We start from the raw sequence: 72,089 nt of genomic DNA on the forward strand, positions 1-72,089 counted from the left end.
GGAAGTTGCTGCTGTCATACACGCCAGTTTAAGTGTCGGATTGGGACCCATCCTCAACTCGAACAGGATGTTCTTGCTGAACTCACTTCATTGTTCCCACGGTGAAGCTGCACACCTCGTTTTATCACACAACTGACGAAAAGGGATACAAGCTCACATGCTGCTGAAATGCAGATTCAACTGTCAGTGATGCTCTTTAAAGCCAAGTGTAGCTGTGGGCCAAATTATTGGAAGGCAAGTGAAGAAGAATATCTGCTATTTTCAGATTGCAATCATCAAAGCACCATGTGAGAGCCTTTTATGAAATGTCCAGTAGAGCTCTTTTGATCACGGTCAGTTGTCCTGAGCTCGTCTCACCCAGCTGTACTCTCGTCTTTACCGTCTTTCTGCATCTCCTGACGTTCTCCACAACACCACGGTGGACATCAGCAGCTTTAGCGTTCACAGTCAGTCTTCCTCACAGCTCAGTAGGTGATGGGGACAGAAATGTGCCAGGTCCACTGCAGGTCATTTCTGGTCTCTTGCCTCCACAATCTGGAACTTGCTTCCTGCTAGGACGCCAAGTAAATAATGTTAAAGTTGGGCAAAGAAACCTTTGTGAAAGTTCAGAAAGTCAGGATGGGACGACAAGGGAGAACTGGGGAGTACCGATTGTTGTACACCGCCCTCTAATGGAGAAACACAGCCGGTGCACACAATGCATTTCATTTTCTACCATTTATCCATCCTGTGCTGAAGCCTGCACAGGATGTGTGTTAGATGTTATGTTAATATCTATTAGTATAAAATACTGTTTGGCCTATCCAAACGACCAGCGACTATCCAGTCAGACCAACTGACTTCACCGCAGGTCCTGAAAGGTGCTGTATTCTTTTGAAGTGCAGGGTTGCACATTTAATTCTCCTTTCAGGAACTGCAGCGGCACAGACCGCATGATTTAGTTACCTTTAGAAACCCAACAGGAGCAGAGGAGCTAAGGACAGTGCCTTCATACCTCCACCAAGGCCAAACAATCCTGCATGTGGAAGAAAGTAATGAGCTGTATGCAGAATTATACTGAAATCTTCAAAGATTTATTACTTCTTTTGGACTGAAATGTGAGTCTTTTCTAGCCTCTCTGACTCAGTATTTATTCTTATTCTTGGCGATGTTATTGAGCCTTGCAGCCAGTGGTGTAGAACTAAGGACATGATGGCACAGTTTAAATAAAAATTACTTTTATTTTTTTAAAATAAATGCATTTTTTACAGTCAGAAAGCAGAGCAGCAGGACATGCACTGCCGCCCCTGACACCGAAGGCAAATAAAAACGTCAGAGAAAAAAAAAAGAAAAAAGAAAAACAGACTACGCTTGATTTTCTCATCTCTCTGTTCATTTTTGCTGATTTGTCTCAAACTCCAGGGTCTAAACAAGGCAGCTCTCCTTCATTTGGACATTATTAAATGGCACACTTAGGTCTTGACAAAACCAGACAATTAAGTGAAGTCTTTAAAAAGGCAAATTAAATTTGCAGCAAAAGAAATGTTCACAAGGTATTAATGTCAGTCTAAAGAATGAGCTAGAAATGCAGCTCAAGGCCACACATGGTCAGCCACAAGTGGTAGAAGGAAAAAAAAAAAAATCTCAAATAAAATCAGGCAGAAACGCAAGGAAAAAAAAAAAAAGAACATTTAAAAGGCAGATGTAGCTGTATTTCAGAAAAAAAAAAATATAATATGTACTCGACAAACATCTTCATCAAACCTGGAGTTTGAGACTAGTGTTATCTTCATATATATTCATATATATCTTCATTTGAAAATTCAGTAAGAACACAACATAAGCAGGCACATTTCTGAATACTACACATGTTGACAGATGGCTTCCCCCCCCTTTTTTTTCTGAACGGAAAAACTTCAAAAAGAAGAAAAAACAAACAAACAAAACTGTACAATTCTATAAAACGTTTGTGTTTTTACATTAGTTACAAAAAAATAATACTTTATTTACCAATCCTTCATACTGAGGACAGAAGAAAAAAAAAAAAAAACAAACAAACAAACAATTGCATATTCATTCTTCAAACTCAGTGACCTTTTGCTGGTGTGTAATGCTAAAAAATGATAACAATATTAATACTATATGGTGAGAAACAGAATGGCAACAAAGTAAAAGTTGATACAAGGAAGTGAGGATCCCTTGTGTTATGTAGTGTACATGCACCAAGCAATGAGATGTCAGGGGTTTAAATCTGGATGCAAGTCAAAGCATGTCCTCGTGATTTCGCTACTTTAACTGTGGTCAGAACAGCAGCCAAACAGCAGACACATCACCTAAAAATGTGCACTTCCAGGTCAAAGATGACAAATCCTTAGACCTAAACTATACTTAGTGTTTGGGAAAGATAGTGGACATTTTGAAGAGTCATTTAGCTTGATGCCACTTTAAATATTAAAACAAGAATTATCTTAAAACCTGTCAGTAGGTGAGACGCTTTAAATACAACTATACATGTGATACCGTGTGGTATTGATAATCTACCGTAGTTCAACATGTTCACCTGCTGAAGTTTTTAAAACTTGTCTTTCAGAAACAGTACATAGATCCAACACTGAGACTAAATGACTTTTTAAAATGAACATTTGGGCAGCAAAGACGTCCAGGTCAGTGGGAGACAAACAGGACACTCATCCTAAGTGCACTGAACTGTAGTGTGTTTTCAGACATGCTCTCCATCAGCAGTCTGTTGCATACAAAGCAAAGCTCTGGCTCTCCATGTCACTCCTGTCAGCTAATACAACGAGTACTCAAAGGAGAGCTAAACTGTGCATCTCTGAAACAAAGACAACAGAGATCAAAAGCAAAAGGAAATTTAAAAACAGCTTATTCATTAACAGGACTGTATATTGTAGAAGTGCTTACACGTGACTTCAAAGAAATTAAACCCTTCATAGAATGGAGAGGACGTACACTGTTGTTTACAGACACCCCTTTGATTGGACTTTTTGATGAAGTCCGTCTTTTTGGATAAATAATTCGATAGAACTGTCGGTATCTGTGGCACTATATCACACGTTTTAATGACAGTTTGATGTCAGCTCCTTTAGTCCAGTTCTAGAAGAGAGGAAAAACACAGCGAGACACAGAGTAAAGAGGAAATAAAGCTCTTTGGGTTTAAATTGGGTTTGATTGGTTTTAAAGGGTTGTCATGGACGTAAGTTGATGGCCATCAGTCCAGGAGGAGAGGAGGCAGGTGGTCGCAGGAAAACAGGCAAACATCCTGGTTCAGGTTTGTGTGTAAGGCTTCTGCTCAACCACAGGAGTTTAAGTTCAGAGTTTATCTGGACTGCGTTGACCACAAGTTAGCGTTATAGCAAATGACCTTGTCAGCATAAATGCAAAACAACTATAAGAATAAAAACTGTATCAGCATGATGCTGTTCTGGACTCTTCAGCACAGCTCCAAACTATTAAAAAGACAGAAATAGTAGAATAAACTAAACCCATGCGATGTGGTTCCACCCCCACCGCTCCCCTCCTGGCCCCCTGACCTACAATCGTTGGCCCCTGGTTGCTCGGGGCAGCTCAGACCCAGCCGCTGGTCAGCTTATAGAACATCTCTTCGTCTAGGGACTCGTTCTGGTCCTTGGCACGTGTGGACAGGAAGATGTAGCCACCAATGAACTCATGGACCACCTTACAGTCCACCTCGGCACAGGTGAAGGACAGACTGGGCTCATCTGCAAATTCCACTGTCACCTAAGCACACAGAGCAGAGTTGGCAGCTTCAGATAGAAGCGCAGAAAGGACTACAAAACATTTTGCATTTTGCAGTCATTAGCTGCAGAAGCTGCTCCATCATCATTAGAGGCAGTTTAACACTTTTTGCAGCTTCCTTTTGAAACCTCATTATTCATTATTCTTTAGTTGGCTAATTGATTCAGCTCTCATAAATCCTATCAATTCCAGGAACTATAGGTCACATGAAGTTAAAAAATATGACACTTCAGGGGGAGCTAGCTGTAACTGTAATTTTCTATACGTTTCCTACCATCTTGATCTCCCAGTTGACGTTCCACTGTTTCATGTTGCTAAAGCGCCAAGTCTTAATGGCATCTCCATTGCTGGGATCCATCCGGATCAAGCGGTTGTAAGTGATGCCGATCAGCTCCTCTCGCTTCACACCCTGGAATCTGCAGAGAAGAAGAGAAGCCACTGTAAAGTTTAAGATGGAATAACAAATGGCCAAATGATTCACTGTCAGCGCATTAGCAACAAAAAAAAAACAAAACAAAACACACACACAAAGACCCAGATCAACATCATAGTAAAGTTTAATCAGTGATGGCCAAACTCACTTGGCAAGGAAATGAGTGATTCCAAACTCAGGGAGGGACTGCCACGCCTGAATGAAGCGCATCTTGGCTTCGATAAGGCTCATCTGGGCCACGTTCTGGTGAGCCTCAAGGATCCTGGCTGAAATCTGACAGATACACAATCATATAAACAAAACATGGACTATATTTCAGTATGGTCTCAGCATTCTAGTCACCAAAGACACATCCCATCACCACACCCAGATCCAAAAAGGCACCCAATGCATAAACAAGCTGCGGCTAACACCATAAAGCCACCAGCACACAGCGTCAGCTAATAACCATAGAGCTGTCGCAGTAAAAGTCTACTTCACACAGACAGACAAACAAGTTATAAACCAATAGTCAATCTAGGGTTAATAAGGTGAGAGAAGCATTCAGTCTGTGCAAGTGTACGTGCATGTATCTATGTTTCCCTCCAGTGTCTTTTCATCCTTTGCCAGTTACGCAACATCGACTGGAAGAGACATTAAAAACAACTGAGATGAGGATTTTATTGCTGCTACTTATCGTAAAGTATGATATTAATTATAGGTTCTAAATGCAGATTTCCTCCCCTCGAAATCCACACTGATTTCAGTTCATGTTAACCACCATGAAAATCAGCTGATAAAGTGAGTGACACTCAGTGAACAACATTTTTCCCCTCAGCTACTGATTAGCTTCATATTCATGAGGTCAGACAAAAGCAGCAGATGCACTTAAGACCGGTGACACCAAAGAGATTGCATTACACTGAACTGAAATCAGTATGTGTCTAAAGGGTGTGTTCGGTCTAAAAGCTTGTGCTTTGGCGTAATAGTCATAAGTGATACATGTCTGTAACTTAACATTTATTGTCCTGAATGTTTTGTTAACCATCACTGATTGATATACAGACAATGCACTTGTGCTCCCTCTTGTGCTATGGCCCCCTGGAAACATGAGCAACCAGGAAACAAACAGCAAATCAAGTAGGATACCATCTATTCTACTGTCACTATCAGCTACTATGAGGACTAAGTGATAGAGCTACTGAAAGGTAGGTTAGGTGCTCAGGATTGTGTTAATCATGCACGTATCTAAGGTTTTGAAGGCACCCAGTGGATACACAACTCAACTTACCAAGTCCCTGATATAGCCTGGCTGAAGAGGGGAAGGGGGGTGGGGGGGAGGACATAGAGGGATGAAGGAGATGCAAATTGAGAGAAAGGCATATTGAATTCAAAAGAACAAGCAAGTAAGATCAGTGTTGAGGGAAGAGAGAGCTAAAATAAAGAACAGGAGAACATAACTGTAATGAACAAAGTTGGAAGAGGGTGTCATGCAGTTTTTGGCCACAGGACAGCCAGCACAGCAGCAATCAGACAGCATGTCATTTACACATTTCGGGCCACTATTGGCATCATGGCGCCTCTGTGCAATTCTTCTCTACCCCACAAGATGGTGGCACATACCAAGCAGCACAGTTTACAGGAGTGCCCTGTCTCTCAGGATCCAGGAATTTATCGTTGAGGCTTTATGATTTATTGATTGTTGTTTTCTCTTACTTAAATCTAAAGACTTGGCTGGAGAGGAGTGTCATTGGTGTATTCTGTAAATTCCTCTGTGTCTGTATCCGTCGGGAGCTGCAGCTTGGAAGTCTCCTCGGACAGATTTTGCCACAGGAAGTCTAGTTTGAGGGACATGTGGAGGGGTCACAGCTGACTGAGGACTAATGTGCTTTTCCCAGACAGTTTTCCCGCGCAGCATTCCCAGGCATAGCTCATTTCCTGCAGCCCCACACCCACTGCATGAGTACGCAGGCTAATACAGATACTGTACATAGACCCCACCGCTCTTTCATGTTGTGCCTGGGGACACCTTCTATCAGACTGGCTTTATGAGTGAGACTGGACCTGAGCCAGAAAGCGCCACAGCCCCAGACAGACACACACACACCCTGTTGGGTTTATATGCTTAAAAAAGTCCCAGTCTGTGTGTTATACCATGGATTTTTTTTATTTGCTTCTAAAAAGAAACAATACCAGAGCCATCTCGTGATATTGTCAGGAAAAAGGGTCAGGGACAGTTCACTGTGACATTTGAGCAAATAATCACGGTCACACAGATAATACGACTATTATTTCATCAGTGTTCACCAACAACAGCAGCTCCTGTGAGGTTTGACAGCACTTGTACAGTGTGATTTATGGAGGGCTAGTTTTTGAATGGTATTGACATTAACATTGCTTCATCTTGGTTCAAATCACAAGTTACTAAAATTTCATTATCATGTTTCAGCTTTTCAGGAAAACATGAATGGATCTCTCTGAGGAAAAATGCAGCACAAAGCAGGCTGTAACGCAAACGCTAGGGAAAAAAAAAAAAAAAAAGATCAGGCCTCTCTTTTAAACCAACAAACTGGCAAGAGTTACATCAGCAGGTTGGCTGGTCTTAATGGGTGAATCGTGTGACAGGGGTTTGTGAACCTCTTAGCAACTTAACTTGAATTTGAATCGGTCCCACTGTGTACCAGAACACAGCGAATCAGTTGTTTCTATATTCAGTGGGACTCTGTCATATGCATATCTCCTTTATGCATCACAGTACAGCTTTAAGTGTCACAGAGCTGAAGAGTTGTGCTCTGGTCAGAAGTTCCTGCAGCATCCAGGTCCACTGACAGGACAGTAACCTCATCAGTTATTTCACTCATTTCTGTTAGTATCTAATTCAATTTCACCGGCCAAAAATTAAACACATCCTACTGAATCTTTGCTGTGCATCTGTTCTTAATAGTTTAAGAAGGATTAGAGTTTTTCTCCCCTCTCTAGACAGCCATTAGATTTTAGGGTCTTCCTCAGATCATACCTGAGGTGAGCCATACCTTATTCTGCCAACATCCCTCCAGACGCCTCTAAAACCTCAGAGTAAAATTCAATTTTTCTACAACTTAAACAAAAGCAGACAGGGTGAGTAAGCTATGACGAAGGCAACCCCTCCCTCCTCTCCTCTCCCATCGCCAGCTCACACAAGCATGGCAGCCGTGTACTCAGCTGTTCCAGTGCACACAGGCCAGTTGCTTACATGCAAATCTTCTGGGAGCTTACTTGAGTTTTCCCTCACGCTTACTCGAAAGTTTATTTCTTGTTCTGTGTGTGAATTTTACACCTGAACATTAAGATGTTTGGAGCAGTCTTGGCCACTCCTATTATGTCGTGTGTGGACAAAGAAACTCAGATTTCTGCTCATTCAGGAGAAGTACCCGCAGGCTGAGTGACAGATTTCTACCTTTCCAGTTCTTTTGTCTACAAGCACAAAGAAATAAAGTATCTGTTACAGTCTCTACATGGGCTCTTCTCTACTGTTAACAGCACGTTGAGTGTTGTGGACGCCTCCTGTCCTGACTTCCCCTCGGACAGAGTGGGGTGGGGAGATGAAGCAGAGGAAGGGGGAGGAAGAGTAAAAGAGGGGGGGGAGTAGAGAGAGGCCACATTCCAATGCTAGACAACCCTGATGCCAGGAAGCGCCCATCTGGGAAGCATCAAATGCCGCTCCATCTAACTGCACAACCGACTCGGCAAACAAGTAAACAACCTCCCGAAAAACCTACTTTAAATTTAAAAGTATTGTTTTAAAGCTCTGTAGAGAAACACGGCCTGGGTGACGTACCTGCTTGTTCTTGTATTTCTTCAGATAGCGTGGGGACACCAGGCATTCTGGGTTGATATCGGTAGTGATTGGCTCGATGAACTGAGGGTCTGGATTCATGTGCTGCATCTTGAGGAAGGACAAAATATTCTGGACCTCCAGGTTGTAGGAGCTGTCAGCCATGGTCTTCCCTTTGGAGGCCAAGCGACATGCAGCCATCCAGTGGGCGTACTGTTTCTCCTAGATATGAAAGTCAAATGTTTGAAATTTAAAAACTCGTCACGGCAAAAAGAAGTTGGAGTCAATGGCGCAATGACTTTAGTGTTACCGTGTCACACCGAAGCCAGATCTCATTCATGCCATCAGCCACAGGGATTAGCAACTTGATGTTGAATTTCTGACCCGAGATGTTAACATCTGGAGTTACCTCACAACCTACACATGTAAAGCCAGAGTGAAGAGCGGAAAAAGAGGTTACAGGTTGGGTTCATTCTTTAACACACCACCAGAATAATAAAGCATTTCATTCCTGCACTGGTATGAAACATCCATCTTGGTGTGTTCCTGTGTAAATGTATGGGGATCCCCACCTCTAAGATTCATTTGGTGAGCAGGTGTCCCATGTGCTTCCTCTTTACTCTTGTAACAGGAAATTGTGATATCCTTGAATGTGCACCAGTACTGCTTATAACCCTTCAATGTCAGTTTCTTGGGTCTGGAAAATAAAAAGACAGAAGGAGACATGTCAAACCTCAGATTGGGCAATCATAAGTGAATACAAAGTAGAGAGGAGGGACAGCGGTGGGGGGGACTCAATTGCAGAGTCAGTGAGGTGAATAGGAAAAGAGCCAGGATTGGAAAAGAATATTAATGGAAAACCATTACAGAGGAAATGCCTCTGGATATCATACCCCCTGATGGTGTATACATTTTATGAGACAATCACCCCAGGGGCCACCTGTCTGTCAGCAAAGGCGTCAAGCCAAAAAATTAATATGGTTCAAAATGTGCTTGATCCGACGGTACAAAAACTGCAAACTCAGCCTACAAATGTCCTTTGGCAAACAACTTGTCCTATTACACTGATTTAAAACATCAGGCATCGGCTTTCTTATTTAGCCAGAAATTTTTATTGGCTGGTTCCTTGATAGATTCAACATATTTGGAAAAATGCAATCCTTTTCCAAACTGATACATGGTTCTTACAAACAGAGTTTATGATAACATTGAAAATGAATGCAGGATCTGGATGTGGACTTACTTGAAGACTTTGACGTAATCAGCTAGCTCAGGAATAGATGTGATGTCACCCTAGGAGCAAGGGTAAAAAAATAAAAAATAAAAATAAAAATCATTGCTAGTACAAGCACTGATGATTTAAATATAACAGAATAAGAATACAGTTGAACATAACAATGACTTCAGGATTGGCTTTTCACATTTTCAATGTCATTACTCAGCCAAGTTATCTAAAGGCAATGCTTGATTGTAATATCACAAAGCTCAGTTTCCTCTGATAAGCTCTATAAACTTTTCAAGGCAGGGCTTCTACAAAAACACAGATACTTATTTTTTCGGTGGTAAATATAAAAAGCAGTTTGTGTAAGTGTTAAATATCTCACAGTGCCAACTTTTTTTTTTTCCCCAGATCCAACTCTCATAGACAGCAGTGTAAAATGTTGCACTTCCGGTGAATTCCATTGTTACTTCCCCACCCCTGAGTCAATATGCAGTGTCTATGTATGTGTCCATTCCTGTTTAACACCACTGATGAAAGGAAACATCATCGGAACACAATGGACAAACAAAGGACCAAATGCACGCCAGGGTTTCACACTGGGTAAACAAATTCACATAATGAACTGAGAAAAAAAGAAAAGAGAGAGAAAAAGAAATTGGAAATTCCCGATGCTTGTAAACCATCTCCAATCCACAGTATCTCCAGTGTGATTTCGACATGTTGTGATGTGGCAGTGTTGTCATACCAGTGTGTTGGATGTCTTCCCTCCCTCCAAAGTAATCTCCAGGTCTGACAGGGCTGCATCCACCTCATCCACCTCCTTCTCACTGTTATTCATGTGGTTGTCTGAAGCCATGATCGACAGCTTGTTGATGTGGTACTGCGGAAAAAGAAAAATATGCACCAGTTAGACAAATGTTCCATAATATTTAAGTCTCTCTGTTTTATTTTGATAGTGCATGATATTTTCCAGAAATAATAACAGCATGGTAAATAACATGTCAACAACTAGATGAACTGTGTTTCAGTGGTGACTGGATTGCGGAACAGATAAATGCATGGCTGTCCCATTCAGAGAATTTTTTTTTTTTCTCTGTTTTTCAGCATCTTCCTTGAAGATGGTCATAAAATGTGTATTCTGTTTCTGAGTGTAGAGGCTAGTTTGGAGCAAAGGCTGTGCTGTTTCAAAATCTTCTCCTCAAAGTATGTTTGAACCTTTAATCTTCCAGTTATATAATGCTTCTGTTCTGTCTACCAGATTCACTGGATCCTTTCGGGGGTAAAACCCAGATCTCTGATGCTGCCTCAACAAAGTAAGGGAAGAAGGAGATGGAGATAGATTATGTTAGCAATTGCTAGCTACTCAACACCTTTGCGCATAATTTGCTGATATCCTGTGAGCTACTGGTGCATAAACCCTATAGCCTGATATTATAAAAAGGAACTGGTCTGTGATAATTGCCATATAAAAACTTTAAGACATTTTTTGGCATTTATGTTAGCAAGTGGTGCCAATATCCACCATTGAGTTTAACAGTGATGGAACAATGTCTTTGAGAATGAAGAGACCAGTTTCAGGGTGAGGGGCGGATAAAATGACGGTGACGATGATTCACTGGGAGAAACGTGGTAGACTTAGACAATGTGTTCTCAGCAAGTCTCTGAACTGTAACAACCTATAAAATCATTTTACTGGGAACATATGTGTAACTGGAACAAGAGGATGTGGTTAGAGACTGTACCTATTTGCAACAATGGAGACATCAATTAATCAAGATGGTGCCTTTACTGAAAACCTGACTGCAGCTTGCTCTTACTGTGAGTCACAGACACTAAATACAACCTGTTGACAAATGGCATTTATAACGTCAAACCATCACCAACCCCCCACCAATATACCCATGAACAGCTGCCGGGAGAGTGAGGGATACAGAGGCAGAGTTTGAGAAATATGTAAGGCTTTTACCAGCTAAGGTTACAGAATGTGGGACAAAGGGCTGTCGATGACACTCCTTTCCTCTGCCTCTTCCACTCTTGACAGAGTAATGATGGGTTTGTTTCCTGTTTCTCCATATTTGTATCTATAGGATGGTCTGAATGCATGTGTTAATAAAGATACAAAGTAAAACCTGTGCCCTGAGTCTTCACCCTGGGAAGCAGGACTATGAGGTCGATTACTGCTCTCGGCTCGATTACCTCATTTCAATGTGCTGCAGTCGAGAAACTTCCAGGTGATAGCATACTAACACAAGCCAGCAACATACTGGAAGTGGGCAATCAGAGCTCTTTATTTAGACTCTGTTTATCAACTCTCAGCAGCAAAACCTTAGCCAAAAAGGCTGAGCTCATACTTCCCAAGCGAAACATAGTAGTAGCCACTAAAGTGCTAACAGACAGGTAGCGACAGAGTAGTGTCCAGTCTTAACACCCAGCTCAGATCAGTATCTCTCTCAGGACAAGTAACAAGAAACCAGTTAAGTATAATTATAGCTAGTCTGATGAAACACAGCTAACACTTCGGAGTGTAAAAGGACTTTTACAGGAATGTGAGCAGGTTTGTGAGACAATCTCTTGCTGGGGTGGGTGGTCCAGGGCTGAGGCACCAGGTCCTGTGGACCGAGATGCTCTATAATTACCCTGGGGGTGAAGACAGGGTGGCGTCCTCAGGTCTTGGCACCCACACTTTATGAGGGTCAGAAATAGCATGGCCACCACCCCCAGAACTGAGAGGGGTAACCTGAAGGGGGAAAACAGGCCCACATCTGTATATCACTTCCACTATTCCCCTTGAAAGCCATTTCTGTTTTTTCTGATCTTCCTTCAGTCACATGAAGCATAGCATTGGCCTTAGAGACAGGCATCTTTCTATATTATGGAGGCAATTCATTATTGAAAAATTAAAGGGCTCAATTTATTTTTTTACAGTCACATTTATGACAATGAGTACAATATTCCAAATCATAATTTTATTTCCCTGTCTTAATGACTAATTTGGATTTGTTTTCCAGCAATCAAAGTGAAATCTAACCCTGTTCAACATAATCAAAAGCTAAATCAAATAATGTCTTCAGTCTGTCACATGACTCAGATTTTTATATTGAGCAAGAGTCCAAGAGGAATAAAGCAAACTGACTGATTTTGAAGCATACTGACTGTGCAATAATGCCAATAAACTAAGCCTTTTTTAGTATGATGCTGCAGCAGGACTGGCAGCCATATGGCTCAGCTTCTGGCTGGAGGCCCAACTAATTTATTAGTTTGTGGTTAAGTAGGAAATGCGCTCATTGCCCAATGAAAAGAAAAATGTGGGTATTGAAGCTGCATACCCTGACAAAACTGTGCTGAATCAGGAAAATTAAGATCAAGCACAAACTCAAACAGGCAGATATTCTTACCTGCAGGGCAGCAAACATCATCATTTCCTCCTCCGTGCACTCAATTTCCTCCAACAGGATAGCCCATTTGGCCTGTTCATAGAGCTGGTTCACTCGGATAGCATCATACTGTGGACATATAAACAACCAGTAAATAATCATACACTATGTATCACACCAATACAGCTGAGAGATAATAGCTAATACTTGCAGGGGAAACAGAATATGTTACAAGATGTTCTTAACAAAAGGACCAAAGTGGCTAAGGTAAAGTTATTGTATTGTTTTGTCTGTGGGTCATACCTTCGGGTTGAGATCGAAGAAACTGTGGTACTTAAACCTCAGCAGCAGCACCTCATTCTCCTTGACATCCTGCTCCATCAGAGATCTGGATGAGTCCAACCACCTGCACATAACACGAATTTGGCCATTTAGACTGTCTCACTAAAGAAGAGAAAAAAAAATGCTGCTCTTGCAAAATTTTGCGAAGATCACAGTCCACCATAGTATTTCAGACTACAAGCAGTTTAACCAAACCACCAAACCACAAATCTCACCCCTGGTTGATTTTGGCTTTATCCAGCAGGGATTGGGGCTTGTAGAGTTTTACCAAGATGTCTGGTGACGAGATTGGCTGGCTGACAGCGAGGATGCTGGGATTGCCTTCGGACAAGGGGCTGTCCCCAAACCAGGCAGAGGTGGGAGACAGCGGGCTGCCGTCTCTGGAGTCATAAGTGGGGGTCATTGTCTTACTGTACAAGCCTGGACTGGAATAGATGCTCCCTAAAAGCACAAAGTCATCAATTAATATTATTTAACTCCAAACACAAAGTTTACACAATATATTCATAAAAAAAATAATGACTTCCTTTCAAGGGAAACAGGGTGAACACTTTTAAAAAAAAAAAAAAGCACACACACTTGCAGCCTAGCCAGGCCAGCCAGCGGTCAACAACACCATGTGACTACCAGCCCACACTTTGCAAATCAGTGGCTTCAACAATATCCTCCTGCTGATGGCGGGATTGATGTGGATCAGCATGCAGATGATGCACAACATGATCAGGGTCACCCACTTACTCACAGTCAAAAAACCTGCAGGAATGCACTGCACACAGCAAACTATTGCACAACTTGCCAGAGAGGAGAGGGGGAGTGCAGAGATGTGGGAGAAGGATGCATGGATTATTTAATAAACATTTAAAGTTGGAGGAAACGATTGAAAACATAACTGTAGATTCAAATATGTGTAACTATTTTAAAACTTGATTTGTTTTTCCATTATTTTTTCTGGATACAAAGTCAAAGTGCAGGTCACCAAAGTGAAGCTGTTTGCATTTCCTGTTGGCTGGAGCATATTTGGCCCTACAACCCTCCATTCCCTCTCTCCTTTGTAGGGCCTAGGTCAAGAAGCAACACTGGCTAAACCACTAGATCCCTTCTGAAATCAGGAAGCGGGCTTGGTTTGTGCGTATGCATGTGTGTGTTGTGTTTGCAAACTGAGGTCATGAGAAAAGGGTGAAGGGTATGGCCACCCGCGTCTTGTGGGGGAGGGTTTCATTCAGCGATTCAAAGTTTGTTCCTAATGCTGAGTTCATCAGGTCAGGGAGAGTACTCCCATCTCCCATAGGTTTTCTTCAGGAATCTCAAATATCCACAGAGACCATGTATAGGTTAAAAGCTCTCCGTCCATTGGAAACACAACAAGGCCTCCTCCATCCTGTTTACAGACTCTCCCATACAGGCAAAAAGGCACAAAGAATGTTAACATGACTTGACTCCCTAATGCTCTCACACTGGGGATTTGTAGAAGGCTTAGATGGAAGGAGCTGGACCACCATGGGCTGTTAAGATTAGAGGTAAACCATTAATGAACGTGTCCCTGATGAACTAGATTTTTCCACAAAGTTTCTTGGCTGTGGTGTGTATGTGGGATACTGGCACACTAAGAATTATCACCGTTTCGATTTCTGAATGCCTAAAATATACAGCAGAAACATCTAATGGTGATTTATTTATGACCATCTGACAAACTACTTGGCACTTTAAGTGATCGGCTATTCTGCCAAGCAGTCAAAAGAGTAGCCACAGTGAGCAGGCCTGAGTAGAAGTGAGAAGTGAGCTTTGAGCCAATTTCTAATGAGAGGCAAAGCCTTTAAATCATGTGACAAGTCAAATCAGCTGACTTCCTCTAGAGGAGCAGTCAGGTGGCTCTGCTGCTAGTCCCAATGGTTACAGATGTCATGTGACCACAACACTCCAGCTGTTGAGGGTGGAGGGTTGGGAGGAAGAGAGAGGCAGGGGTGGGAAAGCAGTGCTGAAGAGTAAAGAACAGAGAAAGGGGAAAGCTTACCTTTGACAGGTCCGATGTATATTACCTCAGAGGCTAGGATGAAAACAGAAAGAGTAAGAGAAAGAAAAGACAGGACAGCAGTGGAGGGAAGACGAGGGATAGCAAACAACATCAAGGCGAAAGACACTGAAAAGCCTACGAGGACAGGAGGAAACAGACGAGAAAAGACAAAAATAGAGAAATACAAGAATGAGGAGATCCGTGGTGTTTCCACGGGAACTGCCAACTGTTAACCTCGGAGTGGATGACTCAGTTCACCCTTTGCAGAGGGAGATCACCCTGGCAAGACAAGTGAGGTTCTTTCGTTTCCATCTACCCATTCATAACCATCCAACAGAGCACGACTGATCGAAAACCCAGGCAAGGCGTTGGTCAGTGTGGCCCTGCCCAGCATGTAGAAACTACAGCACGGACATAAGGAGCTGGCTTTTTGAGGGATGTCATTCTCCATACTGTCAGGACGGATAATTAGACAGAGCACTCATGTCACGATGTGTGCCCTGTGGGACCCAAACAACTTGTATCATGGGCAACACCATGGCCCCCACTCTGAGTCACAACAGCTGAGCATTAGTAACATGGTTTTTTGGCCATATTGTGGGGCCATGAGTGTGCAGACAGAGTAGGCATAGAGACTCCTACATTTATAGATGGAGACTGAGGTTTTGGAAAAGATTTGCCAGTTTTTAAGTGGAAACAATTGGTCGCATAGAAAATATGAACTTGATGTTCACCATCCAGCCATATCGTATGACTCTGAAGTCAGCATCACCTCTCTGGGCGGGATATATCCTCTAGAGTGCACGTATCTATTCTCAGCTCCATCTAAGCTGGCAGAGAGATGGTGAAGAAAAGTACAAAGGCCTCTGCTTAAAATTTAGGTACTTGGGAGATCATTGAGCAGAAGACAAATTCTGACAGTAGTTTCTTTAATTAGTAAAGTTAAAACCATGGTGAGCCAGAGGGATTCCTCTCTTTGTCACCAAGTGGTTTGGATTTTACATGAGCGCCTGGATGCACAAGGGACATTTGTGATTGTGATTACATCGCTGATTCTCTGCAAAGCCTTGTGATTCCTATCAGGAGAAGTGGGCTGAGAGACCAGCCCTTCCCCACGAGGGACGACATAACGCCTTACAACTTGGCCATGAAATGCACTGACTGTAGCATGTGATCTGTTAGGGAGGAGGACAGGAAGTCTCTGTCTACATTTGTGTGTGTGTGTGCCCGCTCTCAGAGATGAGACACGCAGGATCAGCCGTGACAGAAAACAGATTCTGCACATTCCTGGTGAAATTCTTTTTTCTGTACAACCTATTCATGTGACCACAGCCACCCGGCAGGAACTAAATGCGTCTACGCAAGAAGCATCAATACTATCAATAGCACACACCCTTGAAATGATTCAAATTTGGGTTTGCATTATGTGATGCGTTCATAAAAAACAGAACCGTAATTGCTCATTCTCTACATCCATACTTTTATACATGGGCATATACAGCAGAATCTGCATATTAGCATATTTGAATACTGATGTCTCACATAGTTATATGTGAGACATCAGTATTCAAAGTTATATAATAACTGTCAAGCCTTCTTTCTACTCACGAGTGCTTATATGTATTATGAGCTGAGTCTAGAGAGAAAGCAAACTCGAGGCCAGAGCAGAAGAGACTCATACTGCAGAAAGAGGCCCAATCACCCTGTCTCATAGTTTTAGCTGTTTTGCTTAATGCTAACTCTGTGACAGCAGCATACCCTGTTTTGTTCTGCTCCTCCCTGCTCACATTGGTGGAAGAAAAAAGGGGGGCCAGTATAGCTGCAGCGTAGCCTGGTTTGGGTTTAAAATGGCAGTGTGACCAACTATGTGTGGAATCTGAACCATTCTTTGTCCTCCCTGCCAAGGAACTGGGAGCTAGCTCTGTAGATCCCAGGCTTCAAACTCACGCATTCATATTTGGTCATTAGAAACGATGCAGCAATCTGGAGTCATTTTAGTGGTTTCTGACCATGAGTGCAATCAGACCAAAAAAAAGAATGGAGGATGCTTCATACTAGCCGGTGGAACCTGTTATACAACCTGTTGCCTGATGGAAACAAGACAATTTCTTTTCAAAGTGACAAAAAAAAAAACAAACAAAAAAAAAAACTAAAGCATGATAACTTCACGAATCTGCATTGAATCCATTAAATTTCGACAAACTCATTAAATAGGTTAAATATACAAAGTGCAGAACTTGCACAATTTAACTTCCTAAATTAGCTGTAAATGCTATGTTTCATAAACACTCAATACATATGATGCTTTGAAGCCATATATGCTTCTTTTCCACATACAAGTTACTATCCATCAGCTCACCTGATCCAGGGGTTAACAGAGGACCCTCCAGCTCAAGATCATCCTCCTCTGCCTCCTCCAACTTTTTCTTCTTCTTTTTAGGATCACGGGGCTTACGCAGTAGAGAAAGCTCTTCTGGGTGGCGGATATCTGCCCGGGAGGAGAGAGGGATAGATTTAATTTGAAGTACTAAAGTAGCACCAGGACAAGCAATTTCAGCAAGTCATTAAAACATGTAGGAACTTACTTTTTTTTCCTCAGTTATGTACTAAGAATAGCCACACTAGTGTGTAAGATTGAGAGAAAAAAAAAAGGTGATTGCCATTTGAGTGAGAAGGAAAAAGAGAAAGAAAAGGTATGGAGGAGGTGGAAAAGAAGACTAGTGGAAAATTGCAAATCCCCTTTTCTGCGACCTCAACAAATCTTGCTTAAACTGTGGCCAATCCCTAAGCAAGAAAGAAGTGACACAACCTCCATATCCATCTTATCCTCCCAGCTCTGATAATTCCTCTCACATATGACATTTGCATTCAGTAGCTGTTGGTTAGAAGCAAAAAGAAAAACTTGAAGATATCCAGATCATGTAAAAGAAAAAGCAAACATTCTGTGTGAGAGAGAGAGAGAGAGAGAGAGAGAGAGAGAGAGAGAGAGAGAAAATGGAGGAGCTGTGTGCAAGATCCCAATCACAGACACCGCAACGAACATAATGACTAAAACAGAGCAGCCCCCAGCTTCTCTCCTCTCTTCCTCCCCTTCCCTTCCCTTCCCTTGGGCTTGGAGGCCAGGGAACCATCACTCAGCAGCAGCAATGATGTTTTAAGATGGACGTGGGATGGTTCTGATCTAGTAAGTGAGATTGCCAGAATGTGTCAGGACCAGAATAGCACATCTGGATCTTCTCTTGGTTTTGCTTTTGTCAAGAGCTCCACATAAATTAAGCAGCGAGTTGATATTTGAGTGGATTATTTTATTGTTTTCAGCAGAACTGATTGAAAATGCTGAGAAAATATTCATTTTCTCATATCTGTTGAAATAAGTCCCTCATAATTTTTAAAGACGAGGGATTGGAAAGGTGTTGCCGGAATGATTGAAGAGGCTGCTGAGAGTGAAGAGGAAAGCACGAGTATAAGGGGAGGCAGAGAGTACGTCTTGGCTTGGTGAGAAAGCTTGTTTGGTTTGTGTAACTAAAGCAAAAGCATTCCAGGAGTTTTAAGAACTACCAGATGGAAGCGCACCCTCTCTCTCTCCGCTCCCTCCCTCCTCCCTAATTCTCGCTCTACTACGGTGGTGGAGCACAATCCCTGTGCCCTTATACAGCCATGTGAGTTGCAGGCGTGCTGCCGAGCTTTAGCCCGGCTGAGCTCTGCAAGAGAGCCAACACACACAGTGAAGTGTGTATCACACTGTGGACGTACGTAGGACTGTCTCTGGGTGAGGCATTGCAGCTGCATGGCTGTGTGGCATTTTACTACAAAGTCACTTTCCGTGTTCATCCTTATGACCTCATTGTCATCATTGAAAACTCGTCCATGGGGTAATTATTAGCCATCGATGGAACAAGACCAATTTTATATGTGATAATAAATGTGGAGATTACTTTCTAACAAATGAGCATAACCTCTAAAGATCAAATATATGACTTCTTTTTTAAACTATTACAAAACCTAGTAAAAATCTGTTTCCCGTTTAGGGTTAATTATATGGGGAAGAACTAAATACAAATGTTCCTGTAAAAGCAATATTTTAGACCTCTTTACTGAATTGCCATGTCTGCGTGCGTGGGAAATGGGTGGGTGCGGAGATAAATTGATAGACATGCTTTTTTCATCACTTCTATGAACTGAAAGGAGGTGAGGCAAATATACTGCTCAGGGTAAATGCCATCAAAAATATAATGATACAGAAGCAGGCTGAGAAGATAATGTAAAACAAAACACTAAACTAGTTATGTTTCAGACAGGCAAGTGTCACAGTCCATTTCTGCTGACATACTGAGTTGGTGGGAAAGAGTGCTCCTACATTTACTACATACTTGTGGATAATGTCTAGATGAAGGGTGAGTGATGCTTATGAGTGCTTACAAAAGCTTGGTTGAGTTCCATTAGCAGAAATGACACCTTAGACAATAAGACCCCAATTTTCCATCCTGCAGACTTGTGGCAGTAACCCTGCCTGGAGCCAGAGGGGTTGACTGAAAGCCAGATGGGCTTGCAAGACCTACTCCATGGAACACATGATTCACTGCAGTGAGTAAGGCCAGCCGCAGAAGAATCACAAACAGTGTCATAGTCTAATTTTACAGTGCAAGTTTACAGTACAAACAGATGGAGACCCTACATGGACAAAAAAAAATTTGAGAGGAGCGATCACCTTCTTATTTCTCCCACTTTCCAATTAGTGTTATAAAGAGGTAGCCTTTGGACTGACCGACAGCTAGCTCTGGCTCATAAGATCTTGTCTTATTATACTATTTAGTTCCTCAAGAGTTGAGTTACTCTAATGTCCAATCTGCTCTCAGTCCAGCAATAAAAACTGTTAAAAAAAAATAAATAAATAAATAAATAAATAAAAAAGCACATGGGGTAGCAAAGAAATTATAAAAATGAGGCACAAGAGTCAATGTTGGTGTGAATGTCTCTTGACATGTAAATGAATTCATTGTGTCTCGAATGCTCGATGTTTCTTTTAGATTGGTAAGTAACAGCAGTTAATGTAAATACTGACTATGTTACCTGAGTGGATATTTAATCTAAACACCAACTGATAATGACTCAGGAAGAATATTAGAAGTTTTCATATTTCAGAGGGGAGGCTAAAAAGATGCCAAAAGCCCACTCAAGGCATAATGATGTCCTTTTAATTTAGAGTTGGACCTGAGGCCACACTGCACTTCCCCTGTGTTGTGACAACACAGGCCAGTCAAGCAGGCCACAGGTCGATCGGCCATAAATCTGCTGGACCAAAACGATGAAGCAAGAGTCTCCCTCAAATTCCGAAAGGTCTCTGGTGGACAAATTGCCCTGTCCAGATATTTCACTGAATTTTTCCCTCTCATTCTTTCCTGTCAACGTCCTGCTTCAGACTCAGCCTCCTGTGCTCTCTGTGTCCTATTAAGTTTGACATCCATCCTCTTAGTCACTTTTTTTTTTTGCTTCGTCATTTCCATGTTAAAGATAAATGCTGACAAAAGTTTTATTATTGTTTCTGCCTCTTGTATTTTCCAAGCAAAACTATTCAGTCTTAGTTTTCCCACATATGGTAGAACGGGAGTGCTTACTTAGCGGATGACACCCCCCTCCAAAAAAAAAAAAGAAAACGTGCACGCGCACACACACGGAGCAGCCTGATACTTGTTACCCTGACATGGTGGTTTGCTGAGAGCAGCAGCCTCATTATGTATCGCTCCAGACTCCCTGGTCCAAGTCATGTGTTAGTCAGTTGTGAAGACTACATTTCGTGTGGTGGTTCACAGGATAAGTAAACCAGCCGCATGTTAGAGGGAGGAGGTGCACGAGTGCGTCGGAAATCAGTCCAGGTTGTCTAGACGGAACAAGCTCATGTCTCAGTAAGACTCTTTTCTGGTTAAATTACTCTTTACAGAAGCCACAAGAACCTATCAGGAGTTTTTCCCCACTCTGATTTTAGAAATGTCTCCCCTACTGCAAGAAATACCGGATTGTCAGGTATTGAGAAACCTAATAGTTTCACCCGCAAATAAAAAGTCAAAATTCCCTGAAAACCAATCCTTTGTTAGCTGCTTTAAAACAGTAGTTCTACCGGGAACTGCTGTTATAGACCATCAAAGATTATCTGATTTCTGTTCTTTAAAAAAAAAAAAATAAATAAATAAATCTGTTTGTTTCTTTTTTAATCAAAGTACGCTGAAAATGTGTTGGCTTATAGCTTCCATCATTTTTCTGACATGTATTAAACATTAGTAGAGCAACAGTAGATTAATAGTTGTTTGATGTAAACCTAGATTATTTCTAACTGGCACCACAACACAACAAACTCCATATCTTAGATTATTTTTATACCTCAATTAAGAGAAAAACGTGGTTTCAGAGAATTCTGTGAATTGTTGACTCAGTTCAAAAATGTTATCTTGCAACTAAAAGTGGAAAATCCCTAATGCCTTGACTTTGCTTTCAAGTAAGCAGCGCAGAACAGGATGTAAGAGCTGCCAAATGGAATCAGAGGTCAAAAGAGGAGTGAAACTGAGTAATTTTTATCTATTACAGTACATTGACCCTTTGCTGAGTCTTCTTCTTTCCAAGCCAGCCCAGAAGGACTGTGTCAAGACACAGCTGCTGTGGACATGGGAGAAGTACAGCGGTGATAATTGGTTTCATACTTTTAACTTGGGAGTGTTATGTCAATTTTCTACGCTTTGCCCTTGAACAGCCCACTTACAGTCAGAATCTGAGAAATCTGATAAATGTAAAGAAGATAAAATGGGAAAGTTAGTGTTACAAAACTAAACTGTGTGTTGCTATTTCAAAAATAACAATGTGCAGCATAATATTGCCCTGAGATTTTAGAGTACAGTAAGAAAAACTAAACTATGGAGTGGGTGGGTACAAAAACAGCCAAACACTACACTGAGTCTTTTAGGAACAGGAAATGGCTTTTGTGTGACCAACTGACAAGATGTACCACAGTGAAAAAAAGAATAAACAAAATAAACTAGCTTGCTATCATGAACTTAAGCCAATGCTGAGCTGCTTATCTTTGAAAAAAATCTCCAATTTCTTTCCAGTATCTCTGGCCCTCTTTTCTACTGTCCGAAGGCCAGTTGGCATGGGTTCTTCCTGTCCCCTCTGATTTTCTGTGCTGTGCAGTTCACAGGGAGTCAGAAGAAAATGTGCACAGGAAAACTCAAAGCTGTCTAGATACCAAAAATATGAAGCACTTCCAGGTCAGCCCAACTGTAAGTCAGCAGTTAGCTTTCATACCCTCAGTTATAGTTTAGAGTTCCCCATTATCTATTACCTTAGGTTCGACTTTTAAAAGCAGGACACAGCAAATCAGTGGAACACATCATGCTAAATGGTCCTTTAGAGCCACCGTACAACAGCTTGCAACATCTTGGTGTGAATATGTCAGCCAAAAGGAATTTGTTCTGAATTTATGTGAAATAGAAACTGAGTTGAAACGACGAATTAGAGAAGCAGTGGGCATATTCTGAGCCAGGCCTGGCTGAGAGAAAGGCCCGTTTCTCCTTTTCCTCTGCTTTAATGTACAATTGCTTCTCCCAACACTTATTTCTACATGTACACTCAATGAAAGGTGCTATTTGTTCTAGTTCCTTCATTAGGTAACCTGGGTTTTACCAAAACATGAAATATTCTATATCTGCCGAATTGAAAGCAAGGTCAGGAGATGCTATTGATCCTCTATGTGAAGTCCAGGGGTCAAACAGGTGTGCTGTGACCCTGCCAGACAGAAAGATTAAAAAGGAATGGGTAGCATCTCCAAAGCTGCAAAAGTGCTCTACAGGCATCAACTATCAGTAAAGGGAAGTGATGACTTGGTAAAAGTGACAGTTAGCAGGTCAGGGGACCGGAGTCCAGTGTGTGACCCATGACACATCTGACAGGACATTGCATTGCCAATGATGGAAGATATCTATATGTGTCTATGTCCCTTGGGCATTACTTGCAGCATGGGTGACAGTTAACTTTGGAATTGTTAGTAGCAGGAGAATTGGTAGGTAAACGAGCCAGCGGGCAAGTTATTTATGCGTCCATGCACTTTGGTGTGTGTCTGTGTTACATGCCTGAGGCAGAATGATAATCTCTGTTTACTAAACATTACTGTGAGACTGATGGAGCCCACGCTCCAAGGACACTCCAGGGCTAACAGTGGACTACCTGGTCAGGAGACGTGACTTTGGTTTGCAGTGCTCAGTGTGTTTAATAAACATAACAAATAGGATAAAAACAAAGTGAAAGAATGGATATGATTAGCTCAGTTTGATGTAGTACATTTCCAGAAACTTTGTCAAAAACAGTAATTAGAATTTTTTGGTTAAGCATGGTGGCTTACTTCAGCACGACTGAACTCTAAACAAAAAGTTTTATTTCAGTGACTCATTTCCAACCAGTCCAAACTCATGTCACATTTACTTTATGACCGTTTTCCACATCACTGTTAAAAATATGAACGAGGCTTTGCTGTCATGTAAATGAATGTTTTGCTCCACTTACTGAAAGTTTTGCAGATGTCGGACACGGCCTTGAAGACCCGGTCTGAGAAGTTGACCTTGACTTTCATGTGCTTCATGTTGGGCAGCTGGAGTCGCAGAAGCTTGTGCTGCGGTGTGAAGAGCAGCCTGGCATCAGCTTGGATGCCATACTTGTCCAATGTCCAGTGGGTTTTCAACAGCCATGTCTTCTTCTTCTCCCACCACAATGCATGGTCTGACCAGTCCTTCTTTACATCTATGAAGGAGAAAGAAAGTAGAGTTTTCTCAGTGCTGCAGAAATATAACTTAAAACAATGCAAGACATTGCATTGCTAGCAGCCTCATTACTACATTGAATGAGTATTCTATGTCCATTTGTATCACTTCAGTTGACAAAGGGAAAGTGTGACTACAGCTCTAAGAGTATTCATCTCACTATCTGACCTAAGCTCACTGCATTTGTCCATTCAGGACAGGGGGTCACATTTAGGGTGAAGGGGGAGGCTAGAAATGGTTTGCACAGAGGTGATGAAGTCAAAGTGAGGAGGAGGAGACCACTGAGTGAGTGAAAGATCGGGCTGTTTGTATGACACTGTGGGGATATCAGGTTCATACCTCCCTCTTTGTTCCAAAGTCTCTCTGTGATCCCTGTAAAGCAGACAGAAGCCACCCAAAACCCTGCATAGCTCCCAGGCTTTTACTCTGCAGGGGCTCAGCACAATGGGGACAGACCTGTGGTCTTATGGTGTGCATGTCAGACTTCACGGGGGAAGGTGAAAACAACACAGATCGAAGGAAACTCAAAGCAGCTGTTTTCCAGGTCACATTGTTCTACTTTCTATACCCAGAGCATTGTCGTGGGTTGAAGCCGTGCATCCGAGCAATAAGCTACTTCAAAGTTTATGGCAAAAGGAACGTGCAGACGCGCATTACTTTATCCCAATAATGATAAACATTCACAAAATAGCCAAAGTATGTTTAGTTGTAGTAAGTCAACATGAAAGGCAGGCCAGCTGGCTCAAGAACAGACGTCTTGGCTGTTTACATGCACCCCATGCTGTGCATATGTTGCCTGATGTTCAAGTGTAAGATATGATCACATTTTCAGTATGATAGCTGACCTAGAGTGAACAGCCCTTCAGGTTTACATTTCCAGATGTCCCCCTTGAACGGTGATGTCATTACTCTAGCATTTGTCCAGGAAGGCACTTCCCAGAGCAGTGTCTCATTTCCTCCACCCACGTAAGCCTTCATTGCTTCTCCAGCCTATCCGCCGTCTCTCTGTCTCTCCCTCTCCTCTCACTGAGTCAGTGTCCAGAGCCAGACGTAGGTTTGCTCAGTCATTCTGTAATCCAAGCATTCGATCTGAGTCGTCTCAGCTCTTTACACTTCAGTGTCATTGTTTCAACATATTTATTCTGGTTAAGGAGAAAATGCTGAAATGTATTTCCATGGAAACTGATGTTAAATATCCAAAAAAATGACTAGTGTGTAGAATTAAAATAGACAGATCACTAAATAGAATACTGCTTAAATGTGCCAACCTACACGGTACATTTCACACATTTTTTGTGCCTCCCAACCAGAGGTATTGACCTGGGCAGGTTTTTATTTCATTTCGGTCCACTCCAGGGCTGATACGACATAATGGCATCAACACATTTTATGTCCTTAAAACTCAAATGAGGACAATGGTGCTTAATGGAGGCCATAATGGAAGGCAATTACTTTATGATTAAGAGTGAGCAAACAACAATTAGTTGTTTGGGGTTTAGATTAAACCAACACTGATTGACGCTCATTACCACAGATGGTAAACAATGTTTAAAAATGATTTTAAATGTCACCGTGTGGTGGTCTCCTCCAACTGTCACTCTAACTGCTGGATGCTTTAGTAGCCTGAACATGAAGTGCCCTTGTGTTCCCATGTGCTGCTATTGTTTTGTATTGACTTTAACTTTACATAGGGTTAGGGCATTCATCTGGATTGTTGACATTCTCCTGCTGATCCCACTCCAAGGTTGAACGAATGCAGACAATTTGGTTAAACAACAGATTGGTTGCTTTGAACCAGGAAACAAGAGTGCTGTAAAAGAGACTAGGATGAAACAGAGATTGCACCGATGATTAAAATGGAAGGGAACGTGTGAGAAGGATGGCCACCAGCATCTCAATGCAGATGCCACTGTGAAGGGCCCAGGACTGTTGAATTAAACTGGGGAGGGGTTGTTTGTTAAGCTGTTGGGTTTTATACTGTTTACTCTAACAGGCAAACACTTGGTAGTTGAGTGAAAACATTCCAAGCTTTCTAACTGAGACCCCTTGTGAGTTTATCAGCAGGAGTCTGCCTGTCATCGCTTTATTCTCATGCCTCAGCTGTGCAGAACACAACTCCATTGCACCATCAAAGAAACTACTCCTTAAAGTCCACGGCAGCTATTAAAGGCTGAAATAATGAGAGGGAGCAAGGAGAGGAAAATTGAAAATAGACGTGAATGTATTTTCATAACTCTGCTCACAGTTTTTCCTTTTACAAACTTGTAATTTCTGGTGTCTGGGAGCAATGCTAAAAAGCTAGCATTAACACTTGGCACTCACATCTTCACCACAGACCACGTTCTATATCCGCGTCTTCATATTCAGCCTGTATGGCCACCATACAGTCTGTGGCAAGGCAGGAATATATGTCTTGGCTGGTCTCAGTTACCCTCCACACACTCTCAATGGCCCCTGCTCCACTGTTTTCTTGTCACCACCCACAACCAAAGCCTTACTGGACATAGTTTTTCCTTATGCTTGCTTGTGCTATTACACAGTGGTTCAATGTGTTGTGATTGGATGAAGGCAGCTCGTGCAGGCAACCATTGGGTTTTTTCAGCACCAAGGTGGTAACTCAATCTGCAGAGAAGGAGGAGGAGATGGCCAATGGCATCTCCCAGCTAAAAATACAGCCTTCCAAGCCTGACGTAATGCAGCAGAGAAGTGGGGGCCTAAGTAATTGGGTGCATTAAATGTGGTCCCACAGACCATTGGTAGATTGATGCATGCGCGTGTGTCTGTGCACACAAAAAGGGTCAAAAAGACGAGGGGAGGGGAAGCAGGATGAGAAAAGCATGTTTTATGACCTCTGCAGGACTGGAAAGATGATACAGAGATTATATTCATTGTGTGTACGTGTGGGGGTTTGGGGGCATATCGGAGGGGAAGGCGTTCCTATTCATCCATTAACTACATTAGTTCTGTGTGTGCTTAAACAAGCTGAATCAATCAATAAATTCTGTCAAACCGAGTCGTTCTCATTCACCACCCTCACCACTGAAGCTCTCAAACAATACCACTCACTCTCTGCTCTGAGCAAAACACACCACAAATAAAAAATAATGTATTGCATAATGCATTTTTTATCATGTGAATTAATTCGGCCGTTGTCTCAGCCCAAACATTCACACTGGGCTTGATAATTTGTATTATTGCCCCCAAAATAAACCGTATATGATTGAAATAATATAGGACCCTTCCCTCTAAGTCAGGGTGTCCATTGTGTTTATATTAAGAGACTGTTATGTTTATGGAGGTCTGTCTGTGAGGGGGAGGGGGACCAACAGCAGAGGAGAGGATGGTAGGAGGAATTATAGAAAGGGCAAGAAAAGAAGGGAAGTGAAGGATGAGCAGAGGACAAGGAGGAATTGTAACTGGAGTTATGATGTGTGTGAATCAGAGCAAGACAGAAGAGGAAATCCAACAAAGTCTACATGTAGAAAAAAAAATGACCAGATTACATCTCCAATTAAAATGTAAAATTATTTTCATCCATGAGGAGAAACAAGCCACTTGTTGCTAACACACACAAAGATTACTTGATATGACTCCTTTCTTTCATTTTGTAAATATTACTTGGCTATATTTCCATCAGATAGCTGTTATTTGTAAGTATAGTAGGCTAACTGGTTTGCAAGTAGAAGTTTGGTGCATGTTACACACTGGTCTAACAATTTGATGGACAACCAACTGGTCCAAGGTGTTCCTTTCCTTGTCTAATATCAGCTGGTATTGACTCCTGTATCGATAAGATTACTGGATTTCAGCAATGCAGAACTAGATTTAGTCATATGAAAAAATAAAAATACAAAACAGTACAGTACAGGTCACATGGACTCGCGTGCAGATTGCAGATAACACAGGAGTCAGGCAGCCTGTGCAGAAGTCAAATTTGACACTGAGCTTTTACAGTGGAGGGTAAAAAAAACATTGCTCTTCCATGTGCGCTCAGTGGCTGATATTTTCTCCTTACACGGCTTTAACCAGCAAAGCTGTGAGAGTCAGCTGATGCCTAAAGTAGAATTGAGGCTCATCTCTAGCATCGGTGAAGGATGTTATTCAAAAGAGAGCACAGTCATTGGTTTGGACTCATTATTTGTATTGGCAGAATGGGTCCTTTTTCTAATAAGGTTTTTCATACCCTGCCAAGCCGTTGCTGTTGGTGATAGCTGTAGCCATGCAGTGCAAGGCTCTCTCATTTTCCACCGTCAGCTGATAAAAACATTACAGTTGGGCGAGACTGGCCATGCTGTTTCCTTGGCGATTCCTGGCTGACGCCACGGGGGCAGTGGTGCAAGGCAACGACTTGTTTTCATACATCATAAAGACTCAAAGTGGAAGATTTGTTTGTCTTATACTCCGTCTTTCTCATACACACAGACACTGTTTACCACCGTCTGTGAAGCAAAAACCTTGCTCTTTCTAAACATAGTCCCCGTCTGATTCAGGGTCAAAGTCGGTATTGACAAGCAAACAAACAGGAAGTAAGCACTGGCCTTAAATTAAATCTGTAACTGTAAATGGCCTTTAATGCTCCCTTGCGTGTGCAGTCAGGCATAGATAGAATCAACACCAGATATCCAACATGTATGCGACAGATTCCATAGAGACAGGTGATGACAACATCTCTAGAGCAGCGATGAGATAGTGTCACACCAGTTTAGTAAGGGAGATTGAAGCTGGTGCTCAGAGTCACTGACAGGAGAAGCATCTGAACAGCGAACAAACGCGTTTGTGGTTGATTCACGGATAATCAGCCAGACCAAGATGTCATACATGATACGCAGCTTTTACATATATCGATTAAAAAAAAAAAAAAAAAAAAAAAAAAAAAAACTGTCGCCAAACAAAACTGGCAACACCATCATGTTTCCCAACCCCCTTCCCCTTAACCAGCAAAGTTGAAATGATTGAGTAATGCTTTGAGCTATTCCAGCTGTGTCCCTTCGGTAACTGCTAACCAATACCATTTAAACTCAAGGGCTTTCAATTGACAGGCTGATGTGAACAAGGTTAGCTGAGCTTATTTGAGGCAGTTATTATAGAACAGCTCAGCTTCCTGCCAATGGTCCGTCTAACAGGCCATTCATAATAGCCATTAGATATGCTAGACACATTGCCCTCAGACTCTGCTAACATGCAAATGAAGGATATTTCGAACCACAAAGCTTTAGTCAACAGACAGACATATGCTGCCATCAAGTCTTTTTTGGGCAGCAGAAACAAGAAAAAGGTTCATCAAGGTTGTGCTCTGTGTCAGTTATACACAGCTCAAATAATTGATCCTTTAAGACCCTTAATGGCCTAAAAAAGAGTCAGGGACGTAGTGAGGAGTTACTGATTTTGAGTTTCAAAATCAGACATAAACCAAACTAAAACTAGAAAGTGTATGTTTTTCTCAAGTACTGTCCGCTTATACAACGCACACAAAGCCAACCCCAGAACATGCTAATTCACCTGTAGCCTTAAGAATACAGCATAAGCCTGGGGTATGCCTGAGGATAATGGGATAACACTCAGGCTTCAGGCCAGATCTTTGGTACTTCAAAGTTGACATCTTAGCTCAGCTGAGAGCTCCAGAGGATGAGATGAAACTGCTATGGCAGAGCTGAGGCCTGAGGCGCTGTTATGGTGGCTGACAGGAGCTACACCAGAGTAACACAATAACAACTTTTCTTCTAAATGCAGTCAGTCAGAAATCTTAAAAGGAAATTTAGAAGCATTAAGGATGTTAGAGCAAGAGGAGAGTGCAACAGTGCTGGGCTTGATGCATTAGGAAAGGCCAGGGGGGGCATTACAGGAAACCTCCTTAGAGACAAATATTTTGTATCTATTTGCATCATAAGCCAAACACGGCAAAACAGCGGGGTGCAAGTCCCTCTCTGCCCTGACACAGCTTTATAGAATTAAGTGTTCAAGGACCTGATGGAATAATGACATTAAAAATTATGGGTCTAAAAATCAATGGAGCACTTTGACAATGTTCATCCATCCTCCTATCCACACATGCATCCTGCCAGACGACCCTTTAGGACTGTGATAAGCCATCCACAGGAAACTCCACTGCTGAAAACCCTGAAAACCTTTTTAAGAGAGCTTCACCTGCAGTGTTCCAAATGAGAAAATGACATGCATGGGAAACAGTTACGAAAGTTAACATGTTAATCATAGATTAAGATTAAGGTTTAAAGTGACAGAGCTGTAACTAAGTTATTTCCTCCTTGTACGACCTGCACTAATGCAAATCTTAAAAATGAAACACAATTTGTTTTGTTCAGAGGTGGGGCAGGTTTAAATAAATGAAATGTGACCTGAGAACCTCAACGACAACAATAAAAAATAAATAAATAAATAAAAAAAACTCCAAATCAGTCTACTCCATTGACACAGAGGTGTGTGTGGTGTTACAACAATGTCCTGCTCTAACATTTCCTTCCCCTGGATCCACTGTGCTGCCTGCCACTACAGGAAGTCAAGAGGGACGAAAAGCGACAGGCTTTGGTTTCCCAGAGGAGCCATGAATGTTTGTTCTGCTGCATGTTTGAGATGCCCAACATAGCTAATTAAATCGTCCTTAACAGGATCTTATTATGAAAGTGAACAAACAGTGAGACCTATATAGAACAAAAGCATTTCAAACATGAATCTGATCACGGTATATTTTTCCTATACACATTTGTAAAAACAGCAGCTGTTCGAAATAATGCATCATGTGGTATTTGGAGCCTTTAACAGATAATGCTGTTCTCATATGAGCCTACATCAGGGGAGTGTATCAAAACCAGCAGCAGTTCAAGTTTGCTTTAGTTTCAGCAGAAACTTACTACCACAGCTAGTTTCTGTACTTCACATTTTCTCCTTTACATATTTTATTAGGCCATAATGTTCAGAAGATACATGTTTATCTCATTAATGCCATCTTAATTATTTATTGACTATTATGATCATTTAGGATATAAAATGTTGGGAGGTGCTAAAAATGCATTAGAATTACATCAAACTATGGTTCATGCTTTCTCATAACTAATTTTAATCCACAAATTATCTGACTAATTTATCCACAAAGCTAAATGTTCTTCCATGGCTTTTACACAATTTCAATTGGCAGAATCTGAATATAAAAAAGGGAAAAAAAAAATAGAGCAAATAATCTGTAAATAGGAAACAGGGCATATGTATGTGAACATACAGATCAAAGGTCTATGTGATCGCATGGACAAGCCTGAGTGTAGAGGAGAAAAATCAGTGCTGCATCTTACTAGTGAAACAGGAAAGCTCTGGCCTGGGCAGGACCACTACTTAGACTAACTACTTCCTGCCAGAGAGATTAGAAAGCTCGAGGATCACACAGGCTGCCAGGCCATTCGCAGTCACAATCAGTGTCATTACACATGGTGACCATCTCAGCTGTGCATCATGACATTGAGTGGAGGGAAAGTGGCCATACTGTAGCTACCTATCAAAGAAACGTAGGCATCTCATGATGTGTGTTATTGAAGGTAAAGATGTGAGCAAGAGGTCACTGATATGGTATCCAGGATCTTCATCTCACTCTCTGGAGAGTCTGATGACCCTCCTTACTGTTCAGCAAAAGAGAATTGTAATCAAACACAAAAAAAAAAAAAAAAAAAAAAAAGCCATGAACACTCAGAGGACAGGAAAGTGGGAATAAAAGGCAAGCAGAAGGGAGAAGGCATACAAAAAAAGCCCAGAGGAAGTTCAGCATCCTGTGTTAAATCATGTCCGTTTCCTAATGAAATCTGCACTCTATTGTCAAGATAAAGCCATCTCCCTCTGGTCACCAAAACCTTCACCAAACAGCATCTTGGCAATATGAAAGCGCACACAGAATTCAAAGAGTTGGCAAAGTTAAGTGCTAGTATGACCATGACCAATAGTTGTTCAGATACTTTTAATAATGTAACTTTTAATATTTTGTGTAGCATCTCTAAGCACAAGATAGATATGGAAAAATAAATGCTACAATTTTACTGCAACTGCATTTAAATGAATGTGGAATGACATTCAGCAAATCATTTCCAAAGTGAGTATGTAGGTCACTGCAAATATAAAAAATGTCTTTCTCTGACATGAAGGGAAAGTCGTCTGCTGCTGGCTGGTGGTGTTGCAGCCAAAAACTGCAGGCCCCTTAACTGGAAACAACCTCGTGGACTATCAGGAGTCACATTGGACCAATTATTTTGCTCTAGTTCTATTTATGGAAAAATTAACAGTCAGTGTACACGAATCTGGGTCTGAAACTATAAGGAAGAGAACAATGTGCACTACTTCCCATTGTTTATGAGGGCTTGCGACGTGGCTGGGGAAGTGGATGGTGTCAAAATTATTCAAAGTGAGAATACAAAAAAAAAAAAAAAAAAAGAAGCAAAATCATAAAAATAGTTTCCACAAGATATATTGAGATGAGGAAGGCGTAAGAAGGGAGAACGCAAAGGAAGGGGAAAGGGAGAGAAGGGAGGGCTGACAGAGGGAGAGGGGGGAGGTGGATGAAGCAGGCGGCAGAGAATCCAGCAATGACGGCAGTGACCAGAGAACATCATGCCAAACCCACCAAGTCATTTCCTGCCTCATCGAAGACTTTTATGGAATTCTAGCAGCGTGGCTCACGTCACCATGAGAAGAGGGACAGAGAGAGAGAAAGCTCAGGCCCTCCTCCTCACTCTGTACACCTCCCTCCTCCCTTCATTTCCCTCCCATTTTCCTCTCCATCTAGTCCCTCTCCCCTTAACTGTCTTTGTGAGGCTAAGCAGAGCCAATACAACCCCAAGTGCAACATCATTCTTACCCATAACTCATGTGTACTAACGTATGTTACTAATTCCAAGTCTTACCTCTTGTATGGTTTCAACAATTACTCAAAATTATATATTCTTATCCATAGGCTTAACAAGTCTGAGCATGTGACGTGCGTCCCAAACTACATTTCTCAATAAGGACTCATTGAAACTTATATGTATTTGCATTAAATCTAGATATACCGAGCACTTACAGTCAGCCATACTCCCCCAAGCACCAATAAAATTCCTATCAGATAATGCGGCCTGTGAAGTACTTGTTTTCCCTCCTAAATGGAAGGATGTTTGCTTTTCGAGAGTAGGGAAGCACTTTGGAAAAAGTAGGAATGATGGAAAGCTAGCAGAAGGATGAAAGGATTACAGGAGCAGGGGACCAGTGGGTGCTCAATCAGCTGGTTTTAAATACTCCCCTCCTGAAGGGTTGAAGGGGAAATGGGGCACCGTTAGCCACTGTGATCAATAGCTAAGTGCCTTCCTGGCATTTGTCGTTTTAATCCATTATCGAAGGCCATCTGAGCTTGCAATGTGGATGGGAGACCTCCTGCTCACAAGAAGAGCTGAGTGATGGAGGCAGGACAGATGTGCACAAGAAACGCCCACCAAACAACACGAGTATGCTCATGCGTAGAAACACATGCACAAGTACTACTAATGAGAACACTGGTCATTGTGCAGGAGACTGCTGACGTCGACACATATTGCTTCTGAAAGCTACTACATGCATGCAAAGTTCCACAGAAAAAGAACAGTGTACAGCAAAAAATGTTAATGATGTGCCGTCAGCCTTGTAGAAAGTAATTACTGAGCACAAGAAGTCCTTCAATTTGGAGCAAAGAGATGTCCCATTGCAGAAGGACATCCTTTCGATATGAGATGGTGTGGCTGCCAAAACTCAGAGGTGTCTGTCTACGTGTCCCTTCTCACAGTATCATGTATGTGTATATTTGTGTATACATGGGTCCATTTGCACATGCACAGTAGCTATGTATAACCACCACATTCAACCAATCAACTTAAGTGACAGCCCTTAGGAGGTGTTCAGTGAGGACGATACAACACTCACCAGTGAGAGCTGTCTGACAACAGGCAGACCTGAGTACTGTTCCCACAGAAAGATGTCATATGAAAACAAGTTGTGCAGCATTTTCTCTTATCTCACTTTGGAAGTTCATAGCTCTTCTCTTAACATGCACAAAGATTTCCATCGACAAAACACAGTATGCATACACTGCTTGTTTCAAGCACAATATTTTTTTTGTCTCAGGACCCCTGCACAGTGTCCTGCAATGTTGTGAGTGGGTTAATAATTACAATGAAAAAAATCTGTTGACTCAAGGTAGGAAAGCGAACACAGTCAAATGATATGTCCCCACACTCCCTGCAGGTTCTTTCATGGCTAATGGCTCTGTTGCCTTCCAGCACACTAAATTAACAGCAGTAATGGTGAAAGCAGCATGATAAAACAGATTTTATATCATATCATTTATAAATAGTACTGGCTAAAACAGTAATTCTTTGATAGGAGAGAGACACATGCACACTTGTGTCCTGTTATTCTGTTCTGGCACAACACCAGCCAGAAATGAATTACAGGTAACAAATTAAAATTATTGTCAAGACAGGCCACCTGCATCTTAGTATGTTATCAAAGACCAACTCATCAGAAAAATATCTGCAAGTAAAGAATACAACAAAAACAATTTGAAACAACATTTACATTTTTACATTTTTTCCAATAAAAATCTATTCTCAATTTACTACACTGTTATTCATTCTGTAGCCAACCAATATAACAATGTCTCTGCTTACATCACACCTCAGTAAAGGTATCATGTTAAGCCAAGTCATAGCCTTCAACCAGATCTTAACAAAAACCATAAGTAAAACGCAAACAATGGATCCAGGTCTTGAGTAGACTTGGCCTAGGAGGACCAACGAATTCATGTCGTCCCACTCGCAGCAGCAACACTGCACTGATGCGGCATAGATGCTGCTCAGCACAGACGACCACAGAGAACAAAGACCTCAATTATGTGAAGCTCTCACAGGAGAGCTAAAAACGGGACCATGGGCAGGGAATAAAACCTTGGAGCACTGCAGGAATGCTGAGCATTCAAGCACCATTGACACACAACACACTGTCACTCCCAAATCTCACTGCCACTGCTGCTGACCTTTCTCCTGCCTGCATGAAACAAGACAGTGTTCAAGTGATTCGAACAGAGCACTCTTATGCTTATTTACCTCAAAGTTGTCAAGTGCATAACTGCAGCTACAGAATACCGCATGACACAGTGGGGGAAGGGGGGGTGCTGTCTATGGTTTCTTTATACCTTGGGTAACTAGTTCATAAACACTGCAAACAGACCAACGAGCTAACACAGAAGAGTTGTTATCTGCTTCCAAGTAAAAGACAACAGAGTTAGGCATTCATACTGATTCCAAATTCTGCCGTTCACAAACTAGTGAACAACCTTTCTTCTTCTGTGAAAAAACATAGAATATCTTTAAATAGATTCCCCATGCTCCGATTTCATACGTTTTCTCTTAGCGTCTTTGGCAAATTGCATACTTTGAGTTTCCAGCCATGACAAAACTGGAAAATGTCTTTTTCTTAACTTTGGCCGGTATTCAGAAACAGTCTGTACTTTTGCTGTTTGCTTAGTGGAATCCCACTTCTCAGAACGGTAACTATTTCAAAAAAAGGAGAGGAGAGGTATTTCTGGCACAAGAAGTACGAACAGATAACATGAACCAGCTATTGATACACATAAAGGTTCTGCTAAGGCAGAGTTGTGCAGGGTGAAAGGTCAACAGAAAGGGCTACCTTTTCTGGCTACCAGAACCATTTCTAAGATATTACCATTGAAATGCAGATTCCATCCTGTTCCATTTTCGAGTTTTTCTACACTTTAGTTAGCAAGCTTTGAAAGGCTGCCATGAACTAATCTGGTCCACTGCTTGACATCTGGGTGCGTGCTTACCTAGTTTCTCCACCAGTTTGAGCATGACTCCACCAATGTGGATCTCCCCCGTGACCCTTAGCGACACGTCCCTGTGGAGGTCAGTGACATGCATCTTCAGTTCCCATGTCCCGTCAGCGTAGCAGCCATCGGGCATCCGGATCCCATCCAGTGCCATCCTGCCAAACAGACCACCAGTCAGCAGGGATAAAGTCTAGGCAAAGTAAAGGCTGTTTGTAAAAGACTGAACAGTATATATCTCAAACAGACACAGCAATCCACTGCTCCTTCGCTATACCACAGCCGCTAGTACTTTCGGGTTGAGAGGTTTACATTTAAATATTAGCAAGACGCTATACTGTGGAAGCTATCCTTTTAAAGAGACCTGATAATCCACATGTGAAAGACAGCTCATGACTAATGGTTGATACCATTTAGCCTGAAACAACAGTCTGAGGAAAAAAAGCCCAATGGAGTCACAGTAAAGCGATGAGGGTTATGTCAGTTTGGATTAGATTCATATATTAAAAGAAGCACTAATGGACATTTAGCAGGCTCAAAGTGTAGGCTCTGATGTTTCTAATTCCATTAGTCAAATCAGGCTCTTGCTTGAATACAACACTAAAATATCCGGGGGTCTGCAGCTCTTCCCAGAAATACTAGGTCACTTTAAGAAAGACTGCAAGTCATCGTAGGAAGTATTGAAAATTTCCTATCAATTATTGCAATATAGTTTGTTGATGTGGACATATCCATTGAACACTCAATGGATTTCCCAACAATAAATATCTATCCATCAGTACTGCTGTATCGATATTAACCATTCATCATTAGTTCAGCTTTTCCTTCTGAAACTTTAGTGCGATATTTTCAGTGTATGAAGGCACCTTTTCCAACACGGACACACTACAGCTGTAACACAATGAGGGATGATTTATGAAGAAGGAATGGATCCAACCAAGTCTCCACTGGGAATAAAACGATCCCTGTGGTGTGAGGTCTGTTTTTTTGTTTTGTTTTTTTAAACCAAAGTAACATCATATGTAATGTGTCAGGAGCCGTCTGATCGATAAACACTGCGGAACAAAAGGCCGCCTAACGCCGGCGGCCACAAGTTCAACAGGGAGCTTTGGCAGCGTCTTTCTCTCCGCAAATGTGGCGCTTCACCTGTTCAAAGTAACGGAAAACAGCTCCGGGACAAAAATAAAGCTGAGGGCTTTCATTATGTAAGCTGCCTCCATACAACACAACAGCATGCACACAGCCGGCCGAGCCGACCATTACCTTCACTAAAAAAAAAAAAAAAAAAAAAAAAAAAGTGTCTGAAAGCGAAACGAGCCGCTAAAAATGAGAAAAGTTGCAAACTGAAAGGCGTGTTCAGTTCAATGTAGCGGAAACGGGCCCAAACACACACACACACACACACACACACACACACAAACCAAAGTAACACATTCACATTTTAAAAATGTAATTACATTTTCATATTTCACAGCGACGACCGAGCAAAGGAGCGGAGAGGACGAGCATTTAAATCCGCGTACTCACCTTCACAAAGACGGGAGAGAACAACAACAAACAAACCAAAGCCAACACTAACACACTTATACTAGGCGGTACAGAACAGGTCCCCCGTTTTTAAATCATGTAGGAAGCCTTCGAGGGGAGATTACAGAGAAATTCCCGGAGAAGTCCCGCACAGTTTTCCTGCAGCAGCCTTCGGCTCTAATGGAGTCCAGCCGTCCCCTCTTCCTCCCTCCCTCTTTTCCAGCAGCAGATAACGTCACTCCTCCAACAGTCCCACTTTTCCTTTCATACTGGGACTCACTGAGACACACACAACAACACAACACACACTCTATGAATTACAAAGCCAATTATCACGTTTGACCTTTTATATGCATCAGACGGACATCTTAGAGATTCCACAGTTCACTTTATTTGATTTATTTATTTTGTTCCTATAACCCCTCACATACCGTTTGGAGGTATAAACAACACAATCCCATCCATTGACTAACTAATTATAAATAATTCTATGAAATTAGTGACAGCATGTGTGGTGAAAACAATAAAGAGTTAGAATATTTACCTCGAGCATAATTTAAAAAAGCGATAATAGATAAGAAATACAAATACAAGACAGTGAATGTGAGTATTAAATCTAATGTTTGGTGATGTAAATTGCTATTTCCTGGGTCAAATAATGAAAATAATGATACCGCAGGCTATAAACTAAGTGTGAGATAGTGTTTGTGCATGTATTTTATCTCTTTGTAAGGTAAGTAAAAACAAAGAAAGCTAAGCTGTTTGTGACAGGGATAATGGATATGACCTCAAAATATCAAGCTGCCTTTTATGGCAATAATACTGCTGAGCCCTGCAGCAGCATTCAGGGACCTTTGGGCCTTTAGTAGCAAATCTAACAGTGCAAATCTCTTTTAAAGTTTTAGTAGCAAACTTCCAAAATGTTTTTCCTAAATCCCCCTACAGTACTCAAAACTGAAAAACTGGAATACTCTTATTTCTGGCACTTCACATATATTAATGTAGGATTTTACTGTAATGTTGTAGCTGGCACATGTGGAGGTGCTGTATCCAGAATACCTCAGTGCTCTTTGGGGTTCAGTTGTATTTCATGTTTTTATCTAAAATCACGCTCTTGGGTTCAACAAGTGCAACAGCTGCAGAAAAAAGACCAAACTTACCAATGACGGATAATATAATGGAATAAAAATATATCTTCCTCCAATGTAGAAATAAGTCAGTCTTTGTGGTTGTAGTTTTTTTTTTAGGCACAGTAAATAAATAAAAATATTTAGCTGCTTCACTCTGGTAGAAATTTAATATGAAACATATTTTTTAATTTTCTCCTGCGTTCACAAACTATTTTTTTTTAACAAGGTCAGACATTCTACTGTGTTACAAACTCATTCACTTATATAAACTTAATAGTTTATTATGATTTACAAATACACTTCAGGCATCTGCAGAGGTTTCCCAGCATAGCTTTCTTAAAAAAATAATCTTCGCTGACAGATCATTGGTGTTTGTGAGGACCACATGTATGGGGATCACAGAAACTGAAGGTAACATTGCAAGCTGTCCCCCCCAACCCCCTGAAAGGATCACAGTTTTAGATGAAATACAACGCTTTATATACACAAATACAATTAAATCATCAAACAGATGACAAGCCTGTAGGGGAAAGAAAAGAGAGAACGGCTGCTGTCTCCTTTCTTTCCAAAGCAGCAGCAGCACAATGCACACTCCACACTCCAACACGCACTCTCCAAGTGGTCTGCAGTAAAGACACATGAATCATCATTGATTCTGGCTCGGTCCCCCGGTGAACTCGCTCAGCTCAGGAATCTGGGCTTTCAGACTACAGTCAGCATCAAAGCAATTTATAACCTCTCTCTCCGCAGCTCTGACCCCCTCGTCAGTGTCTGGCAGCCGACCCGTTGCCTTTTATAGGCTGTGTTTTAATTGCAGGGTAAACATTTGAGTCAGTCAGATGCAGAGCTGGCTCGGGCTGTGGATGAAGAGGTGGTGAATGTGGTGAGAGAGGAGGCCTCGAAGAGCTCCACACCATCTACACAAGTCACCTTTGAGAGAATAAGTCAGTTGGGCCACAGTTTGTACAATATTGCTACAACTTTGGGAGCATCTAGTGCCAAATTAGCATCATTACGTTTATCAAGCAGTGCAATTTCAATTTAGGGTATAAACAAATGTCAAAATAGCTCAATTAGTTGGGGGCAATAAATGGAAACAGGATTGGGGGGGGGGGGGGGGGCAACAGATGGTCAATAGGGGTCTTTGTTCCTGTTTTACCAATAGATGACTGACCTCTTCTGGTGAAACACAGAACAGCAGGGCTAAATCTATTATTTATGAGAATGGGCTCTGTGGTAACTGGTCCCATCTGTGAGCCCTGCCTTTGCAGATGTTGCTAAACTGCATTTAAAATGGGAGTAATTCATATGGAAGCCATAACCGCTTGAAGGTTGACTCATTCAAGGAACAATGAGGCCTATTTATGATACAGTCAGCGTTGTTGTTCACATGAGGGGGCACCATGGAAAGAATCTGATCTGAGTTTGGGACGAACAAATAGTCCTATTGTCCTGAACAGTGGGAGCATCTTCCTCTGATGATTTCACACTCCTCCTATGCAACCCGACTCTGTATCTTTCCCCTACTATTATTATGAGATGCACCAGAATGAGAAAAGTTCCCATAATCCAAAAAAAAGAAAGAAAAGAAATTCTTTATTAAAAGGAAATAAATATAGTGCTTTGGATGGCAGTTAGAATCCATTACAGGCATGGGTTATTGCACAGCTCAAGGGACAGACGGACAAAAAAAAACAAAAAAAAACAAAAAACCAAAAACACATCGTGTCGATTTGACACATTTCATTCTAAACACCCACATCAAGTTTCACTGCATCTTTTTGTCCAATCCATATGGCTATAGGCCCTCTTTATTTACTTCAGAGCATTTTAAAAAGAATACACCTGCCACAGCACTTGATCCTTTGATTGCTTCAATGGCTTTAAGTTGGAGTGCTGAATCTACAAAAAAAAACGTGTAGTGTATCCCTGATGCTCATGGTGCCTTTAAGAATGGAATCTCTCAAAATTCTGTGTGTTAAATGCTAGTAATTTTTTTTTCTGGTTGTCAAAAACTAAAATGACAAAATTCCTTTTAAGTAGCTGCGGTTTAGCTGCTTTTATTATGCAAAGTGAATGCAGATGGAATTTTGTTCGTGAGGCAATAATTGCTCTAAATGGAAAATGTGCAAAGTTCATGTAGATTTTGGAAACAGCCAAATCACAGACAGTGGCCTGTACATCGCTATTGTTATGAGTCTGTCTCTCTTACGATATGTATCTGCTGTGTCTGAATCCACAGTGTGATTTAAAGATGCAGAGGCAACAATAGAACAGTTTTTGTATTTTGCATTGTATGTCTAAGGTTTCCAAGGTAAATAGTATTCCTGCCGTGCTAGTTACATGCTAAAGTTGCTATTACATGCAAAAAATTACAGGTAAAACATCAACAATGGGCTGTTTTCTACATAATTTCTGTGCTATTTATAGCTGATGGATTTGCAAGATCCACCAGATGTAGAGACACGGTCATATTACGCTCCTGTGTCCATACTGCTTCATGCTCACCTTCCTGGTCATCTTAAAGGCAACCTGGTTTCAGTCAGTAGGCCGTTGCACACATAACACAGACATTTAATGCCAATAAACAGATTTCAAACAGCCCTTGGTTGTGTGAAACTGAAAAAGCAGCAGCCTCCACCATAGCAAAGTTAAACAAACTTCTATTGGAACCCAGAGCAAATTTGACACTAATCAGTAATCAAATCTGTAACTTGTAACTCCATAAACGTTCAGTTTCTCCATCTATTTCTATCAAATTCATGAGGTATCCATCAACAACATAAGTGGTTTTCTACTCAGTAAAGACCACAAAGCAGTTTTTTGGAAGTGTGTTGGCACTCTCTGCAATGTCTTATCATTCCAACATCCATTTAGTATCAACAGGACACCATGCAGTGTAGCAAGCTTTATCATTTCTGCTGATTAACTACTGGGTGAGTTGGAAAGACCATGTTAGAACAAAAGTCTGCAAAACAAAAAAGGTGATTTGTCGTCTCAAGGTGTCCATTTTTTTTCTTCCCTTTTTGGAATTAATGTAATTGTGTCGATTAGGGAATGTTTCATGTTTAGTGAAACAAAGGCTTTTAAGACCATCTTTTACACAAACAAAAGGTCAAATATATCCGTTCCTCTAAAGGGGAAAGTGTCAATTAGCCACCAATTCATAAAAAAGGCAAGCAAGATACCGTTACCTTTGATGTGCCATGAATCACAAAAGTCATAAATTAAAAAAATAACATACTGTAGGCCAATTACACTGGCTTAGGGTGAGGAAAAAAATTAGCCTCAGTGTTACTGAAGTCAAGCAACAAACATGCTAGAGACAGAACTGTTATTTGGCCACAAGTTTGAATCCCATTTTCTTGATATGAGACCTAGGTCTACACCCACAAGAACCTGAAAATTTCTGAGAAAAATATTTCTTTTCTATTTTTCGTTCTTTTCTTTTTTTTTTAAGAAAAAATACGACTAGAACCACTGATTCAACTGGATATCAATATAAAGATATGAAAACAGAAAATTCTCTCCAAACGTCATCATAATACAGAAGGATGGAAATTAGTTTCATTGAGTGTGATCATTTTGAGTGAGACCTCTCAACTAACGAAAGACATCATCAAGAGACTTATCTGGTTTCATTAAATATGTGTAAGAAAATAGTTATACATTGCTCCACCTTATTTCAGTGTCATGATACAAACTTCTGTGGCTGCAAACCTCTGTACATTTAACTAATGAGGTCCAGAAAGTTGTTCAGCTCTAAGCTGTTGACATGATAGACATTATTCTGGTTTGATTGACAGTGTGCTATATAAAAGTAACAATTTCCCCATGTCTTAAGCGCATCCATTTCAAGAGTCAAACGATGTCATATCACATATCACATCATAGTATCTTCCTTCATATGTTCAAACATTGTTAATGGAATAATGCCCGCTGTTTCTGTTCAGAAACTAAACATTAATAATCTTTATGTGTTTGGCTAACATTGAAAGGCAATGTATTTGCTCATTAGCATAAAGGTTTATTTTGAGGATAAAACTATTATTTTTGACAATTATATTTCTCTCTCCTTCATGCCAAGGAAAAATGTCAAAAAATCTAAATCCTGCTCGACCGTGGGTCAAGGCAAACGTGTTTCAAGGCTGCAGACTGAGTCGCTGAGATGGAGGCTGGATAGAAGCACGAACAGGAAACGTATAGACACTTTGCTAACAGGCTGCAGCTGTTGCCAAAGGTTAAAGACTTGGGGACAAAGTTAGAATTCGCTTTCACTGGATGCATCAAACTCATCCAACTCATATTCTGTGTTTATATGTAACTTGGGGTCATACTGGCAAAGGATGCACCTCCTTAGGGGTTCCTGGTCAAGCACTGTCACCCTTAGGGTGCACAATTTGTACTAATTAAAACACAGAGAGACGAGAATGTATTTGTAGGAATGACATCAGTTCGTCAATAATGATTGCTAGGTTTTAAAGAATCATGGGGAGATGAAAAAGATTAGTGTCGCAATCATGTTGTACGCATGATATATAAATGAATAAAATGTATTTTGTTGACACACCATTTTAGAGTTGTAAGATATTCAAGTTATATTCATCTGGGTGTCATCATCAATGTGCTGTTTCACTCTGGCTCCGGAGTCTCTTCTGCTGGCTCTGAAAGTGTCTTCTCTTTGTAAATAAAAGTCAATAGAAAAAGAGCTATGTCATGGGAGCACCAGTAGCTAGTGTGCGAGGTAACTGCTGACCAATAGCGACTCTCCACCAGACCCTCTCGCAGCTCAAAGTCGATGCGCTGCTCTAGCTCCACTGTAGGACAGAAACAGAGTGGAGTCATTCACTAACTCCCTTAAAATTAACATGCACAAATTAAGTCCCAACTTCTGTAAGGAGACTTTCCGTATGGCTGCGTTGTGTGGGAAGAAAAGTGAACTTACATGTTGAGTCAGTAACAGGTGAAGTGGGCTGTGTCATGGTGGAGAGGCCGTATGCCGACTGGCTTTCTGTCCGCTTCTGGTCCTCTTCCTCAGTGTTGGTTGCTCCATCAAGTCCTAAAGATACTGAAGGCTGACTGCTGGAGCGGGAGAAACGTGAGAAGAGGATGCCTCCGATACCTTTCCCTATGCTTGCCGCTCCTAAATTGATGAGGAGGAAAAAAAACATTTTGTGATTTGACTCAAAGCAAGACAAAATGGCACCAGCTTTTTCTCTCTCTCTCTTTTGGCCATAAATTCATCATCCTTCAAAGTAAAGGAGAGACAGATGGATGAGCCTATTCTCTATTTCTCCACATGATGGCACTGTTGATATGTAGTCTATCTGTAGTCTAATTGGGCCGTTCACATTACTTCAACAAGTTGGCCATTGTACAGAATTTATTGATTTTACATATGGAATAAGTCAAATAAAATTTTCAACATATTGCTGTTAGAGTTATTTTCTGCTTGCTTTAAACTAAAATATTTTCACTTCAGCTCTTGTGGATGGACGTACAGAGCCAGTAATATAATATCCACATCAATCATATATTGAAAACAAACTGTTTTGGTGTCCTAAATATTGTTTGGTATTGTATTCTCTCCATGAGTTGGTTTTAAAATCTTTAGAAGAACGTAAGAGACTGCTACAGCTGTGTACATCATTACAACTAAGTTAGGGCCAGCGTTAGAAAAGTGGTCGTATTGTCATACCCAGTATGCTGGCTTTGCCCAGACTGGTGATGGATTCTCCGTAGGGCCTGCGGGTGAGAACAGGAGATGTGCTTGGGCTGGGGATGCTCTCAGTGTCAGATGTTGGGTCTTTGATAGGGTTGAGGAAGGTTGGCCGGATCTCATTGTAGGGGGTGGGGTTCATGGCACTACACCTGATGAAGAAAACAAAACCTATTCAAACATTCTTTGTTTGTACAAGGGGTAACATCAAGTGATACAAGATGAACAATTCAAGCTCTTACCAGTGTATCTGAACAGGCGCAATATTGCTGTAATGTTTGAGGATGAGGGGCTCTAGTCTGTAGGCCTACAGAAAGCAAAAAATTTTCCCCTTAAACTTTACAAACTGTATAAAAACACACAATTCTCAATGCACATATGAATACATAAGAAGTCAAATCTACACATGCAATGAAAAAATTAGCTTGGTAGCATTAAATTCCATCTAATCAAAATCTGAAATGTGGGAGGCAGACTAACCACAGGGTCAGTTGGATGGAAGACATTGAAGAGCCTGCTGCAGATGGACGTGGGCAAGATGTGGTCCTGGTGGCAGCTGGTACCAGGGCGGATGCCTCTGAGGGCCAAGAACACCGCCAGAGGCGAACCCATGCAGAAAAAGTTCTCCACCTGCCAGACAAAAAGTGGAAACATGATGTCATTGGTCAACGTGTCCTGAAAAGGGGGTGTTATCATTATTCATTCATTTTAGAGTAAAATTATATTGGATGGTAGATGTGCAGTATGTAAATGAGTATTTTACCTTAAATTTGAGGGCTGGGGGAGCTTTTGGTTTAGAAGCCTCCAGCGTGACAATCTGATTTTCCAGCTCTCGCAACCTGTTAAAAAAAAGCACAGTCCCCGTAAACTATAAAGGGACATTTGCAACTTCTCCAAAGCCCTAGATTCTCCTTCATTTGCAGCATTAACCCTCCATTTATCTAAACCTAGTTATCATCTGTCCTCAGCCAGTTTTCAATGGGGAGCAAACTGTCATATTGCACACACAGGAGAGCAGTGCAGAGAAAGTGCATTCAAATTCTCTTCCCTGTCATTTCATCATTAGTCATTACAATATCATGCTTTCTGACAAAAAGCAAAGAGACAAAGCTTAAAACTGTGTAGTCTTAACATGATGCAGGAGAAAAGCAGTGCAAAGCACTTGGTTCACTGTGTACACAAGAGAATGGTTAAAAACATTTGAGCGGCATGGGTTGTTTGTTCCTACCAAGACAGATGAAGTAAAGTTAGAATTAAGGCCAAATCAAGCATTGCTGTGTTTTGCTACTGAACCTACATTACAAAAACATTTCAAAATATCTATCATAAGCTCTTGGAGATTTTTTGCTTTCCTCTGAGTATCTCTTGTGGATCATGTCTACATGAGGACCCCTACCTATTCCTCGTGTGCCGTAGTTGATCTAAAAGGTGCCTCTCTTCATAAGACATCCAGCGCAAGTCCAGCTCCTCTTCTACAGCGCAATGCTCCTGCAGGCAGAAGCGCACAGGATCCCAGCCTGTCATGATGTCGTAGGTGATGACGCAACCGAGGGAATGAGATACTATGGAGACTTTTCCTCCCCTCTCCTCAAACTCAGGATTACGGGAGCAAAAAAGACTGTAGAGTCGATTTAGCTCCTGTGTTAGGCCCTTTGTGATCTGGAGAGAGAGGAAGTGCATAAATTTAAAGGAAGAGTGGTGTTTAAAAGTGAGGACTGAGGGTTTGTGAAAGTGTGAATCTCACCTCGTCCCTGTAAAGAGGGCTGTTGTAGTACATGATGTCCATAGCACTGCTGTTAAGGAGATCTCTCAGTCCTCTTACTTTATCTGGTGTGATTGAATCTACAGTGTCTACAGAAATATGAAAATATATTCAAGAGATTTGATGTCAAATAATAATATCAGTATTCATATTATAGTCAACTTTTCTCAAGCCAAACAAATCTAACTATCTAGTGAGCGTAGAGTTGGTGAACTTCAATCTTACAGTATTACCATAGACCATTAACTGAGTGACCACATTTACTGTAATTTTAGTAAAAAGTGAATTTATAAAACAAAACAAATTTACTTTTATAAAATTGAATACCAGACTGCTCACATTTGATGCACAAACAGTGAAGAACCCCATGCATACAGTTACAGAGTGCTCACTCTCAAGCACACATGCTAACCTCCATCCAGGGTGAGTTTGGAGCGCCATTCAACAGGCAGGAACTCCACATGCTCCTCAATGGTCTCTGAAAAGTGCTTCTCCTCCATTTTCCTTACTCCATCCCTCAGCCTGAACACAGGACAACAAAGAACATTAACCAGATTAGGGCAAACCTAAACATTTAATGATTTCAGACTGCATTGGGAGTATGTTAGTTTATATGCCAAAATATTCATCCATCCATCTTCTACCGCTTATCTGTTTCCAAGTCGCGGCAGGTGCTGGAGCCAATCCCAGCTCACATTGGGCGAGGGCGGTACACCCTGGACAGGTCAGTGGTCCATTGCAGAGCCAAAATACAGAGACAAAGACGAACAACCACTCACACTTACACTCAGACCTACGGACATTGTAGTCACCAATTAACCTAAACACGAGGAAACTGGAGTATCTGAGGGCACGGAGAGAACATGCAAACTGCACAGAAAGGCCCCAGGCCTGGAAGGTGAACCTGTGACCTTGTTGTGGGGCTAACAGTGCTAACCACTATGCTGCCATGCTGCCCTATACCAAAACATTCAGATGCAAAATATGGTAAAGGTGTGATTTAGAAAAAATGCGGTTACTGCATTGTTTGGCCAGCAGTGAATTATAGCGACAGCTTGTACGTGGATGACTAACAGCCTCCATGTTTATCCGAGCCTGCCGCAGACTGACTAGGGAGTCTGTGTTTGCTCTCATTTTCTCACAGACTTTAATTACTGTCAAGAGTAAAAGAATGATGTCCATTTTACTGCTCATGATGAAACAGCTTCCCTCATGCAGCATGCATATGCCCAGTAGCTGCATTGCTGCTAGTCCTATATAGGGCAGCATTAGCTCAGAGGATACACTAAATACAGAGAGAGAGAGAGAGAGTGTGAGGTAGGGTGTTCACATGGGTAAATGGAGACTGAGAGGCTTTTAGACTGGGTTGCAACTGAATGAACCGAATGCAGGTTTTGACTGGACGATCTAGTTTTCTGTGCAGCACAACTTAAATGCTGAGATGGTTGAGTGCTGCATTACAAAGCTTTCTGTGCTGCTCCCACGGGGATTGCCTGTCTTTAAGGTTGGCATTAATTGGGCAGTGGAATTCGAGGAAACATTTCAAAGAGAGAAACTTCGATTTTGTTCTTGAGTATAACAATAATAGCCCAACCCCCCACTATCTCCACTTTGAGCTTATGAATTAATCTTATAGGCTAAAAGCTGAAATTAATTCTGGTTCAAAGTGAAAAAAACAAACAAACATGGAACTGGCTAGACATGTAAGGCTGATCTTTCCTCTTGGCTGAAGAAAATGCTGCAATCTACAGAGAAGGAGGCTTAAAGTGCTTTACAGCTAGACAAGGTCTACTTTACCTGCTTAGCTGGCCTAAGCCACAAGCAGTGGCCCACTGCTGACTTCGTGACACAGAGACACATATGCCGCTGTTCCACACATTCTGTACTACTGAATACTATGGGCCATGGCAAATCAAGTGCTGCCACTGTAGTTTCTTGGAGGTTTGTAAACTCAGGAATATCTACAATTTACAGTGTCTTATTGAAACAAAAAGCAGTCAAAAAACCAAAAGCTCTCAACAAGCTGATTAAAGGGGTGGCTAGCAGCACCAGAATGGTGATAGTTTTGGTTTTATGTAAGAGTTGGGAAATCTCTGAAAGTTGAGTCATCATCATGTTGATATTGCTGCTGTAATTGCTTTGAGTTTTAACACACAGTCACAGTCACGGGAAAAGCAAAATGACAGAAGGAGAAATTTGAGATACAGTTTGTGTCTGAGAAAGAAGAGGAACAGGATAAGGGAAGTGGACTAACTTCTTGGCATCTCAAAGGTCACATAATTCCAGGGGGATTTCTTCTACCCATATACTTGAATTTACAAGCAAATAAAAAAGGCAGATTCTCACGGAACACAAGTGAACACAATTCAAATAACCTTACTAAACACAGCAACTCACATTCCAGTGTTTTTAATAATGCGCCCCTGGTCCATCTTCTGTCCAATTCCATGGACCACAAAGACAACGTGTGTTGTCTGAGGAGGTCTGTCCTCCAATGAGGCCTCCTCAACATAACCCCGATGGAGCCGTGTACCACTGCTTGAGGCTGGAAGAGGGGAGAAGACGAGAAAGACTGGATCATTATTTACTGTATTTTATTTGCATAGTATTTTCAGTCTAGCATAGCTGAATAAACACATTTTCAGTCTGTTCAATCAAAGCCTATAATTATGTGATGTTTAAATAATGTGCTGTGCTGAGCCCAAAGAAGCCAGTAGCACCCATTCCTGCTGTCACTGTGGGCCTTGTAATGTGCCCAGCGGGCTGAGCATGTGTCCTAAATGAGAATCTGCAGTCTGTAGTCATGTGCTGTGCCACAAGGTGATAGGAGCCAATGGAATTTGTCACTGTCTGTATAGCACTAAGGAGCTTTCCCTTCACGATGCATTCATGTCAGGGAAGATTGACATAACCAGCGGCAGCGCCTCCTATAATCTGAGAACAGGAGATGACAATGTATTGGAGAGCTGGGAGACTCTTAAACCAGATTAGAGTCATGCCTTCAGGTCAGACATCAGACACGGGGGTCAACAGCAATTTGCAGTTTCTCAGTTACTCTTGGGCCCATTTGATCAAAACTAGCTTCTGAAGATAGCAGATGGACACTGTGTGGTTTTCTGGGCTAATCCATTTAAGAGACTGAACTGTGCCCAGCCGTGTTAAAATAACTGTTACAACAAATGGCTGTTAATAGTACCAAATGACTGTGCAATGCAAATGTGTTGACCAAGTAAGAAGGAAGTAATTATATTTTTAGATTTTAGAATTAGATAAAGGATCATGCCAATCTCATGATAACATTACAGGAAATATTATGAGGATAGGATAGGATACATAGCTGTGAACCTAAAGTTTATACCTGATAATAAAATTGTTGTTAAGATTTTCCAACTTGGATCAAAGCGTGGATCAACTGACAGTAGCAGCAGCCACCCATCCAGCCCTGTTATTGGCATGGCTAATGTGTGAACTATCTGTCACATCAAACTGGTTTACTAGACATACAATTCCTGTACTAATAAATTAATATAGTCCCAGATAAAGAGAACAAATCAGCTTGAGAAAAATAAAACAAAGCAGCATTTAAACCACAGAATTTCCCTCACAGAAAATGTCAAACTACTTCATGTTTCCTGTGTGTGGTATTATTAGGAAACTGTTTGTTTACCTTATTTTCTGTAAAGATAATGACAGTGACTCATTACAAACCTTTGGAGAAGCCCAGTTTCTGCGTGACAGTGCGTGCAATTTTGGATGTGGTAGCATCGCTGTAGAGGTATACTTCCTCCACACTGTGCCAATCCACATGGGTCCGACTCAGCTTCAAACTGTGGATGGCTGTAGGAGGGGGCAGTGAGAGAGGAGTGAGTGAATGAATAGATGGAGGGAAAAAAAGAGAAGATGGCATTGGCAGATGGTGTGGGAAATTGGCCAAAGAGAAGAGGAAAAAAAAAATTAAGGAAAAAGGTGAGCGACAAAATGTTGTGATAGCAAATTTTTGGGAGAATACACAGGGAGAGAGATTGAAGACAAAAGAGTAGCAAGTTAAATAATCGATTCAAGACTAGGAATTATCTATTTAAACAGCTCAATCAATTGCAGCCTGGAGCATTGATCTGCAGGTGAAAAGGAAAAGACATCAAACAATCACACACCATGATTACATATTTCAGCTCTTGCTTGACTGTCTTACATTTGCATCATCATTCTGTGTGGACTGGAAATATATAATTTTATAATTTTTTATATATATACACATATATATACATATACACACATGAGACTAAGTTTATCTCCCAGATGACAAAGTGCAAATGCAATGACGTGAGCAAGCAAGAGTAGAGTTATGGCTGAGGGGCAACACCATTTACTACAGAAGATAAGAGTGATAAATGAGACTGGTTGACTTGAGAGCATTATTCATTTCCCTGCGGCATGTCCTTTAGATGTCCTGTGTAGTGAGGTTCCTCTGAATTAGATTGGTGGAACAATCTGGCATAGGTCCAGTGCACAGTCATGGGTCTTTGTCCTGTTCGGTACCAATCCGGGGATTAAAACCCATCAGAACAGGGTATAGCACAGAGACACAAAATGTCCCAAATGTCTTTTTTGCAAGTTTCTAACAATACTGCCCACAAAAATTGACAATGACACACAATTAATTGTGTGTAGTGGAAATGTTATTATTGTATAACAATGTTTCAACAAGAACATTGAGAGACTTATCTGAATATCTTTTTCAGAAACTATTCAGGCTCTTCATAATAGAAAGGGAAAATGACCAGGGACCCACTTGTGTCATGTGTAGGACCAGTGCATTTTATTCATTTTCATTCAGTATTTAGACATTTAAAATAAAGTCTAATATGGGGTTACATTAATTTCTTCATTGGACAAGCATGACTGGTGGTCATTGCAAGGCAATTATAATACCTTAACTGCTCACTCTGAGTGCAACCAGTGTGAAAATGAATGACTTCCTCTACAAGGACAAGGACAAGCAGGGTCTGGAAGAAGAAGACAAGGGACAAAAGTGTTTGGAAAAATTGGAATAACAAATTGAAATAATATTGCTTTTCCGAGTTAAAGTCATAAAATTATTGTCCTAAGCATGTTGAGCGGAAAGATTCAGTTGCAAACATAGTTTCTTCTCTTGCATGACTCCCTTTATCCTTGTGGATCCTCAAAAGAAACCACTCATAGCACTCACAGCATAGGTAGCATATGCTTAATTTCTACCACCACAGTTTGAAATGGCCTTTTTTCTCATCTATCCTTGTGACTCAACAGGTGAAGACACGGAACTAATGAGCTTCTGGGTGAGATGAGACCTACAGCAGGGCCACTTCAGACTGTTGAGTTTTATCGGAAGCCATGTCCACTGTAAGACAGGAGGTCTGCAAAGGTCTCCATGTAAGCTGGCTTTACTGATATCAAACATTCAAAGGTAAAATGTAAGGTGTTTGTACAAAGACACCTCCTGTTTTACAATAAAAGAGGAGGAAAGAAGAGGGTATACAGAAGTATACAGAGGAGCTGGCAGTCACCCAAGAAAGGTTTAAATGTTTACTGAGCAAGTTCTTTAGAATCTATGAAGAACTAATGACACAGACACATTGTGAGGGAGAGGGTTGAACAACAAGGAAGGAGGGCCAGAGACTTTGACAAACAATGGGAATGGGATGAATAAAATGCTAAAATAGCAGAGAAACAGGGAAATGGAATTGAATGTGGGAAAGATGCAGGAAGCACAGAGCAGAGAAAAGATGGGTGAAAGAGACGAAAACATGGGTCTCCTCAAGTGAATCACAAATGGGTCGGGATATTAGCCTGGGAATGTGGTAAGTATTTCTAAAAACATTCACCAATTATAACTTTGTCTTGGCTGAAATTGATATGCCAAGATATCAGCTAGATCCCCTTGATAGGGTTTCCCAGTTCTTCCCAGTCTTCAGTCAGCATACTAATGCAATGTTAGTAAAATGTGTACTACTTTTAAGTGTGTAATAGCCTCAACCAAGGAGATGTATTATGGAGGAAATCATAGTTCTCTGTTCAGGTCTACATTGGAAACTAGGCTTGAGTTCAATAGTTACTTGCATTTATAATGAGATAGGGACACAGACCCCGAAACCTCTCTGTTAAGCATTTGATGAGGGTCACTGGACCCAGAACTAGGACAGTGATGGACCTCTAAGAGGGTCAACTCTATACAAAATGTTTGGGGGCTGTAGTAAATGCCCACAATGGCTCCTCTGTTCAGTTCATCTCAGTTCATGAGCTTGGCCGTCAACAGAATGCTTTGTTCATTGCCCTTACTGCTGGAGCTAGTGATGGTGGTTCATTAATGGCAGTCATACTGCCAGAAGGGGTGAGTGAGAAGAGCCAATGAGAGAGACAGCGAGAGGCAGGGCTGGAGAGATAAAAAGGGTTAAGGAAGGGTGGCTTTTTTGAGGACCAGGTTGTTCATTCCAGATCCACTGATTTAAGGGTACTTGACATCATGGGTCACTCGACTCTCATAGTGGAACGAACCATGTTGTCTACTCAATATCCCAGCAAGGAGATGAGAGACGGTTCGACAGGCTTCCTCAAAAAGCAGCTACAGCTACAGCAGTAGCAACAAACCCATAAAGAAGCAAGAAGACATTCTAACAACTAGGCCCAGTTAAGGTTGCGATAGGGGAGTATGCAGCCTAAATCCAAATTAACACATCCATTTCTAACTGAGCATAGGTGTAGCTCCAAGTATTAGATCTGAAAGGTCTCAACCATAAACAAAAGGAAACTGTAGCTCCAAAGAGACGTAGGTTCTACAAGGAGAGAGGGCACAAGCTAGAAAATCTAATACAGCAGAAGTACAATAAAAAACGAAACAAAGAACAAAAACTTGGTATTTCACAGTACCTTGACAACGTTTGCGCTTGTGACCTGTGGTTTTAGCACTCGTCTGATATCCACTCCATTTGAAAAGAAAAGGGAGGTAGAAAGGGGGCAGGTGGGAGAGAACTAACAACCGACAGAGAGTGAGTAACGGCCATTACCCTAGCTTCAGTCATACATGCTACCACTGTCATCCCTCCAATCTATCCGGTAGCGCTGCTATCAGATTAACACTTAGTACTTTGATACAGTTTCTGATTAGACCAATGTCTAGGCCCAAATGCAGCGCTTTGTGACAGATGCCTGAGATGACTGAGGCAGACTCTGAATGACCCTAGTTACAGAAATCCACTATCTTCACTTTGTAAAACAAACATGCCACAAATATAACTCAACTTCTTTGTGTGTTTCAGAAGTTTCTGTAAAAAAAAAAAGAAAAAAAAAAGAAAAAAAAAAAAGCATTATTGGACATTTTATTTAAAAAGTATGGGGGGAAATAAGATTGTTTTGGGGGAAAACAGCTATTTTATCATATATGAATGAATTGTAAAAAATATATATAAATTAGAACTGTGTTGTTCTTCAAGATGGACACGCTATCAGCATTTTAATATTTTTTTAATAAATTAAGATAGAAATAAAAACACGCTCTGTAGATGGTATCTATCAGGATGTGTTTCCATTTGGATTCATAAATATTTTATATTTTAGGGAAGTTTCATGAATCTGCGCAAGAAGAACACTCAATCCCACAGAGAGATCTATAGGTGCACTGGAGAGATTATTATGTGATTATTATGAGCCTAAATGTGAACTCCTTTGCCAATTTCTTAGCATGCAAGTGGATTAAACTAGAGATTTATTAATACATGGTTTTTTTTATTACCAAATCCAGTTTTATGATTCTTCTGAAAAAATGACAATAGTACAGTGAGAAAAACACTCACAGACAGACACTGTCTGCGTTAAAACTGATGACAGGAAACCTAATTGAAGCAGTTTCTTATGATCTGCATTGAGAACCAACAGAGACAATGGTTACAGGAAACCTAAACCAAGCTGAAGCGCAGTCAAACTGAGCTCTCTCTGTATATATTTAAAATCACTAAAATCAGATAAATGCCTTGATGTGATATATGAAAAAGTCTCCAAAGCATTTGTTATTCAAATCAGCGAATTCCACAGTCTCACATCTGACTACATGATTTATTCTGTGGATCAGACTTGCAAATGTCAGCAGTGTCTTCCTCAGCAGAGGTGAAAGGCTGAGGAGGAGGAGAGACCTGCTGAGTGCACAGGATGTTTATTTGCTGTAAAAGCTATCAGTGAAATCCATTTGTGCATGACGGCATTGATGGCCATCTATAAATAAGTGTTCCCTAATGACTGGAATATTCACCATCCACAGCATCATGATAACACACACATAACCTTTGTTTGTGTGGTAGATAATACAGGACACAGGACTTCATCTGAAAGCGTAGTTTGCAGCCAACTATCATTTCAGGATTAGAGAAAACAAAGCCCTCTATTGGTCTCAATGACCAATGATGAAGACAAGATTTTGGCACTTCAATTTTTTTCCCCCTCTTACCATGTCATGATCACCAGTTCTGACAGATTAGTGCCAAATGTGGGCACTTCAACCCAGCATGACAACTGATAAAAACAAAACAAAACAAAACAAGCAAACAAACAAATTTGCTGTGAGCCTTGTGAACTTTTAAATACCAAAAATATTATGCTGACAGACGATCCAAACAACCAAGCAACAAAACCCATGTTCCACTGGTCAAACATAGCTAAAAGTGAATGAATAAAATCCATCAACTGCAATGCTCCTGTGGGCATTTTGGGCCCATAGCTTTCTCTCAAATGCCACAAACTCAGCATCTATGAAAACTGTTTACTTTTGTATGGCAACAGTTATTATTCAAAGACGAATAAGAAAAGTACAACTGTGTCATGACAGAGCAGGACATTTGTGTACTTTCTGTTCTGAGCAACAGCCCTGCCCACATTCAGATATTATGCCCGCATAGCATGCTGATCATACTGTACGTCTTCTGCTTCGCTAACCTTTATCTCAGCTATCTACTGAGGCAAGAGGAGAAGTGTAGAGAAAAGAGAGAAAAGTACTGTCACACTCGAGTAATGTCAGAGCTCGGCTATTATCCATTTCACTGTCATAATGCAGTTCAAGGTACTTACGGCTCTAGTACTTCAAAATTAATTATTCAAAAATAAAATACTCTATCGTAAAGGCCCCCCCTGGAAGTCGCCCAAACAAGGTGAATTCACAGGTTTAGCAGTCACTCAAACACGACACTCAACAACGCTAAATGTGAAAAGCAAAAGTATCAAGACGGTTTCAAAAACATGCAGAATGTTCTCACTTCTGTGTTAAAATAAGAAGACATTGGAGTTGTGACAAGAACCTAATTTTAACAGCATAATGAAGCAATATAAATAAAACATTTACCCTTGCTAGACTAAGTACGATCACATGCTCTATCTGTTGTTATTTGCAGGGCCTTCAAAAACACACAAAGTATGTGCTCCTACAAAATATTTCCCACACTTTGCATACAATATGACCATAATGCCTCTGACCTTTTTAACTGTTTACATTCCTGTGTTCATTGATAGATCCTTTTGTGTACATGTACATGTACACTGCCACTTGTGGAACAGGACTAAGCCTTCAGTTTCTTACATAATGATTCTGTGATACAATTTTAGGAAAGAGGAAGCAGCTGTGAATATATTCCCAAAGAGACAGGGCAACTTGCTTTCCCCTGCTTTGTTGTTGGTCCTTTTTATAGGGCTTAATTTTTCCCGAGAGGGAGAAGTAACAGTGTCCTGACATGTTGAAGGTACAAGTTAGACTTTGTTTGATTTGGAACAATTTAACCATGAACCAAACATTGTTACATGAACTGAGGGTAGTTGGATATGATTTGATATTAGAAAAAAGATGCAATACAATGACTTGGTGTTTCATTTTCAGATTAATTTAGGTGTTATTTTGAAACATGTTTCTATTTCACAAAGGCACAATGCAGACTTAACATTTTCTCACTCTCTTTAACAGTTGCTACATTTTTATCTCTGCTTCTCTCCATTCATCCGCCACATTCATGCACCCACACATTCATCACCAAAGAGAGTCCTGCAGATCTGGCTGCCTTGAGAAGACTGCTGAATCAGAGGACCTCTGTCTTATTTGGTTTCGAAGCAAAGACCTGAAACGTCTTGCCTGAGCCAGCCCTGCAACAGGGACCAGCCAGAATAACGAATGCCAGAATGAGCAGCACCTGCAGTTCACTGGGTCCACTGCGTGGATGACACAATAAAAAAAATCTATACACCTGAATGGAAACACCTGTTCCATTCACATCTCTTAACTATGTATTGCCACTAGAGTGAAAAGGGTTGGCACATAATCAATGATTTATGACTCACGCACCCTTTCTTCTGCCTTTATTGTGAAAATTGTGACTTCACTTCTTAATAGAGTTTGCCTAATCATGCCTCAGAATTTCTTCTCCTTGATACTCTAATACAACACAATGCATGCGTTATTTTACAAGATACAAATAAAGAAAATACAGAATAAATGCTGCAGTCAGTGAATCCACCAGTCAAGAAGGGGACAATTCTTTTTACTGGTTTGCAATAAGGCTTTTGTGGCCTTTATTTCCCCAATCCTGAACCACACATTTATTTGTTTCAATCATAGTTACCAGAAGGTTTCCTGTGCTGTGTTATTTAAAATCCTTAAAAGACTTAGAAAATGAATTTGCACTAGAATGATAAAATGGTAGGTAGGTACTTCATTTACCTAATATTCTATCATTTTATTGCAAAAATGATCAAATAATAAATAAAATAAATATTCACTTCTCTCACCATCTTTGCTATCGACGGTCCTGACCACAAAATCCGTCTCAAATGTGTCCTTCATCTGTTGCCCATGGAAATGGTTAAGGTGCTCATGTTCAATGAGGTCACTCTCCTCTTCCTCCAAAGGGAGCCAGGAACCATCGATAAACCATTGGCCCCTCATCACCGAAATATGGTCTTGCTCTGGAACATAGTAAAAACAGTGCAAATTAGGGCTTAATCTCCTTTAAAATTAAGGCTTAATTTTTAAGGCGAGTCATTTAAGGGCCTCCTCATCCTCTGAATGATAGAATCAAAAGAGCTTCTTTGGTTGGATTTTTTTAGTTGGGGTTAAATGTAATGATAAATGAATTTTCGTTCCGTATATGTTGAGAAAAAATTTTCCAAAGTCAAAGTCTTGCCACAGTATCTTTCTAGGGAACTGATTCCATTAAAATCAGAGTTCTGCAGGACAATTGAACTGCCATTTAACTAAGTCTAGTAATTCCAGAAGGGCCAAGTCTCAGTGGCTTATGAAGCGAGGCTACCTTTGATTACAGTCTTGTGTGACATTATTAACTTATTCTCTGGTGGTGAATATGAGTGTAAAAACAGATTGCAGGCACATTTTGCAAAATTCAGCATGAGACTGCCCACTGGCATACTCCATATGTACAGATAGATAATATATAGACAGGAGGCCACCACAACACAAAGGCCAAAATTGACAAGCTGATAGAGGTTCATAGTAGAATGCAGTCACTATTATTCCATGTTGGTTCATATCTGGTCAGAGGAGATAAGTCTAAGGTTCACACAACATGTAACAGTTAACTTTCCCATGAAATTAGAAGTGGTCTTTTTTCACCTTGTTTGCTCAATTAACATTTGAGGATAAACCTATTACCAAAACATTTTACAATACCTTCATATTTTTTACTGTTGTAAGAATATATTTACTTCTTGGTGTACAGAAAATCAACAATGCTTCACCTACCGGCCTCTTTCTCCATAACTAACACTTAACATCTGAAATAATCTGTGTTTATCTGTCTCTGTCTCAAATGCAATGTGCTGAGCTCTTGAATACTGACATGGCATGGTGTTAGCAGTAGTGCAGGCCAAGCTGAAACAGCACAGCAAGTGTCTGAAATAACTATAAAAGACTTACAGCCTCAGCATGAACATTCAGAAAATAACTGCTTCTCTAAATGTCACTTGGCATTAACCTTCAAAAGAACCAGCTACCCGTGAACCCCTTTCATCAAGGTCAGGTTGTCCATGGTTCTATAGTGACTGCCTTCATTTGTTCTCTGCCTTTTCCTGGAAATATACATGAATTAGTTAGTACAGGTCAGCTGAGCCAAATGGACCTTCTTCCCGTGTTGTTAAGATGTTCCCAAAAGGCCCAGCAAAACAATTAGTTAGCCACTAAAACTAGTGAAAAACTATGAGATTAACTACACAGAATGAAGAATTATCTGCCATATTTTATGGCAGATCTTTTATGGGAGCAAGGATAGATGCTGCTTGCACTGAATCTCTGAATAAGAACCAGACTACTGAATGGCTGTTTTTGTATGCTGATAGCCATCGTACTGCAGAAAATGCAGTGGATGAATGGATTATATGTGCACAAGAAGAACGAATGCATTCTCCCGATACAACACAGAGAAAGAATCTGATGGGATAGATTTTGATGATACTCACGTTTCCAGTAGATAGGATAGCATTCTCTCTCTTTAATGTCCACCTCATAGAGCCCTCCCCGGACACACACAGGCTCAAACTTGACTTCAATGCCATCAGGGTCCCTCTCCTCTGAGGACACCGTGGATGTTTCCAGGGACCCCCGGGCTCCTGTGTGCACACTGCTGGTCCTCGTCTCCACCGGGACTGCCCCGTTCATCCCTCTGCTCTCCACACGGTTACTGACGCTGGAGCCACTTGCTCCGGGGTTCAGCTCGCAGTATCTCCGGAACATGAGCTCGATTTTAAGCGAGTCGTGCCCGACGAAGGGTTTCCAAGTTTTCCTGTCCTCTTTGTAAAACCACCGCACCTCCTCGGGTCCGAGCTCCTTCACCACCTCGTTGAAGCGGGGTCTGCAGCTGTTGGCCCTGGACCTCTTCTTCCTGTCGTACAGCGGGCTGGTGCCGATGCCGTCGCTGTCGCTGTACTCCAGGGAGCTGCCGTCCAGGTAGGCTGCCGGGGAGTTCAGGTCCAACAACAACCCGGGCTGGGCGCTGTGATGGCCGGGGTGTAAAAGCGGCAGGTGTCCGTTCAGCCCCAACACGTCGCCCTCCAGGTCCCACTCCTTGTTGTTGTTGGCGGTGGTCGAGCTGTCCGGTGAGCCCGCACTGTCGCTCCTCATCTCGGAGGTTTTGGTTGTTATGTTGAAACTGCTCATAACTATCCGGACCCAGCCTCACTTCGCCTTGTCGGAGCTCTCGCTACTTTTGCCGAAGCTGTCACAACATTTCATAGTGAACGGTGATAAGAAATCAAATTAAAAAATAACAATTGGGGGAAGAAAAAAAAAACTAATTGAAAAACCCCCGGAGAAGTCTCCTGCAGCGGATTCCACCGCTGCTACATCAGATTGTTAGCATGCTAGTCGGCTAAGCTAACGAAGCTGGTTCAGGGAACTAGCGCATTACAAGCAAACTCTTCAACGTTAAGACCGGACCAACCGTCCCTTCTCATAATTCAACCGACACACATCTGAGTCCAACGTGTACTTCCCCTGTCATTTCCTGCCCGTGTCCTCGGTCCGGCTTGATGACAGCAACGGTGGAGTCACCATACTTCAACTGTTCCGGGTTTTCGGTGGAATATCAGATTCATTCGCCGTCCAAACAAACCTGCATGGATACAACGCTGGTGTGTGTGTGTGTGTGTGTGTGGAACGTGACAGCTGACGCGCAGGTCACGGGATTCCTTCGCGAACGCGCGCGTAGAACGTACGCGAACGTGACGACGGACGGCGGCTCGTGAGGTCCGTTCTCCTTCGCGTCCTCTAGATGGAGACAGATGCTCAGTGATGGTTGCAGGACGCGGTTTGTAACGTAAAAACATGTAAAACACCTGAAACGGCGCTAGAGCGCGGCAGAGACCTGCACATCGAGCAGCCGGACGCCGGCTCCTTTCCGAGGTTTGGTTAAATGTTTTCATTTATACGATTGTATTAAAGGCTACTGCAAAGATTTTTGGTCACCAAAGAACACGAAGAGTCTGCAACAGACACATTTTTTTTTTCACGGTGCAAAACAAACACCTTCACGAATAAGCTCCTCTTTTATACAGATAATTTTCCACAACAATACGCGATACATTATGACAAACAGGGTATGTTGTGAAATCAAAATGAGCCAATTAGCCACAAAGTACTTGCATCTCGGTTTAAGTTCAGCCGTCAAGTCACCGGTGTCACTGAACTCTAAAGTCTATTTGTAACCTATCTGTTCCAGCGCAACCAGCGTGTTTACATCTTTGTGTGTGAGTTCATTAGTACAGTGTGAGTTTGAATGTGCATATGCGTGCATGTATGCATATGCCCGTTTGTTTGTTTATGCAAGTGCACGTGTTTGCATAACGTGTGTTTTGTGTAGCGCTATTTGCGTGTGTACTGCTGGTCCAGGTGATCCTGGGGGCCATGGTGTGGTCTGCGGGGAGAGAGAGAGAGAGAGAGAGGGATAGGAGAGAGGCCCAGGCAGCTGTATTTGGAATAAACAGACATTACCCTGCTGTGTTCTAATTTACTGCAGAGTGGGAATTAAACTTTAAACTCGTCCCGCCCCTCTGCAGTCCAATGCTGCATGCTTCTGGCCATTAACAACCACTTGCTCAATGCGTGTTATTAAAGTGTTACTCCTCTTAGAATCTTTTTTTTTTTTTTTTTAGAATCAAATCACCCCCCCCCATCTCACACACACGCACACAAGCTTGAAAATTACCTGTAAAAATGTTGGCTTTCACAGAAAGGCAAAATAATCCACTTCCCCACACGTGCGTCAGTTTCCACACACTTGTTTTGATGGTTTTGAGGACTTTTTTATAGTTTGTGCCCATCTTGTAACATTTGGAAACAATCAGATTGTCTGAATTCAAGCCATACACTCCTGCTGTTCAATATCAACTTTCTATACTTTACTCTATGACTTTTGTAGCCTACATAGGATGAGGGTTTGATACCAAACCATCATTTGATCCCAACAATTAATCTCAATCTATATCCCACATAAGATTAGACATGCATTTCATTGTTTGGATAGTAGAAATGCATTTCATTGTTTGGATAGTAAAACAAAAACAGTCTGAGGTCAGAGTGTCCAGCTGCGTAACATAATTCTTTTCCCATTATTTTTGATTAGTTTTAAGTTTCTTTATGGAGTATGAATATCCTGCAATCCCATTCAGCTGAATGTGAATGTTCCAATATTGGTATTTTCCAGATGTTAGTCATTAAAAACGTTTGTAACATTGTGTAATTATGAGTGTAAGGCTAATTCACATTGCATCAATATCTAATGTGTATGACCAGAATAATTACTTGGTTAAACATGCAATGAGATTGTGCCAAGAGCATTTTCCCATTGCAGGTTTACACTAGAGGATGACATGTGGCTTTTATATACGAATTAGTCAAATTCCTAATTTCTGGCAGTCCAACTCAAACAGGTTGGCCTTTCTCTCTCTCTCTCTCTCTCTCTCTCTGCCCTGATGTTTTGCAACCACCAGGCCCACCACCTGGATGAGTGGATGACAAACAAACTGCAAATTTTCCTTCCAGTAACTGACCAAATAGATATTTATAACCAGCTGGTCACCTCCTCCACCCACTGGGCCCCCCTCTCCTCAGCCACGGCTGTGAGAGCTCCCTTTAAAGACCAGTTGTATCACTTCTGGCTTTGTTCTTAAACAAAGAGAACTGCCCCTCATCTGCCCGTAATTGGGCCAACTCTTGGAATGTGCTTGATGTCTCTGCGCGGGCCATTGCTGCTCCAACAGACAGGCAAGGGTTGCTGGGACATGGGAGGTGAACGAGTGGTAACCATGCACCCCTTCTCATTCTGAACTTCACACTTTACCCTTTATTTTTCTTCCTTAACTCGGATTTTTTCCCTCATCTATGTTCTCTATGTCACCCCCCTCCCCACCACTACTTATTTTCTCAGGAGAGTGGATCTCCCCATTACAAAACAGAAAAGCCAACACTCAAGGTAAATGATACAATCTGCTGATTGACTTCACTGGGCTTGTTTGGCCTCTCTCAGCTGCAGCACCTCACCAGGATGGGGTGGTTGAGCGCGCGACAAGGCCAATCTGCGGCACATGTCACTAGCAGTTATGGAGGTGATGTTGACCATGGGCAGATGGTTGAGAGGGGATTGGAGGGTGTTTACTGCATTGTTACTAAAGGGAAGCAATTTAGAGAGTTCAAATTCCACTTGCAAGGAAGGAAAAAATGTTGAAACAGTAGTTGGCAGGCTACCAAAAGCCTGAGCCCCTAATTGTTTTCATTAATAGCAAATAATCTCAAAGTGCTTACTCTGTATTCTGGGAAACATTATGGTGTTATATTCTAGATGTGTACATCTGGGAAGTCTCTAAGGATTATCTTGGAAATTTGTCTGGTGGAATCACACAAACCCCAGGTGAAAAGTTTTAGGGCTTTTGTGCTTCAACCACAGACACTAGCGTGTTGTGTCTTTGTGGTGGTGTACCTTTTCGTGTTTAAGCAACCTTGTCCCAAGAATTCAACCCTTTGGTTTTGGTCATGAGTCATTTACTCCTGAATCCTTCACCTTTCACCCTTAGCTCCACACTCTGTGTTGCTCAGGAGCTACCCTGGATAAGTAAATACATGATGTAATATGTGGTTTTCACCTCCCACCCACCTCCACCCACATCCAGTAGTGATTAAACTAGAGCACAGCAGTTTTAGTTGGGGATCGGTGGGTGTGGTCACCGTGGTCTTGAAGAAGAGGAGAAGCTCGTAACATATGAAGGCAAACGGAGGGGGATTTAACAAGGCAAGGTTTTGGGCAAATACGATGGAAAGGAGGGGCACATGCAGGTCACCAACAAGGTGGGAGTGACAGCAGAGATATCACAGCCATGGTTGATCTGTCTGGGCTGGGGCTCTTCTGTCTTTGCAGCATGTAGTCGAGGTCAGGCCGGCGGCTCCACCTTCCCCCGGCTGTCTGGGCTCCAGGCTCCAGGTTCCAGGTGGGTGATTGGGGCTGTTGACTCCAGCACACGGCAGCCGCTGCCTGGCCCTGTTGCCCATAACGATCTCCTTCAGGGCTGCCAGACCCATTGTTATTCAGCCCCCCCACCCTCCAATTCACAAGTCTGATATCCCTCCACACTGGAGCCTGGTTTGGGATGGGCTGCCTGACCGCTGTCACTGTTTGCGCGAGAATGTGAGCTTGTCAAGAATATTAAGCCCCTTCATGAAGTCATAATCATAAATACAATGTGTTATGAGAGGACATTCTAATAATGAAGTTTATTGTTTGCTCTTGTATCTCCGATGCTGTTATCTGAAAACAAACCGAAAAAATAGACTAAAATTGTTGCACATGTGCAAGATTAAGGGATTAGAGCAACATTTAGGATAAATTCTTATTTAGTTTCTTGCCAAGATTTACAATTTGGACCTGTTTAGTACAAACACTAGAAAGAGGCGGATCCACCTGCCTGAGCTCTGACTAAAGGTTAATGATGTTCTCTAACGCTCAATAATTAACATGTTGTATGACTTTTGTTTAATCTATTCAGAAAAAACTAGAGTAAAACTATTACCTTCTGTCATATTATTTGCTTGGAAACTTCCAGTTGAGGACAAGTAACCCCGGAGTCATTGGAATCTTTTTATATAACCCTATGCAGAAAAGGGAACATTTCCAAGATGTCAAACACTTCCTTCAGCACAGCACTGGGCCACAGCTACTTTGAAAGATTTCCTATTGTCACATCCATCACAACAACACTTTGGGAATATCATCTTTTGTCAACTAAACTTCTAACCAAAATTCACTCATTAATTGCACATGCATGTTTTGAATTGCTCACTTCTGCAGGAAAGTAGTCACACTCCTTTATGTACCAGCTGGGAGAAGAAAGACTATGTGTCCAAACATTTTGGAAATTCCATTTCAAGAGACAAGATCAACGCAGAGGGCAAAAAAGAGTTCGGAAAACAGGGCAGCATGTAAATTACAAACTGTGTAAATTATTACTTGCCAGTGACGTTGAACATTTTGGATTTTAAGGCAGCCATTTGGTTATCAGTCACTTTCACCTCCACGGAAAAGTAAACTTGCCAGTAAAAAAGGCAGTTGTGGAGTGGAAAGTGCCAGGAAGATTAATGAGGTGTGTCTTTCCCCTCTTTCACACCATCCTTCTCTTTATCCCTCTGTTTGTCTGTGCTGGCTATGGGTCGATGTGTGTGGGGGTCCAGGTAGGGTGGCCCAATGGGGTAACATGCTGAAATAAACACTTAGAGGAGACAGCAGGGTGATGTTCCTCTCACTCAGATTTACACATATCAAACAAGGAGTTAGTGTGACCTTGTTTAGGCAAACACCTTCAATATCTCATTTTCTCCTCGCATTGTGAGCCTTTTACACATTTACTGCCTAAACTGTGCAAGAAGTTGCTTTCCTGCAAACACTCAGATGTGACGATTGATGCCACATTCATGCATACAGTTTGTTTATTAAACTGCCACCCATTCTTCCCCAAATGTCCCACTCTTAATTTAGATATGCACTTTGGAGAATATTGCAGCATTTTTTTTTTTGTGCTGCACTGCTGTTAAACCGGCTAACCCTTTGATTTGCTCTTCCAGGAAAGATGACAGTCCCCATATGAGCTGGAAGGTGATAGCGTATGCGTTTGTACGCGAGCAGCCTCTTTTAGATCTGCCTGTCATTTATGAGGTGAGGGTTCTGCCCTTAGGACCTCTATGGAGACCTACATATGTTGGACTGATCTTCGGTGTTTTCAGATGATGTTTCACACTGTCAGGGTTGACTTATCTGGGTGAGGAAAAGTTCCCAGGGAATAGACATATCCCACAGACAGCTTTGGAATGTTTTTACAGACCGGCCCAGGAACCCTCAAAAAACGGGTGTACTCCAGACTGTGCAAAGCTGCCAAGAAATTATGAGCCGTTTCAGTGCTACATTTGTTGTTTTCTATTAGTTTATTTGGATTATTGTCTGAGGCCACGTGACGTTTGGTTATGTGCCATGATGTTAAGTAGAAAGATACACCATAAAATGCTGTTCGTAGGTTAATTTATGTCACAGCTCTAGTGACCCAGGTGCTCTGATTTCTTTTTCACTACTTTCACAGTGTACGATTTGTCCTGTGTCTCAGGTATTCACAGTAAAATTAAGTGGTTTGCACATACGGTACCTTACCAAATCTTACATTTTGTACCTCCGGCTTGGATAAAGAAAATAAAGCCACATGCTGAAATGGTTGGCTGCTCACCTAGAAGAGGAAAAGTCCGCATTGTGGCCAAAGATGGGATCTATTTATAGTTGTCAGAAATATCCCCTTCTTTCAATTTCTTTCGTCCTCCCCCTTCCCTTCCTTTTCTTTTCGAGCAGAGGAGCTGAGAGATGGAACCGCAAGTCCCCTCAGAGGCTTGGTCCTCCATCAGTATCCTTAATGGATGTCAGATGTCTGTGAGAGGAGACCGTAGCGTGAGTGTGTTTCATGTTAGTTCTCAGTGTGATGAGCAGGGAAGCAGCTGGAGATGAACAGAAACTGCCCCAGCCCCCTTTACAATACCTCCATTTTTTATCCCCACTTCTGTCTTTCCAAGTAATGCTCTCCTGCTTTTCCCAGTGTAATATATTGGTATTAATAAAGGCAAACAAAGGCAAACACTCTGTAATGGGAGAGAAGAGGAAGATATTTTGGTTTCCCAGAGAACCAGACAGCAGCCTCTTTAGTTGTCTCACTATAAATCTCATGGCAGTTTCAATGGTTGGATGGCAATGCTCTGTGTTAACGTTTCCCTGAGTTGATTACAAAGGAGTTCAAGGGAAACTGCTCTGTTATTGCTTAAAGCCATGGCACCTAATAGGATGTTACAGTGGAATGCTTCAATTGCACGCGGTGCCATACAATATCAATTTGGACCTCTGGAGGAATTTGTTAAAGCAGTTGCCCAATAGAGAAGGTTTTTTAATAGAAGTTGCTTCTGAGTGAACACAACTGAAGTCAACTATGCCCTTCTGGCAGAGCAACTGCTTAATGGGAATTCAGGTTTCCCACAAACGTCTCTGTTGGAACAGCATCCCTGAACCACAATCTCTAAACGCAGCAGCTCTCATTTTGTCTTCTCTCACTACAACATTTTATTCGTATCACTTGAGGATTTTTCTTTGGGATATTACTCCTTGAGGACACGGACAGTGCTGGATATCATAGTCTAATAAATGAATAATGGAGCATCGTGGTATTGAGAATGATGTTCACCACATTTTAGAAGGTAATGGGAAGGCACAGAGTCCAGGTGTTCTGAAAGAACAAATCTGTTGCATGAGTCAATATGAGTGTTACAGTGAGTAACACTGAGTACAGTGAATACGGGCCATACACTGGGAATGAGATGATGTGTGGGCCAAGCCACTAAGTGGAGCAGGGGGAGTTGAGAAGTGTTCCAATTAGACTATGTCTGAAAACAGCATTTTCATGTGAAAACAATGTGGATCTGCCCTTGTATTTTTGTTTTTGGGAGAATTTTCTACATTTCTAAAATTCCAAAACAACAACAACAACAACAGTGTAGATGGATATTATGAAAAACAAAAACAAAAACAACAAAAAAAAGGAGCCTGAGTATCACAGCACACATTTGGATGGCTGAAATGGGGTGAATGGCATTTATTCTCAACGTCTGCTCTTTATTCTATTGGACCCCACGGGTAACCTTTGTTTTAATAATAACAGAATTTACTTGTTGTCAGTATACAAAAGAGATTTGATTGTGGCTCTGGATCTTTTAGCCAGTTGAACAGTGTTTGTTGTGCGCTCACTTTTCCAAAAATATCCCAACTGCACAATAAAACACAAGACTTATTTCAAATTTCTACCCCCCGCCTCGCTGATTTGTGTTTCTCTCTGTCTGAGCCAGGTCTCAGATTTTTCCCGAGCACCAACTAGTGTTTGTCTGTGATACAAAGCTCACTCTTACTGACCAGTTACCTCGACAGCACCCTGTCACAACCACTAAGAGTGACACACATAAAAATTTTCACTGTAGATAAAATGTTTGAGAAGCTTTGTGTGGTGGGAAGGTCATAAGCAGAAATAGTTGGGCATCTCCACATTTTGAAATGTCTTTCAAACATTGCCAAAACCAGAAAAAAAAAGTACAGCAATGAAATTCAATAAATCATCGGGGATGTTTGCTCATGATGGGTTTATGGGCACTGGGGTTAAAACAGGTTGGCTTATTGTTGGGGAATTTGAGCGGGCAGCCGGTTGGTTGGCTTCCCTTTGCTGTGCAGGAAGGGGGTGGGGGGCCTCATTATATCTCTTTCCATGTTGGGCCCTTAAGTCCATCTCCTCAGCGCCCGTTCTGTTTGTTTAGAGAGCCAGAGCCTTTTAAAACTACGTTTGGCCTAATGAGCCCATTATCTGCCAATGATCCACAAAGAGGCCCTCCTCGCTCCTGCTCCTTCACCCTCTACCTCCCTGTGTAGTAGCAAGCCCTCACCCCTCTTTCTCCCCCCTTACCCTATTTTTCTGTCACTTCCCCTCTTTTTCCTGTGCACAGCTCCCCTCGTTCTCATCCACCTTGTTTAGCTCATTTTCTCCTCCCTGCTGCTCTGCTTTTTTCCTCCCAAACCTGTCACACACTGTGCTCATTTCTTTCCCTCAGGACAACAGTGCAACCTCCTTCCTTTTAAAAACACCCGCCTCCATCTCCTTTGAGGCGGTGCGTTTTATGCCGTTGTTGGGAACCACTTTGGTCTGGTTTTAACTGCCTCACACCTGCAGACATTGTTGCCTCTCTTCATCACAGCTGACAGGATGAGTTAACAGTGCCAACAGAGGGCAGTTGTCTTCAGGGGAGTGCTGAGGAAGATTTGTGAGGACCCCATCAGGAGCTTGATACCTACAGGACGCTGACCTTCGCTCACATGTGTACGAGTGCTGCTGCAGGTGTTGCAGATGGGCATTTGGGAGTACATTCTTAGACACTTTGTGTGCTCCCCCCCCCCCACTCAAATTCTACCAGTAGCCACAGGAAGCTGGTGTGGATCAGCTCTGTGTTCGTGCCTGGTACACAGTGAGGGCTTAATTATGGTGATCTGGCAATAGCAAAGAGAATGGAAGGATGGAAGGAATGCTGTCCTCATGGCCATGCTCACAGCAGGATTAACTGCACGAGCTGCACTCTGCAACCTCCACAAGCTTGACGACCCCACTCACAGCTGCTTTTGTCTTGCACTCCAAAGAAGGAGGGTGTGAGGAGGAGGAGGTAGGAGAAGAAGAAAGGGGAAGGAAAAGACAAAGAAAATGAATCTGCAGGGTGCTGGATCTTAATTCGATTTAATGAAGGGAGTTTGAAGTCTGAGAGGCTTTGCAGTCGCACACCTCCGCAGACATGTACACGCACACACACACTCAGCACTCACTCACGTAGGTCCTATTGATCTGTTGGAACAAACCGTATTATGGGCAATTATGTTATTCACCAGCCATGGCAAATCCATTTCTTTGCTTTCATTACTTGCTAATACAAGGAAAGGAAATCTATTAAGCTTGAGCGTGATGCTTCCTGTTAGCACTGAGTGTGAGATCGGAAATCTTTGTTTCCGTCTCTCTGTAATGCTTTTGTCTCACATCACTTTGAATGTCATTCACAAGAAAAAAGAAAATCCTCAAAAGAAATTTGGTCTTTTATTTATTTATTTATTTTTTTTTTACTTTGGATAATTGTAACCAAAAAAGATTTGATTTGATAAGAACTGAACATTTCCGCAACCACAGCGTGATTTTGAGCTTCCATCTCACTTTAGTGGATGTCGTTGTTGAACTTGCAGAGCAGAGGATTGAGCAGTGCACCAGACTTTGTCGTGAAACAAAACAATCACAAAAAAAGGCCCCTCTTTGTGCCCACTTATTGCCCCCTTTTCCCCTTCTTAAAAAAAAAAAAAAAATAGAACAAGCAAAACCAGTCTCTCCATCTCTCCACCAATGCAGGAGAAGCCCATTACTATGTTCATCTTCTCAACGTTTGACAGGTGGAAGTAGAACTTTGGGGTTTATGTTTTAATTATAAAGAATTCCAGATGTGGAGGGGGGCTCATAAATTAGAAGCAGAGCTACTCAAATGTCTTTTTTCAAAGGGACCATGCGGGTCAGCATCTGCTTCTCATTGTAGCCAATGTTATTAAGGGCCCTGACTACAGAAAGGCCCAAGTCCCCCGTCTGGCCCCACAATAATTGACACTATTAAATGTGCCTAAACAGATTTAGAGCGTCCAGAAAAGTTACATTTGTCTTGCAGAATGACTCTAATCATCTATTTTAGATTGTAGAGTCTGAAAGAGGAGGAACCCACCACCTAATCTGGTGCATGATAGAGAAGGAGCGAGAAAAGAAAAGAGGCAAAGCAGAAAGAAGGGAAAGCTGAAAAAATGCACAAGTACAAACAAATTAGGCCAGAATGGCTCTGTGTAGGAATGTCAGGGAGGGCGGGAGTGAACGACAGAGAGGAGGAGAGAGGTCGGAGCTGTATTACCACACTCCAGATCATGCTGCTTGGGCTGGAGCGGGTTGAGCTGAATGCACATGGAGGGCTTTACAAAAGCACCAGTCATGAAAGACCATCTGCTCCACTCCTCTGGTGATCTTTTAAACCCACATTAATGCAGTTTTTTCTCTTCCTGGAAAGATGTGATACATTGAGTGATTTTCTCCTTTCTCTGGGGATTGATCCTTTCTGTTGGCCAGTGTTTGAGAGGGGATATATTTAACAAGGTATGAGTTTGATTTCTGATATGCGACTAGAATTTTGGATGGGCATGTCTTAAACCCCTCTGCTGTGACAGAATCAGGACCAAAGGTGGATAGAGATCCTGCAAGCTGATTGGCTGTAGAACTCTTTCTTGTAGTCTGTTTTGGACCTTGTCTACGATGGAGGAGGGTGGATTTGGGAGGAAAGATGCATGGGAAGGGGTGTAGAGGGTCATAAGGTTGTGCTTGGGTTGGTGTGAGGGTGCAATATTTCTCTACAGTGTGGGGCCAAAAAAAAAAAAAAAAAAAACTCCTTCATCCAAAAACCTGGAGCCAGATCGGCAGAAGTAAAGTGGGGCAGGAACTCTCAGGGGTGTGATTGAAAGGGTGAGAAGTTAATTTGGCAGCTTTTCCTCCTCGCTTTGCTAATGTTTCCTCTCAGGACTGAACACCCTCAACACCCCCGCCGCCACCTCACCTCTCCAAACTCTCTAACCCCCAGACACCCACAACCCCACTTCGCACTCACCTAACTTCCACTTTCAACGCCCCTCCAAACAAACACACACACAGTCTATACCATACCTATGCCATGGTTTGCTTCTTCAAACAAACACACGCCTTGTTTCCATTTCTAACTACCCCTCCTCTTCTTCGTTTTCCCTCTTATCCTCTCACCATAAGCTGTCCACCCCCTCCCACACCCTCGTGAAAAAGCACCCTCTATCACAGCAGTGCACGCTGACCCGAGACGAAACCTTTTCTCCCCAGGAAACATCCTGCTCTGAAACACTTTGGCTCAAGTGTGTTTTCTCCTGGGATATGGAGAGGAGGGCGGGTGGGGGTGTCTGAGGTGATGGTGGTGTGGTACTTGAGTTAAATGGAGACCATGTTGGTGTATCTTCACGGCCTGTCAATCAGAAGCCAACTGATGTGCAGGGGGGCTCTGCTACATCTCAAGAGAGGATGAAGGGTCATGTAGGGCAGTCGCGAAGATGGTGATTGTGGTGGGTAATGGGGTCGGTGTGCACATAAATGTGTGTGTGTGTATTGCAACAGAGAGAACCACATGGTGTTCTTGCTCTCCTCACTCACCACATGCAGGATCATTCCCATCAACAGAAGAGTGTTGCTGTGAGGGGAGTCTAGCTGGTTACACAGAGGAGAGGGTGAAGGGGGGCAGCGGGTGACGGTGTTCGGACTGACTTCCTATTGAAAATGCATCTTTGTCTGTGCATTTTGAGTTCAAAAGCAAGGCCTGTTCATTGAGACAGTGCAAAGAGAATATGTTTGCAGACTCAGGTTAATTTTCACTTGTTAAATTCCAAGGTGAGGAATGCTGTGAAACGTACACTCTGTCACCACCAACTCCTTCTGTAATTGTACTGTAGGCTACTTCAATATGATTAACACTGTAACACAGCCATTTATGAGCAGATGCCCCCCTTCTGTACATAAAATCTGAACGGAAACAGGAAAACACATGAAATTTTGTTGGTGAGGCGATGCAGCAATTGCTGACAGACAGAGACTCGTGGAATTCGACTGAAAAAAAAAAAGAGAGATAAAGATAAATAACAGGCTGATGTGGGTGCATGAAACTCATGTTCCTGGTTCAAATCCCTCTCTCTGCTGCCATAGTGATTTATAAAACACATGAAATAGAGGAGACAATTTTCAACATTAAGAAAAGATACCAGCAACAACATGCCAGAATATAGTTGTGATTTACTGATGCCCTATTAATGGTCCTTTCATATTTACGTCATCTTGTCAAGTTCTCTTTAATATGTGTGCAGAGAAGTTGCTGGAGAAATGTCTGAAATTACATTTTATTTTGCAGAAAGTTTGCCTAAAAGCCTTGTTGCTTTTGATGCACCAGTCCATAATTGATTATCAATCTTGGTTACCATAGTAGATAGCATTTTCGAGTCAGTGAAAGGGATGAAAAGGTTGTGAAGACACGAGTAGCTCACCGGGTTCTTCAAAAATGTCCATCATACAAATCTAGGCTTCAATAAACAAAGAAAATAATGCAATTATATTTGCATGCTGTCTAATTCTAATTATTAAGAAGAGATTTAAGCCACAGAAAGAAAAGACAGTCCTAACAAGGTGGTACGTCACTAACTGATCTGAGCAGGGAGCAGATGAATTTCCTCAGTCTAAGCCAGCCATATTCAGTCAGTACACTGGGAAAGGAGGAGGTACACAAAAAAATATGTAAGTTATAAATGTTCCACGGATGGTCACAGAGACGGACTCATAGTCTCTATGAGTCATAACAACATAAAAGTCATGTAGCTGACAATGGGCGAGCACCTTAAAGTCCTCAAAATATTTTTGAAAGAAGAGTCAAATAAAGGGTCAAGGTCAGCAGGATGTACATCCATGTTTTCAGAGAGGACTGGCATAGTTTTTAGCATGTGACATAGTGGTCCCCGAGTGTAGGGGCTCCAAGACTTAAGCATACAGGGTGGGGTCATATGACATCACCTTATAGCTGTAATTCGTTTTTCTAAAGCGGACCCTTTTGCATGTAGTGCAAAACTAATCAAACATACTTGTTGGCTGAGGCTAGTTGCTTGCACATACGCTTACGATCTCAGACATGTAC

General features: G+C 41.7%; 2 protein-coding genes across 6 annotated transcripts; both read right to left on the bottom strand.

Annotated features, from left to right (window-relative positions):
• Nucleotides 1–1,206: 1,206 nt before the first annotated feature.
• fermt2 (FERM domain containing kindlin 2) lies at nt 1,207–37,285 on the bottom strand. 4 transcript variants are annotated; one of them, XM_029494074.1, is made up of 17 exons: nt 37,102–37,285; nt 35,575–35,732; nt 23,479–23,712; nt 17,291–17,419; nt 14,932–14,964; nt 13,136–13,361; nt 12,882–12,984; nt 12,600–12,707; nt 9,950–10,084; nt 9,226–9,275; nt 8,555–8,679; nt 8,293–8,399; nt 7,986–8,204; nt 5,460–5,480; nt 4,338–4,462; nt 4,031–4,172; nt 1,207–3,738 (listed from the first exon to the last, which is right to left on the bottom strand). In XM_029494074.1, the coding sequence occupies exons 2-17, from the start codon at nt 35,729–35,731 to the stop codon at nt 3,565–3,567; spliced, it is 2,088 nt and encodes a 695-aa protein (XP_029349934.1). In that variant the 5' UTR covers nt 35,732; nt 37,102–37,285; the 3' UTR covers nt 1,207–3,564. The 4 variants fall into 4 exon arrangements, with proteins under 4 accessions (XP_029349934.1, XP_029349936.1, XP_029349935.1 ...); XM_029494076.1 differs by lacking the exon at nt 14,932–14,964; XM_029494075.1 differs by lacking the exon at nt 5,460–5,480.
• A 2,514-nt stretch (nt 37,286–39,799) lies between these two features.
• ddhd1a (DDHD domain containing 1a) lies at nt 39,800–59,360 on the bottom strand. 2 transcript variants are annotated; one of them, XM_029493516.1, is made up of 14 exons: nt 58,190–59,360; nt 56,507–56,683; nt 52,619–52,720; nt 49,421–49,549; nt 48,110–48,257; nt 46,125–46,234; nt 45,695–45,801; nt 45,347–45,609; nt 44,714–44,789; nt 44,431–44,580; nt 44,193–44,257; nt 43,930–44,102; nt 43,177–43,374; nt 39,800–43,048 (listed from the first exon to the last, which is right to left on the bottom strand). In XM_029493516.1, the coding sequence occupies exons 1-14, from the start codon at nt 58,884–58,886 to the stop codon at nt 42,864–42,866; spliced, it is 2,580 nt and encodes an 859-aa protein (XP_029349376.1). In that variant the 5' UTR covers nt 58,887–59,360; the 3' UTR covers nt 39,800–42,863. The 2 variants fall into 2 exon arrangements, with proteins under 2 accessions (XP_029349376.1, XP_029349377.1); XM_029493517.1 differs by lacking the exon at nt 52,619–52,720.
• Between the last annotated feature and the right edge of the window lie 12,729 nt (nt 59,361–72,089).

This window comes from Echeneis naucrates, chromosome 22 (genome assembly GCF_900963305.1).
Source record: "Echeneis naucrates chromosome 22, fEcheNa1.1, whole genome shotgun sequence".
NCBI lineage: Eukaryota > Metazoa > Chordata > Actinopteri > Carangiformes > Echeneidae > Echeneis > Echeneis naucrates.

What these genes read in the sequence shown, in the direction of transcription:
- ddhd1a (XM_029493516.1), bottom strand. Translation starts at nt 58,886, where the DNA reads ATGAGCAGTTTCAACATAACAACCAAAACCTCCGAGATGAGGAGCGAC. An exon ending in GAAACTGGGCTTCTCCAAAG is followed by an intron (nt 48,258 to 49,420) that starts GTTTGTAATGAG and finishes CCCCTCTTCCAG; the next exon opens with CCTCAAGCAGTGGTACACGG. An exon ending in CTACGGCACACGAGGAATAG is followed by an intron (nt 44,790 to 45,346) that starts GTAGGGGTCCTC and finishes TTTTTTTAACAG; the next exon opens with GTTGCGAGAGCTGGAAAATC.
- fermt2 (XM_029494074.1), bottom strand. Translation starts at nt 35,731, where the DNA reads ATGGCACTGGATGGGATCCGGATGCCCGATGGCTGCTACGCTGACGGG. An exon ending in AAAGCCAAAATCAACCAGGG is followed by an intron (nt 12,985 to 13,135) that starts GTGAGATTTGTG and finishes TGTTATGTGCAG; the next exon opens with GTGGTTGGACTCATCCAGAT. An exon ending in TCTGGCTTCGGTGTGACACG is followed by an intron (nt 8,205 to 8,292) that starts GTAACACTAAAG and finishes TTTCATATCTAG; the next exon opens with GAGAAACAGTACGCCCACTG.